This window comes from Octopus sinensis, unplaced genomic scaffold, assembly GCF_006345805.1.
Source record: "Octopus sinensis unplaced genomic scaffold, ASM634580v1 Contig10970, whole genome shotgun sequence".
NCBI classification, from domain to species: Eukaryota; Metazoa; Mollusca; class Cephalopoda; order Octopoda; family Octopodidae; genus Octopus; species Octopus sinensis.
Window position 1 is genome coordinate 33,376 of NW_021832232.1, and position 72,089 is coordinate 105,464.

At 35.5% G+C, this 72,089-nt stretch overlaps 3 protein-coding genes and 1 long non-coding RNA gene across 4 annotated transcripts; 3 read left to right on the plus strand and 1 right to left on the minus strand.

Moving 5' to 3' along the window:
* Window positions 1–2,309: 2,309 nt before the first annotated feature.
* LOC115228816 lies at window positions 2,310–2,843 on the plus strand. The gene is made up of 3 exons (XR_003883264.2): window positions 2,310–2,348; window positions 2,403–2,521; window positions 2,552–2,843. It is a non-coding gene; the product is annotated as an uncharacterized LOC115228816 (long non-coding RNA).
* Window positions 2,844–31,014: 28,171 nt separating this feature from the next.
* Window positions 31,015–41,365, minus strand: LOC118761252 (phosphoglucomutase-2-like). The gene is given in 6 exon segments (XM_036499018.1): window positions 31,015–31,387; window positions 31,422–31,748; window positions 32,537–32,731; window positions 32,733–32,822; window positions 32,867–32,997; window positions 41,134–41,365. Coding segments are annotated over 6 exon segments (1,086 nt in total). The 3' UTR covers window positions 31,015–31,276.
* A 907-nt stretch (window positions 41,366–42,272) lies between these two features.
* On the plus strand, window positions 42,273–42,695 carry LOC115228781 (inositol polyphosphate multikinase beta-like). The gene has a single exon (XM_029799270.1). It carries the CDS (start codon window positions 42,273–42,275, stop codon window positions 42,693–42,695), a length of 423 nt encoding a protein of 140 aa, XP_029655130.1.
* A 17,827-nt stretch (window positions 42,696–60,522) lies between these two features.
* LOC118761253 lies at window positions 60,523–63,921 on the plus strand. Its single transcript, XM_036499019.1, has 7 exons — window positions 60,523–60,588; window positions 61,509–61,883; window positions 62,181–62,314; window positions 62,534–62,636; window positions 63,011–63,209; window positions 63,256–63,404; window positions 63,613–63,921. Exons 1-7 carry the CDS (start codon window positions 60,523–60,525, stop codon window positions 63,919–63,921), a joined length of 1,335 nt encoding a protein of 444 aa, XP_036354912.1.
* The last annotated feature ends 8,168 nt before the right edge of the window (window positions 63,922–72,089 follow it).

Genomic DNA, 72,089 nt, shown 5'->3' on the forward strand with positions numbered 1-72,089 from the left:
TTATTAACTTCGTGGATTCAACAAAAATCTGAGCAAACATCTTTTTCGAGTCAAATTCATGTCCCGCATTCGGCTTATCTTCCGATCAATGGCCGTAATGGGCGGAATCTTGCATTTTTGTCGTCCAGAACAGGCTCGGAAATTCAACTGATAGAAAGGAGGAGACGTGATCCGCTTATTGTTGTTTTTCGAGGGAAATTTGAGTCAATTTTGAAAGCACAGATCCACATATGGTCCATTGTATTTGCACATGTCGACCTTAGTAAATAATGGTTCAATTTTACGGATTTCTTTTTTATTTTCTGATTTTTATTATGTCTTAGACAAGCTTTTTAACAAAGCGAGACCTAATTATTTTCAGGCGTTTATGCGATGGGGTACCGAGCTTAAAATTTAGTGTCAAAAACAATTGGAAAGCGAAGCATGTTTTGACGTGTTTGCCACTATCCTTACATGCATGTTGTTAGAGCAGTATATTCGGAAATCCATATTGGACATGAAAATCAATCCATCTGCAACTAACCATTACAATCAAATAACAATAAACACATCAAATAAAATTAATTAAATTTAAAAATATTTTTGGACCACCTAAAATTTTATGGGTACCACGTTAAGAAACACTGATCTAGATGACATTTCTAAACGTGCCAAGAAATTTAGTGAACCCTCGCAAATTGGCCATTTCTAGTACATGAAAATTTTATGACCAATTTGAAAAAAAATCAATACTTAAAAATAAAATTTAATCCACAATTCCTTTCTATTTGCCTGTTTTAGGTTAGATTAATTTAAAATCTTAAAACAATTTTGAATTGTTTCAGCAGATACGTCACCCCAACCCATATTAAAAACAAAATTGTTTTAATGTCAATTTTCTGTATGAAATGTATAAAATATTTTCAGCCTCGAGCAAATCGGTTAAGTATTGCAGCTTTTTTCTCATGAAATAAGTCTTGAATGATTTTATAATTCTAATAGATGTAATCCAGTATATTTTTTTAATCTTACTACAATATAAATTTTGAGAGATACAATGTGCATGAAAGTGTTTAATTAGTAATAAAATTTTCTTCTTTTCAATTTTGAGCTGGAGATCAAAATTAATAATCCAATCAATAAAAATAGATCCAGTCATCCATGCTTTCTGTGAGCTATAATATGAGATTAGATATCCATAATCAAAATTTCTAAAGAATCTAGGCATTTTTGGTTTTCCAATCATAACTGGATTAATTTGTGACTTCCGGTAATGTTTGAACAAGGCATACTTGACAACAAGAATTAATGTCAATTATTTTATCAGTTTGCATCTCTCCGTGTAATTTTAGCATTTTAAAATCATGTCACTTTTTGAATTTTGTCTGAAATCCGTTGGAATTTTTATTTTCTAGTTAAAAAATAAATTGGTGGATCAATTAATATCGATTAATCGAAGGGAATGCCAGAGGCCTGCCGGATCGCCAAACTGTTCCCCCGGATAACGGCGATCGAGAACCGTTGCAATAGCCAGTCCATCTCTCGAGGATCATGAGTACAAAAATAAATTAAAAAATTGTGGCCAATTTGAAAATTGGCCAATTTATTCAGAAAATTAATTTTTCTTAGTTAATTGTTTAAAAATTGGCCAATTTTTGAGGGTTCACCGTATTCTAAACATATATGTTGAAGATTTTTGATTGCCTCGACACAGTAAGGTAAAATGAAAACCAAAGAATTAACGAAATACCTAAGGATCTCTGATTACTTTATTTTCTACACAGTTCTGTGGAGAATGCCTGTCTGATGCTCAGATGTCACGTCTTCATGAAACCGTTTGGAGAAGAATGATCATTGCGAAACTTGTAAAATTAAAGATACAAAACTAACTTTGTCAAAATATTAGACGATATGAGTTTTGTGTCGGAGAATTTTAATAGATTTAGTCCAGCTGTTTTTGATGCAATGCTAACTTCAATCACAGTTTAAATTAATTACATCAATCAGAAAGTCTCCTTAAAAATATTATAAGTTCATTTGGTTTTTATTTTGCCTTAAACTCCAAAAGAATGCCCGTACATTTCATAGTTTAATTTCCATTTACCTAGAGATTCTGGTAACGAATTATATGATAAATAATTAATTCATACTATATTAATATTTGTGCTGGTTTAGAAATTTCAAGTCAAAAATTTATCGTCGTAAAGAGAATACCTGTTGAGGTCGAAATTAGGAAACCAAAAAGTCTTGAAATCTAATTTAATCCGAGGAATAAATTATTTTAATTTAGATGTAAAATATATATAGTTTCATTTATTGAATAAATATCATAAGTATGGTGCTATCGTTGTTGAGGAGGCATATTATCCGTAAGTATTAAATATACATAAATATATTCATAAACAATTAAACGATAATTTTAGAGAACTTTACTCGACTTGCATCAGCAAATGCCGCCGTAAAAACCGTGGATTATCGGAACTATCAAGTCAGTAACATAGATCAGGTTGCCGTCGTCAAAATGGACTGTGCGAATTCGCCCGTGAGGACATTTTATTGTTTAGCCACATAGGTAAATGTCCTCAACCAAGACTCCATCAAAGAACTCGTTAAAGTGCTAGAAGCATGTTTTATGGATAAAAATGTCTTTTCACTAGTTTTTATCTCCAACAAAGAGAACAACTTTATAGCGGGTGCTGATATTAAGTATAATATCTCTAAATCTATATTGTCTTTTGAAAAATGTCAAAACTCCGGAAGAAGGGACTGTCATGGCTAAATACCTCCAGTCCGTTTTCCAAGTCATGAGTGAAAGTCCTAAACCAATCGTTTCAGCAATCAACGGATCTTGTCTTGGAGGGGGTCTTGAGGTTATTTGATATGGAGTTATGTCATCAGTTTGTGCTGGCAACAGACTACCGAATTGCTGTTAAGTCTCCAAAAACTCTTTTGGGCTTCCCCGAAGTGATGCTGGGTATCATTCCTGCAGCTGGAGGATGCACTCGTTTACCAAGAAGAGTATATTTGATATATATTTGTAGATTTCTCTGATTGATTCAGTCGATTTGATTACAAGCGGACGGCGAGTGAGTTCTCTGACTGCCAAAAAGATGGGCCTTTTAGACGAACTTATCGACCCGCTTGGTAACTGGACTTGAATATTGTGAAAGGTCCCGGGGATAAGTCAGACTTTGAAAAAACCACAGACTACCTTCAAAATATTGCAGTTGATATTGCCCGGTAATTTTTCGACCATTTTGAATTTGATAGGTCTTTGGCCGACAGAGAACAGCGCGGGCTTTCGAAGGGAACTCTGAAGAAGGAAGGGTGGTTGGAAAGTGAGTTATTTGCTGTCATTTTTAGCCATTACAAAGTATTACATGCCGCCATATTTGAGAAATAAAGTCAACGATTATTTTTACGAGAAAATTGTCACCCCCAAAATAATGAAAGCGACGAGAGGCAAGTACCCTGCCCCACATCTTGCGATTGAGGTTTGTTAGGTTTTAATTAATTTAATCAGGCAATTCGACAAGCGACGGAGGTTGGATTTGAACAGGGACTTGAAACAGAGGCAAATGTTTATTATCTTTACTAATTCCAAGTCATTCGGGATTTTGTCGAATTCGAGAGAATCTCGTAGTTTGATGAATATTTTTGAAGGGAGGAATATTTGCAGAAAGAACCCGTATGATTTGCCTTCGACCTCTGTTGAGTAATTTTTACTTTTTAAAACAAGTCAAATTGGTGTTGTTGGAGCAGGATTAATGGGAGGCGGAATTGCCCACGTTTCAGTGGAAAATGGATTTATGTGTTCACTATTTGACCTTTCCCCTGCAACTATAATCGAAGCACAGAACAGAATCGAGAATGATCTCGCGAATAAACTATCAAAAAGAAGGATTTCCTTGTATTCGTTGGTTAGTTATGTTTTAGTGTTGATAAAGGTGTTATATTGGACAGAATACAGCCAGTGTCATCATTGAAAGCATTTAATAACTCTCAAATGGTGATTGAAGCCGTTGCGGAAGAATTAAATGTGAAACATGCAGTTATGAAGGAACTCGAATCGGTAAAAAATGTAATCTGTAGTGTAAGATTGTGGGAGATAAATGTATCCTCGCTACCAATACATCTGCACTTTCCATTGCAAAAATTGCACAAGTTTGTAAAAGACCAGAACGAGTGTTGGGAATGCATTATTTTTCTCCTGTCGATAAAATGGAATTGTTAGAAGTCGTTTATCATTCTGGGACGTCGAAGGAGGCTCTTTCAATAGCGTGTGATGTTGGACTAAGGCAGGGCAAGACACTGATTACTGTCAAGGATTCTCCTGGATTTTATACTACCAGGATAATAATTACAGCACTTTCTGAGTGTTTTGACCTTATTGGGGTTCATTATGTATATTTGAATTTTAGAGTGGAGTTGAGCCCGACCGAGTTAATAAAGTCACGTTGAAGGCGGGCTGGCCTCAGGGATTTGTGGCTCTGTCTGACCTAATTGGGTTAGATGTGGCATATCATGCTTATTCTACGGTGGCTACTGCCTTCCCTCATTTGGCTAGTAGAACGGCTGAGGAGTTGTTAAGTGGAATGGTTTCTAATGGATATCTGGGTCGATTTTGTTTGCTTTATACTTGTAGGAAAGAAGGCTGGAAAGGGGTTTTATACATATTCAAAGACGGGAAAGACTGATGCTATGAATTATTTTGCGGTTAAATCTGTTAAGAAGTACTGCGAAGGGAAACATTCCTCGTTTGTTTTATTGATGTTGTATTCTTGTAGTCTATCAGATGATGACATATCCCTCAGAATATTTCTAAGAATGATGAACGAGGCTCACCGATGTTATGAGGAGGGAATCATTACTTCGACTGTATTTTTAATTAGTGATAATTGTGTAGACTGAAGGAGATATTGGTGGAGTTTATGGAATTGGATTCCCTCCTTTTATGGGAGGTATTTGTGAAATTGAGTGGTTTTGTAGGTCCGTTTTCAGCGGTTAATTATCTTGGGAAGGATAATGTGAAGGCGTATATGGAGAGATTCGAGATGTCTTATGGTCCCTCGTTTTCTCCATGTAAAACATTTAAAGATGCCTATCAGTAGTCATTAACCATCATACTAACATTTAATGATACTCTATTTGGTACTTTAATCTATTCGTTATTGCCTTCTTTTTGTCGGAATTACTCATTTTTACTTTCTCCCATAAGATATTTTTGCGCGAATTGCTTATAGTCAGATACATTTGGAAGTTTCGAATAAAATTAGATGCAAAAATGTACTTGGTTTGTGATATGTTTTTTAGGGTATCGATTTGATTATTCTTTGTTTATATTCTTGTATGAAAGCTTGTTAGCATAAAATTTTTACAAGGTTGCGGGCTTTTTTAAACTTCCAAAACTCAGTGTAAAAAACGCCAGCTGGCTCAAACACTGGAGCGTATCTCCCAACTGGGCGCACATGTCGGGCTATTCCTTATAAAAAATTACCTATTCATCCCCCGCCTAACCTACTTATTCCGCTCGTCTCCATGCTTTCGGGAACCAGACCTCTTGTCCGACCTGGACTCCGTAATCTGGAAGTCAGTTGGGAAGCTTCTTAATGTTGACTTTGGCGGAGACCAACTTACCCGCGCAATGTTACCCCTCCGTTTCGGAGGCATCGGTATCCGCTCGTGCAAAGACATTTCTATCCCATGCTACCTATCTTCGCTCTCGGCATCAAGAAATTTTGTCAGTTCTGTTCTTTTTCGCTCCCCTGAACGTTTTGAACTGGCTGAATTTTCTTCTGCCCTCGCTGCCTGGACCGCCTCAGGTCTTGTCTTCCCTGTGGAGGATCACTTGCAGAGGAGTTGGGACTCCATCCGCTGCAAAGAGGTGGTAAAGTCCCTTAAAGGAAGCGCCGATCAAGTTAAACTCGCCTCGTTGAATGCAGCCTGTCACCCGCATTCTGGAGACTGGTTGAAAGCCATCCCTCTGTCCACCGCTGGCCTTCTCTTGGATGATGAATCGACTCGAATCGGGACCTGTCTTCGTCTGGGAATTCCCCTTTGCCACCCTCACCGGTGCAAGTGCGGCCACATGATTGACCCCGATGGTCTCCACCCCCTTTCGTGCCGCTTAAGCACCGGGCGTATCCCGAGACACGCTGGCCTGAACCATGTCGTTAAACAGGCCCTCAATGCCGCAGGCTTCCCTTCTGTTCTGGAGCATGCCGGCCTCGACCGTGGCGACGGCAAGCGTCCAGACGGAATGACGGTCTTTCCATTCTCGGAGGGGAAATGTCTCGTTTGGGACGTTACCTGCGCGGACACCTTTGCCCCCGGGACCGTTGCTCAGTCTGCGTCCTCCCCCGGCTTCGCTTCCCGTCGGGTTGAGGAGACGAAGCGGAAGAAATACGCCTCTCTCCCACCAAATTACCACTTTGTCCCGATTGCTGTGGAGACAAGTGGAGTGATAGGGACGGCCGGAGTGTCGCTTCTGACCGAAATTGGGAAGTGCATCCACAAGTGCACGAAGGACCACCGCCAAATCAGCTGGCTGTACCAGAGGATATCGATCGCAATCTTGCGAGGTAACTCGCTTGCAATCCGAGGTGCAGCCACTGCTGACACTTAATTAGCTATTTTGAAGAACTCTTTTTATTCAACTATTATTTTTTGAATAAAAATCTGTATTAGATTAATGAACAAATATTGAAGCAGATGTCGACAATATAATTCCCCAAACGTAAATCTAAATTGATATTTTATTGATGTACAAATTATATATTTGGGAAAATCTTTATGTTAGGAATACACTTCAAAAGCTTTTACACTCCTCTCGAGAAAGAGTTGGTTTTTAACGGATATCGATAGCGATATTTTGTGGAAATTGCCTGTCCATCCGCTGTGGGTCTAATCTAAATTAAACTTTTCTTTTTTTAATATCTCAACTTTATTATTACAAATTTAAAAGGACAACTTTTGTTTGTCTGTTAAAAATGCACAAATTTATAATATTTGATCGTTTGATTAAAATTAAAAGAAAATTATTTTTTTCCCAACAAAAGTGACTTCAAATTTTGAATTCTGTAAACGTTTATTATTTATTTAAAAATAATCGTGTAGCCTTCCACGTAGCTCGTGATCTTTTTCCTGCTCGAATTGCTTTAAAGTTGTACGAAACTCCATAAATCAAAACCGACCTTAAATCTTCTGGACTTCCATCAACGACTTTTCTGTCAATAAAGACATGCTCATGATCTCCCAGATCTATTATTCCCCAAAATTTTTCAATCCTGTAAATAGGCCCACATGATTGTATTTCTATATCTTCTTGATATTCGTCATATTCTGAATAACATTTAACCAAAATAGGCTGGTGATCTGGAACTATATTAACTAATTCGTCTTCCTCTGAAAAATCTGTAATAAATATTCGAGGATTATCAAATATCAGAATTTTAAGCATGTTTTTACTAATTGGAGTTTTTTCCTCATTATCGCAAAATTTTAAATATAATTCCCAAAGTTCTGAAAATCTTAATGGTGTATCCATAACATTTTTAAGCATCTGAATTATTTGATTATCGCTGAATTTAACATTTATCGGCTTGTCATTTTTATCTAAATTTTTTTTTTCAATTACCTGAAGAAGTTGAATCTTTAATTATTTTTGAATAATTAATTTTAAGTCGAATAAAGTTTCCATTTAAATCAAAGCCAAAATTACAATCTTAATAAAATGGCGAAGAGATTTGATAGAATTCACATATTTAAAGCATTCTGGAGAAAGCTAAGTTTAAATAGGTATTTTCCATATAAAACCTTGTTTTTCAATTCATGAAAAATAGAATCAATTGATACCCATGATGAATCAGATTGCCTTAGCTTCCAGTTAATAAAAATATAGATATCTAGTTGAATTTCATCAAAAAAGAATCCTTTTTGGTTGATTTGTTTATGAGTTGAAGGTAAAATATCATTTTCAGATTTTACAGAAATAATAGCTTTGTATTTAACATTGGAATTTCTGATTTCAAAAAGATCTGGATATTTTTTTACTACGTTTATTAAATCTTCTTCTGAATTTATTTTCTTAAAATTATTTCTTATTTTCTTTTTCAATATATCTACAAAGGTTAGAACACAAATGTAACTCAAAATATCTTTAAACGAGACTTGGTCTTTTGAGAATAGAATTTCCAATAAATTTATTACAAAAGAATATTCGTTGTCTAATTCATCGCCGAAACCACAATTCATTATCTAAATAATTTAAATGTTATATATTTTTAAAATCAGGACAAATGAAATATTATGTTTCTAAATAAGTTTAATATTAAAACATTGAAAAACAGCTGATACATTTATTAGCTGATTAATTTACCTGAAGCTATTCAACAAATTAAAGCTTTCAAATAATGTATTTTATTGGAAATACTTATAAATCAATTTGTCAATAGTTATATAGATTTTTACAAATTATTATTACTCTAACTTCCAGGTGTTTTAAATAATAATTGATTTAAAAATTCAGCTCCAAAAATTGTATTTTAAAAGAGTGTGGAGAATTGTAAGAACTTGAAAAATTTGTCAGATTTAATTATAGCTGATATTTTTTTTTGAATTTAAAAAAATCTAGAAAAATATTATATCGATCAAATTAGGCTATTAATTATGACTTATTTGTCATTGTAGCTTTCTCTAATGAACTTACAAACACGTATTTTTCTGTTTTCACAGAAAATTTACCGCATTAAGTACTTTAAAAGGGTTTAGCAACAGTTTTAGTGTCTCTGAATTTTATTATAGTTCTTTTATTCCTCGATTGAGCAGAGTACTATTCCCATGAGTTAATGTTATTTATATTCTTAGGAATTATGCTTGTTTTCTTAATTCTTATAGTCAAAAATCTTAGGAAGTCTGAAAAGTCCTTCTAAAGAGTATTTATTGAGATATCCTTAACTTTGGCATTATTTATCATATATGGCTCTTTCGTAATTCTGCATTTCTACATCTCGCTTTTTCTCCATTTGCAAGTTTCTGATTTGAATTTATTTTCATTTTTAAGAATATTCGGTTTTCTTTTTTATCATACACAAATAAATAGAATTTGTTATTTTCGACTATTTTATCCGTTTTAATAAAGTTATAAAATCTCATTTCAACTGCTTCCTTAATAATTACGTCTTTTAATCTTATTATTTTTTGCTTCTCGTGGTTTTTTTTGGTTTTAGAACGAAATTATCCTTATCTCCCATGTACATCTTTTTTATTTAGGCGCACGCTAGTGTACTGTTCTCTTATTTTTCACAAAATCTACATATAGCAAATTAACATAAGTTTTTCAAATTTTATCATCTTTTACGTAGGAGTAGGTCATGTAGAGATATAAGGTCCTTCGCCGATTTAAGGTCTTCGAGAGAGTTTCCTTGTTGGATTAAGATCTGAGAGTGATCATGTTTTGATCCAACTTATGAGAGGTTTTTGATCGCTAGATGAACCGTCCTAGGTATTTCTGGAGATTTTAGTCGACAAATTTTGAGTACACAAATTGAAACTTGATGGGAAGAAATCTTTTTACTGAAGTGTTGCATTACAACTCCGGCAAAAATTTAAATAGTCTGTCAAAGTAATTTCGAATGATCGTCATTTTAGAATCTATATAGATGACAACCAGAAAATTAGTACTAAATAGAATGACCCTAGCCAAACCTGTATCTCAGAATAGTGAATTTTATTGGCGAACAGAATCGCTGAATTAAAGAGAGATGTTCTGGATTCTTGCGTACCTACATTCTTCGACGTAGTTCTGGTTAAAGTGATAAATGCGGATTTTAAAAAAGGAAGGACCCCGGTAGGCGAAATGTCGTGTATTTCTAAATTATGTTCAATCCACTAGAAAGCATCTTTTCACCAATTACATATCGTCTTAATAATTTATCATACGGCAATTTCTACAAGCACAATCAATTTGAGTACCAGACTTATGATAAAATGAAAAAATAAAATAAATCAATTAAACGTTAAAATAACATAAAAAGATAATTATAGTTTTTCCAACATGAACAATTTTCAATTTATCTGTATAATGAAAATATTTAACCATAATTAAAAATTAATTTATAATCCTTCTTGTACACATATGCTTTCTACAAAATTAGTCTAAAAAGTATGAAAAATATTCTAAAAATACTTCTGCAATACATTCTTTTAAATCAAATATAAAATTTTTCAGATCTAAATTTGACCCTGTGCTTATTTGAAGAACCACCATGTTATCATACTCCCGAATTAGATTTGTCCTAAGTTTGTTTACTAGAAGTTTAATTAAAAAAATACTTTCTAGTGAGACAGCGACAACTTTTAATCCAAATAAATGAATGTGCTTTTTAGCTTTCATTGTTCTACCGCGGAGACCAGAACTAGAAATTTTAACAACCTATAATTTTTATAATAATAAAAACAAGTATTGTGTCGTTAAACAAAAATATTGATCTTTGTTTAGGAATCTTTTTAGTCATGTTTACGATAACTTCAAATTCACAATAACTCACAAATTTTCTGTGTGGAGCAACTAGGTTCTAGCAAGAAATTAAGTGTTTTTTACAGGAGTTATTTTAGCTAAAATTCCACAAATGTTATGACTGTTCTCTCTGTTGTCAATAAAAATTAGCGGAAATTTTATATGATTAATAGATTCAAATATTTCCTTGTTAAAAATATTAGGCTTCATATTAAAATTTGAATAAAAAAGATTTTTGACGTTTTTACCATGTTGGTAATTTGAATTTAACCAAATTATTGCTTTTACTATGTCTGAAATATTTTTTTGATAAAAATGAATAAATGATTCGTTTGCACGAATATAATAATCACAAAAAACCTAAAATAACATGACAAAATAAAACCGGAATGATTCGTTCGGCCAACTCGGAATCGTACCCCTTTAACTTTATTAATTATTTCTACTTTAATATTAATATATGTGAGTAGATTTTTCAATGCAGATTCGATTTTCAATCCTGATAATTCTAATTGTTTTATGAAACAGCTATAAACATGATTAAAAATATCGAAATAAAAACTTGAGAACTTCATTTGTTTGCATGTCTTTTTTTTCTGCGAAATATTCTGTTATTTTTGTTGAACACAATAAAGATGGTTTTATCAATAAAAATTCAGCAACTTTCATTGGATTGTTGTCAATTATTTTATGATTAATCAAATAATTTATTCCTTTATGTGGACATCTAAAAAATAATTCACTAATTACATTGCCTGTTAAATAAATTTGTTCCAATACGAGTATGCCATTTCTTAGTTTTTCCATACATGACATTATCATTAAACATTGATTTCTCATTAATCCTTTTTATATGCGGGTCCTCAGCAATAGTATATTGATCACTTCCAAACGCACTATCCTCTTCTGATGTTTCAATATTGACGTATTTGTTCTTTTCTGAACGATCATTGAGAATTTGTTTTAATTCGTTTCTCTCATAATTTATTAGATGTGCAAAATCGCTTAAATTATTTTTTAAATAGATGTACTTTGTTTGATAAGTTCTGGGGTTTAAATCGTCCATAAACTGTAACTTTTATCTTTTAGTTCCAAATTAAAATCTTGGTATTTAAAACCGACCGAAATTGCTAAAACTTTTTACGAATATGGCTCAATGCATTTAAATAATAGTTTCCTTCAAGACAATCGATTGGTAATTAAATTATTGTCGAGCAATTAATTGTTAGTAAGCTCAATTTAACCACATTCTACTTCATTGAAGGTACAAATAAAACCCGTTAAATGTCAAAACTGAAATTACTCTGATTTAGAACAAAGTATTGATAACTTTCGCTATTGAATAATATGTCTAATATAGACAGGGAATAATAAAGAATAATTAATTATTCGATTGTCAGACATATGATTGATAGATTTACAGTGATCTGAAGCTAATTTGGGAAAATGCTTATAATAAAAAATATTTATAAAATACACATATATTTGGTAACCATAACAAAAATAAAAACAAAATTTTATTATGGAAGCTAATTTCTTGATTATATATGTTTAAATGAATTGTTCTTAGTATAAAAGGCAAACAACAGACTATTGTGATGCTTTAATACCTATAATTTACTTAAAATTTATTATAACCACGCATAATAACAGGAAATGTATTTGTAATACTGATAAGGAAATTGTTATACCATGCTGCGAGTTGAAACAATTAAATGAAATAGTTCAAGACTCAGTTTCAATGTAGCTTTAAACTTAATAGTTTTTACTGATTTTAGGTACTTAATTACATAGATATAATTCAAGGATATAAGGATTTGAATATATTTAAGAAATTTGTGTGACTATAAGAATCTTTAATATCTTAATCAAGTGAATTTAACTAAATTGGGAAAATACTTTTCAAACGTGCAGAAAAAATTAAATAAAAAACACACAAGAGTGTAAAAAATAAAGCGTCTTGAAACGTTTAATGTTCAAAAACTCGTTTAACAAAACTTCATTAAACAAAATGTGAATAATGTGCGATAATCAGGGGTAATGTTCAGGCTATAGAATATTACATAATGAATTTTAAATTATGGAATAAATAACTAAATGCTCAAATTATCCAAAAAATTTGAGAAATTTATGAAACTAAAGCAAAATTTGTTTACATCATTAATCCGACTAAAATAAGAAAAAAATATACTCAAGAGACCAAAAATTAATTCTCGATTCAAATCACCAATCAATATTTAAACAATAGAAAGTGTCCATTTTGTCAATTCTTGATTTAATTAGTTTTTATTATTCATTTAGAATCAAAAAATGATTAATGTCTTATTATTTAAACCAAATAAAAAGATAAAACCAGACCACATATATTAAATGATGACACCTCAATTATAATGAATTAGTTTTTAATGTTATTTTGAAGAAATGTGTCAAGTTGGTAATTTTCTAGCGCTTCAAAAAAGTCATCATAATTCTAAGAGCGTTATGTTTTATGTGAACCCCAAGATATTGAGATTCTCTGAATATTTGAGGTGTCAAACTATCTTTGTGTTTTTTAAGGACAATCTTTCTAATCTGATCTTTTATTTCATTGTTAGATATGTCTGAGATATCGATCAAATTAAAAGGAATTTTTAGTGATTCACATATACTAATGACATGGCGCTGGTTAGATTTAACCTAGAGTTGATTATAAGAATTTTATACTTTTAAATTTGGCGATTGAGTTGAGATATAAATTCTCACAGTCATGAAGTTTTTTGTATCTATTCTGAGATTAAATGAAAATTAATTTAAATTATAAAAATAACAATCATATTTAGATAAATAATTAATTAATATATATTTTTTATTGTAAAATTCAGGACTGTCAACTACATCTTATTTACTGTCCCTGAAACAATTTATTACAAAAAAGTTGGAAAGGAAACCAAAACAAGAAAAAACGAGTGTATGCTCAATTGATATTCACAAGGCTTTTGACACGGTCTCCCGAAAAATTCTTACGCAAAAAATTTACTCGTTGAATATGGAACCAAATTTAAAACTATGGTTCGCCAATTTTCTGAATGGACTTTGGGGTAGAGTCTTCAATAGCAATCGAAGATCTGCATCGAGGCTACTACCGAATGGAGTGCCACAAGATTCCCCCATATCCCCCGTATTATTCAACCTAATGTTGAACGATATGCCTCTTCCTGAAAACAAGAATGACATTCTACTATCATATGCGGATGATATAATCGTTGCATCGAGGGATATATGTGTCAGCGAAGCTACAAGAAGATTACATAAAAATATAAATAACCTGTGTATATGGCTTAATGACAATCTGTTGAAAGCAAGCCCGGAAAAATCTGAGTTAACCTTTTTCACGACTAACAAAAGACTGGGGAATTTGTCGATAAATGTGACCATGGAAGGGAAATCAATTCCTCAAAATAAAACTCTAAAGATACTAGGGATCACCTTTGACACCTTTCTAACCTTTACTCCCCATACGGAAAACGTGTTGACGAAATGCAATAAAAAACTAAACTTTATAAGCATTTCTTAGAAACTTGGAAGATGCCAAAAGAACTTACGGATTAGAGTCTCTGTATACTCAATAAATTAAACAGACAATTGGTTACGGATATACAGTATGGGGAAGCAATCTAGCATATACAAATGTCAAAAAAATTGACAATATTCAAATGGAGATTGTAAACCTCCTAGCGAATGTCACGGGGAACAAAATTTAACCAAAGGGACTAGAAGAAATGTGAAAGAAAACGGTGGAAACCTCAGGAAAAAAGTCCATGTTCGGGATCCCCGATATCTTAGACAATGCGCTGTAGAACACATAAAAAAGACGCGAAGGTTTCTAAAAGAGGCTGGGATCACCTGAAATAGTTAATTATGGTTATGACGGTGTTTTTGGTCCTAATAAATAAATTAAATTATTTTGATTGCTGCTCATTTATAAAAATAAAATGAACTATTCAATTATTAAGTACTGAGCTTTTGGAGTGAACAAAGATCGCATACTCAGCAACCTCTAATGGTCGCTTACTGCGGCTACTTAGCCATTTCATGTCAATATGATGGAAATTGTAGTGAACTGTGGTGATTATCTTTACTTAACTTGTTTTAAATTTTCTAGGGATGTGACTCTCATTTCTATAAATATTGTTTCCATTTTTAAATCAAAAAATTGCCGGGTTTATTGTTTTTTACTTGAATTTTAATTTCCAAAGTTGTGTCTACTCTTATGTTCAGGATAACAATTTGCCACAATTTTGTAAATAAAAAACTTTCAAATGAATTGAAAATATGGAATTAGATCAAATATGTTTACTTTTCAAATTTTTTTTCCCTTATTTGGGATTCTACCTGTTCGGACACGTTCTCGCTGGGAAATCTCGCTCTGTCCGCCGCCAATCCTGGGCACGCTTCGAGGCAGGCCGAGGAGCGAAAGATTCTCAAGTACGGCCACCTCTCCAACTCGCTGTTCTTTACTCCAATTGCCGTGGAGTCCTCCGGGATCTTCGGCCCCAAGACACTCCGCTTCCTTCGCTCGCTCGGTCGACGGATTTCAAGGACTAGTCACGATCCAAGAGAGTTTTCTTGGCTCCTGGAACGTCTGTCGATTGCTGTGATCCGAGGGAACGGCTTTGCCATTCGCGAGGCTGGCCGGGTGTCTCGTGAGGCCTTTAATTAACTTAGCTATCTTTAATTTCTTTCTTGTTTAAAAAAAAAAACTTTTCAAATTATAAAACGTTACTTGAAAACTTTAATTGCCTAAAAAGATAAAATGACTGTAACAATATATATTAGAAAGTAAAACTAACGATCATACTAAATTCTTTAATAAACAAAAACTGAATATTGGATAAACATATTTCGATTAAAGGTTTAAAATACTTCTTTTGGAGTTAGCTTAAAATAAAAGAAATGAAAAAGAGCGGGGATTTTGACATTCTAAAGTGATAGCATAATAGAAAAATTACTTCACTTGCAATAAGTGGGTCACGTCCCTATTTGGAACTACTGGGCCAGAGACCTTATCCTCACTATTGTATAATTTGCCCAAAGGGCGATGGCTAAAAAACAAAGATTAAAAGAAAAATTGTTGAATAAGTTTTTTTCTCTGTAAATCTTGTTTACAGTGTGCTAGGTAATTGAGAGTTAAATGTAACTTTATAATTAGTAAATTGATTCATTAATCTAAAGTTTACTTCAATTCTAGAATAACATTTTATTGATATATTCTAGGAGTTAGAATCTGTCGTAGCACAGAGTTTCATGAAATTTTACTTGTTGCAAAAATTTTAACAAATAATAATTCTCTATAAATTATAAATTTTTTTCGAATCACGGAAAATATTTCGATGAAAAATTATCAGCTTAAATATTTAGTTGCTATGAGATAATGTTTAATTTAGATAACAGTATAAAAATTATCATTTTTCTAGTTTTTAACACAAATGACAACAAAAATGTAGCTTTCGGTTCTGGGCACAAAAGATTGATTTATCCATGCGATCCAGTCTACGACCGTCTGGGAAATTCAGTCAGGAGAGCTCACTTACCCCACATAGGTCCTGGAACCTACGATATTGATAAAGTATACAAATGTCAAAATTAAGACAATTAGGTAACTTCAATAAAATACAAGAGTGAGAATATGATTTTAAGTCGAAATGGATATTCTTTTGGCTGCAGAACATCAAAACGTTTTGAAGATAATGTGGTCAGTTTATAAAAACAAAATTGAAAGAATGAGGATTCGATTCATCCTGGACAATATCAAAATTCTCCCATTTCCAGCAAAGTCAAACCTGCCTATAAACCTTTTAATTCTGGTACTCAAGAGAGAAAAATTACTTCAAAGTTATTAATTAAAAACTATTAAAATCAAGAATCACTCAAGGGCCATCTCCTACATCCTACAATCTGGATACCAAACAAAATCGAAAAGTAATATGGCAACAAACATTTGGAAGCAAACCAAAAAATCTTCCATATGCAACAAAAATAAGTTCCATTCCGCCTCACACATTTATGGTTTATAGTTTATATGTTTATGTCTTCTAGCTGGATACAACCAAGCAGCATAAAAGATTCTTGAACAAACGAGCGTATTTACAACTTTATTGGTAGATTTCATCGAGTTAATACTAAAAATGAATAGTCTCTAATATAGCAAGTACTAATTTTACATTTTGACGTTCGTTATAAAAGATAGAGGGTCCAGTTTAACTTGTTGAATAATCATTTATTGTCACATTAGTGGTCATAACATTATTTTTTGTTAAAATTGACTTTAACCTAAAATCATAAAAAATTCAAAGAAGTAAATCAAAAATCAGGCTTCCGTGAACTTTTTAAAAGTTGAAAATATCATACTTATATGTGACTGAGCACACTAAACACAGTGATTAAATAAGCTTCACCAACTATTCGAATTCATGTCAACTAGTTTTATTGCAGACATTCAAATCGACTAAAAATTCAGGATTGCAAATTGTATCTGATGTCTCCAAAGTGACTATTTTTGAAAATGACTTCTGAACCCAAAAATGAGAAAAGCTTAATTTTTTAACTTCACTTATTCATTTTCTGGATCACGTGGACATTAATAAGAGTTCCAAAATGCGACAATTATTCCCAAATTTAAAATGATATTCACTTTTCCAAAAACGTTTAATTTCGATAAATTAAAATTATAACAAAAATGAATTTATTTTTAATAAATAATTAAACTATCGGTAATTAACATACACGCTGTTTTATAAGTCATGAATGAAACTTCTGGAGCTAATTGGTTTAATGAATTATCCGACATGTGGTTTGGCCAATGCTTTAGTTTCCAATATGAATCGAAACTTCACGAGGAACAAACCGAATATCAAAAACTTGAAATATACAAGAGGTAAATACTTCCGGTTGATTTTATCACTAGTTTAACCTACGGAAATGTTATGGTTCTTGATGGAATAATCCAGTTAACGGAACATGACGAATTTGCTTACCACGAAATGATTTCTTTTCTACCATTATGTGCCCATCCTTCTCCCCGAAAAGTAATATTTTATATATTTAAAAGGTACTTGTAATCGGCGGTGGAGATGGAGGAACTGTCAGAGAGGTTGCCAAGTTCCCTGGAATAGAAAAGATAACTATGTGTGAAATTGACAGAGTTTAAAAAAATATTAATTTCAGGCAGTGGTCAGTGCTTCTCGTAAATACTTCCCGGAGCTTTCTAAAGCACTTTCTGACAGTCGATTAGAAATCTTATATCAAGACGGAATTGAATTCGTTCGAAATCTGCCTGAGAATTCATATGATGTAATAATTACTGATTCAAGCGACCCGATTGGGCCTGCAACAGAATTGTTTCGTCGACCTTATTTTGAAAGTTTGTTAAATGCTTTAACGTCTGATGGAATCATATGTAGCCAAGGTATTTTTTTGTTTCTAGAACGATAGGAGGTTTAGTGTGGTCGAATATGGACATAGAAGTATATCCGATTCAATCATTCCTTGCAGAATTATTCCATAGCTGCAAATATGCTATTATTTCTGTTCCATCCTATCCTTATGGTCAAATTGGTTTTCATATCGCTACAAAGAGTTCGGTTAAGTTGCTTTTATTTTTTATTTTTAGGTCGTCTGTTTAGATAAGCCGTTATTCAAAGATTATCGATTGTTGAATACAAAATATTATAATTCTCAAGTTCACACTGCTGCTTTCATTCTACCGGAGTTTGCTAGCAGTGTTAATTCAAAATGATTTGTTTTTTTATCTTTACCTTCGTTTTGTCATACTAGATTTTGATTTTAACTTCTTGTGCATTTCAGATATCTAAGATTTTTTGTTCAAAATCAAAATTTGTGTTTATATAAATTGACAAATAAATTAAATTTTCCACTTTAAAGTCTTAAAAGATTAATATTGTCAATATGTCGCGAACGCTAAGAGTGATTTATCAATGTAATCATCGTCAAAAGTATAAATAATCTATTACATCAAAGTTAACTAAGGTCAATTATTGATATTTGAACCTGCTGATGTCGGCCTCCGCTCCTGGATCTATTGTCACAACCGCGGAATGCAAAAAGATGCGGAAGTACTCCTCACTTACGGAGAAGTTCCAATTCCTTCCATTCGCGGTTGAGACTTCCGGTTCCTTGGGCAGTAAGGCAATCAGCTTCGTTCAGGAGATCGGATCCCGCATGTCTGCCATCACAGGCGACGCCCGCGAATCGAGATGGTTTTTCGAGCGGATATCCCTTGCGATAGTACGCTCTAATTCTTTCTCGATCGCGTCGGCTTCCCGCACTTGAAGCTTTTAATTAATTAACTTGTAGTTATTGGTTGGTTTTCAAAAAAAAGAAAAAAAAAAAAAAAAAAAAAAAATTATTGATAATTAAGAAATGATAATTAACCATTAAAAGTCGTCTTGAATGAATTTTCTTAATAGACCCAGCACTATCTTTGATTAAATTGTTAAACAGTTTCTTGACAATAGTTACTGGATCCCCATACGGATGTTCAAATTTTTTTAATCAAAGAGAAGGATTCGTCCCATATTCTTTTTGTATACGAACATTTAAGTAATTAAAAATAGAATACAATATTTCCAACATCTAACTCAATTTTAATCGATGGACTCCCATCATCCTAATAAATTACAAAACAAAGCTTGCATTTAACCTTTTCCCATTAATTGGATGTTCAGAATTGAATTAATTTCGGCAACTTGACTCAGTTAGTCGATAAAATTATCATAATCGTGAATTATATTGGACATAGGTCTCGACGTCTTTTTATGTTTTGCTCTATTTTCAACTATAAAGCAACGGCAACACAGTTTAACAACCTAAAAATTACTCAAGTCATTTTCTATAAGAAAATTATCACAGGCTGGTTGATTGAAGTTCAAATAGATTGTATTGTGATCAATTTTAGATTTGAAGATAATTTATTCTTTTCTGACTTTTATTCTATTGACTTACAGTACTTTCTGATGTTTATACTGCAGGAAAGTGTCAAATTTAGGCATCATGACATCCCAGAAACATATTCTCGCCATCAGGGACAACTCTGTATATGCGAGGAATAATGAGTGTCTAACTACCGACGCTCTATTTCAAAAAAAATTAAAAAATTTGTGTTGAAGAGACTTGTTTGAATAAGTTGATACTTTGTGTAATATTTTAGTCTTGACATTACCAGTAATATGGCTGTCTACCAAATCAGATCTATCATATTTAAACTCTTTAATGTTAAAAGCGATTTCACTATGTGTCCATTGAAAAAAACAGGAAGCCTGTTGACCATCTACTTACGCAGTGTTGTAGGATGCTGAGCAGCGATTTTCTCCGAAGTGGTAAAGTGTATTCATTTCATTTTTATTGAATGTATGATATCAAAAGAAGCAGGAAATCGGAAGGACATTTTATTGTGTCAATAATGTCGACCCAAAATGTCAAAATCAGTGCTGACATGTCAATTATGATTGAAACGAGAGTCCAATTCAATAAACTCGACATTTTTGTTTACGACAAAACAAAAAATTAATTTAATCGAAGTGGGCATTATCTCATGAGACCACTTAAAGCAAGTTGAAGTGGAGAAATTTCACAAATACAATCTGCTTGCAAACAAACTGTCGGTTCTTTATAAACCAAAAATAAAGATTATCCCGGTAGTCGTAACATGAGATGGAGTTGTCTTAAAGTTCTTTAAAAGTCATATCGATAAGTTATCCGTTGAAGACAGAACAAAGACATACATACAGTCGGTTGTGCTAAAGTAGATGGTGGAAAGTATGATCATTGAATATAGACATGGAATGAAGGTGTCAACTTGTGGAGCTGGCATACAGAGAAGATACTCAGTTAGACAAAAACTTTGACAGAAAAATAGAAAAAGAATGAAAGTTTGTATCAAACTCTTCTTCCAAGCAAAGAAAGGAGATCACTGAAAATCTGAACTATTAATTATTATTATTTAACCCCGGGAACACAGGAAAGAGGAATGGTAATCGTCTAATTAAGTGATCCCGGTGTCAGTGCGTCTCCTGTTATCTCTTCTTTGTCTCGAGTTCTTAATCCATGTCCAAAAGGGGGATGGTTTTTTTTCAAATTTCCTAGCACACTTCTCATAGGCAAGATACTCCTCTTCAAGGGGACCTCCTTTAGATCTTGCCATCGTTAAGAAGATGTGCTGTCTTTCTGTAAGGTGGTCCATTATTTTTTTGGCCCATAGTTTTCTTTAGCTTGTTTCTTTTAATTATAAGGGCCCTCGTTTCGATGTCGAATTTATCTAAAGACTTGAATCTCCCCACAGGAATAAACTTCTTTCGGGCTTGCAAAATCTTTTCATTAATATATTGCACAGCCGCATCTATCGAGGAAAAGTTCTCTACCTGGAAAGATATTAACGAGTCTTCAATAAAATACGTATACCCAATTGAACTTTTCTCTCTTTTGTTGTCAACATGTTTTATTTTGTTTCTTAAAAAATATAGATGTTTTTTATTAGCGTAATTGCTTTTTAAAAAAAATTTCAAATGCATGTGTGAAAAAGCCCGGATGAACGATTCCAAGCAGACCTTATAGACATTAAAAAATTTAACGATTCAAATGATAGGTACAAATGGATATTTACAGTCATTGATGTTTACAGTAAGTATGCCATCTGTAAAGAAGTTAAAAATAAATCTGCAATAGGTATATTTAAATTTGATATTGGAATTTAGATATTTGTGAAGCATTTGAAGAAATTTGTTTTGAAATCGGCTTTTGTGAGATTCTACAAACAGATAATGGAAGGGAGTTTAAGAATAATTATCTAGATTCTTTCTGCCTTAAAAACAAAATTAAACATATTTATGGAAGACTAAATCATCCTCAATCACATGTAATGATACAATATTTATCTGTTTCAGGGTATCGTGGAAAGGTTTAATCAAACTTTGACACGAAATCTTTCAAAGCTGATGAGTGAAGAATCAACTAAAAATTGGATCCAATTTTTATATGACACAACTATTCATTCTTCTATAAACGAAACATCATTTAAAAAACTATACATTTTATTTTAATATATCGAACTTCGAAAAAACCTGTAATTAAAAAATTAATGATAAGGGAATCCACATATTGCATAATGAATATCGCAAAAGGGGTCGATAAAAATTTTAATTTGGTGCATGACAACGTCTGAAAATTTTTTGGTTAATTTCGAAATCAAAGTAAAATTTAAAATGGACAATTTTTATTCAATTTAAACAAAATTATTTATTTAATATCATTTTTGAATATATCGTTTTTCGGACAATGTGTGACAATTACGAATTCAGGAAAATTCGAGAACGTGATCCACAAAAAAGCTATCCATTAACTATTTTATATTGTGGAGGTAGACTTAATAAATATTTTATTTTCATAGAATGTGGATTACCACCGGAAGTAATTTAGTTGCTTTTAAATAGTAGTATTGCGAATATGGCAAAACATTTGATAAGTGCACCCTCTGGTTTGAAAAATACTCAAAAGAAATTTCACAAATCGAAGAAAAGCCCGAAAACCTCACACCAAAAAAAGTTGAAGAAACAGACGTCTCCAATCTTCCCCAAATAACCATTTCTGTTTCTCCAAAAGGACAAGGTTTCATTACCGCAATTCGTGGACTGAGAGAATATGGTTAATATTAAATTATCTAAAAAAGATATTGATCTTCGGGCGGCTAAAAAATATTTGTCCAATAAATTATCTTCTGCTGCTACTTTTACTGGATTAGATTTGATACTTCAGGGGGACTTGGCTGAGAAAGCAAAAGAAACAATCGCTGCTAAATGGACTCGGGTTTAATTGATATTTTTACAATTTAAGATTCATATCGATAAAATCTTGATCGTCTAGTTTCAAAATTATTTGTTGAATAATTTGTTTGTAATTTTTATCAATTTTTTGAACGTAAAAACCATTTAATTAGACATGGACATTATTATATGTTCAAATAATAGAAATTTATAAGAATTGCTAGAAATTGTATATTTTGCAATTGTTTCAGGTAAAAATTATTATCTTAATCGAATATTATCATTTTTAGAGCTTTCTAGAGATGCCAGAATGGTTAATCCATCTGCAATTTAGACCGAGTAGACGGGTGTTGTATTTTCATACAATAAATAATTCAAATTCTTGCTAACAAGTTATATTTAGGTATTTTTCCACTTATACTTATTTAAACTCTAAAGTGTATTAAATATCAATATTATTTCGATGGCTATTCAGAATATTCCCATTTACGATGGTTTTTATACAAATGTGTGAATGATAAAATTTCCCAATATTCTGATTTAGTCTCAGTTTAGTACTAAAAGACACTGTCAGGGTGTAAATGAGGTACCTTTGAGATAGAAATTAATTTTATCAATTTTTCAGGGTCACAACTAATTATTAAAATTGGATTTTTTTAACGTTTCTTTAAATTAAAAAGAACGTCTTTCTAAATTAAACAAAGCATATGTAGGTTTAAAAATAATTCAAACATATCCGAAGATAAAACTAATTTTCTAAAATTAAAAACCAGACTACAATTATTAAACAAAAGCCCATTAAAAATACCAATTTATATCAAAACTTTATCAAAAAATTATTATTACTGGAAAGATAAAATTAATTCAATACCTTCATTAGTGGGTGTATTTTAAGACTCATCTAAAAATAAATTATTAAATAACCCACCCAAATCATGTACAACGCAGTCCTGGGAAGAATCATCATCATTTAAAAACCTAATATACTATAATTAAAAGTATTTCAAAAAACTACACCTTCATCTTTAATCGACGAAATTCCTCCATATTTGAGAGTTTTGAAGACAAAGTGGGATCCTTACACGCAGGATCCTCACTGTGGTCGGCATCACCACTACAAGCACAACTATCTATATATTTAATAGTGTTGTCGATTCGTCTTTTTTGCAGTCCTTTAAATACTTTTAAAAATACGTGATCGACCAAAACGTCCAGTTCAGATTCACTTTAACATTGCAAATGAAAACTAACATTATTGGAATATTACATGCTGCGTGTGCATTTTTAACCACATCTCTAATTTCTTCGTACCTCACATTGTAAAATGACTTTTTCGTGAGACGTTCATTTATACAGGCCTCAATTTTTTGCTCGATAAATTTGGGAACAGGCAGGTCTTCGTTACTAGTCGATCCCCCATTTAACGAAAATAATTCACGACGTCGCTTAATTGGTTCCCGCTTCAATTTGTGCTCAAGTAGGTAGATTTGGTTAACTTTTTCAAGATAGCGAGGCCCTTGGATCCACAATGATTTGGAATCATTGAGATCGTCCATGGAAAACTCAGTTTCATCAATAGTTTGAATTTTATCGAGACATTTCTGAGTAACTTAGCACAACTAAATACTTCCATTGTATTTTCGAGACATTCAAAATATCTTTCTTTAGATAAATCTGATAATTTATCGAATAATTCAAATTCTGAAGCTAAAAGTGAAATTATACGTTTATTTTGATCATCAGGATTTTTAGGTTTGTGATTTTCTATTTTATTTGGTTTTTGAACAGTAGAATTTGAAGATGTAGAATTTTGGATATTTTCTGAAATGTCGTCATCGGAAATGATTATAATTTCGGGAGTTGAATTTCCAATTTTCAAATTATTATCAGTTTTATCAACTTTAGGTACAATGGGATCTATTCAAGAATAAATATTGTCATTTATGAAAAAACCTTTTGTTAATTTAAGTTTAGAAATGACCCTTTTACTGATAGATGAGTCAAACAGATCAATTAATCTTTTCTGCCCTGCTATTTGATCTAACATTAGAATCAAAATTACAGACCACAAAGCGACATTAACAAATTATGAGTAGTTTATTATTATTTTAAATAAATTTTTTAAAAAATATTTAAATACCACAAACGTATACAAAGTTATAAAAGAACTCAATCAAGTCCATCTGGATCCGGAAACGTACATCTACGTATACAAAACGTGTGTGCAGCCAGTCCTCACATATGGCTACGAGGGCTGGTACGGTACGGAGGAGAGTGACTACCTGATCGAACAGTTGGAAAAGACAAGACGTTTCGCTATGAAATTGGCTTACGGAGTACACTTGACGGAAGGTTAAAAGACTCACATGAATCCTCTGTGTCCACAATCCGGATGGTCTTGGAGAATTGTTGTCAACTATGACTACAATTGGGGATACGCATGGAAAGAGACACTTCGGTGCCTTGTTTTTATCTCCCCGCCGATGATTTCTTCTTTGTTTTTCTTTTTCTTTTCGCTCAATAAACACTATTCTATTCTATTCTCAATCAAGAATGTCTCAAACAAGTCCAGGAATATCCATAATTACATACCTTCATTGCGTCCTGTAGAAATAAACGTAAGAGAGGATAATAATGTTCCTGTCATCTTTAAATCATCAGCCAATTCTTTTTGAGTAATTCTTAATTTTGCACCGACTATTCTTTTCATTAATGAGCAGGAACGTTGAGTTATTCCGATCTTGGTTGATTAATGACAGTTCGTTTTGTTTCCATCGGGTAATAATATTCCAGACAGTACTTTTTGGTAATATCAGCAAATTAGAAATCTCTTCATAACTTGTCCCTCTTTGGTAGGTCATTACAACTCATTGTTTAAGATCCAAAGAATGCTCTTGTCGACATGATAATTTTAATAATGAGTGAAAAATAAATTGTATTTATAAGAATCATAATCTATTAATCAATTTTATTAAAATTACGGCTAATCAATTATTTAAAGAAAAAAGAAGCTACCAATAGATAGTCATTCATATCTTATTGCAGAAAAAATCCACATTTCTTTGATAGTCCCATTATTTTTTCCACATAAAATTTGGCATTTTTCAATTAAAGTGAGTTTCAATGATATTTATTTTGAATTCATGGTAATCATTATAAAACACGTCAAATTAAAAATGACTCATCATTCCATGACTTATCTGCCCCACTGTATATATACACAGAGTCTATCAGATAGATTGGCTCTAAAAATCATCGATGAATATTCTCAAAAATTCATCACTACATATCCTCCCTTTCGCAGACGTTTTGTTCAAACTTTATTTAATTTTGATGTGACCCCCACTTTTGTAAACTTTATCTCACCAGAACTCAAAACTGTCAAAAATATAGCTTGTTTAAACATTAAGTCCGACGACAATTCCCTTGTCAAAGTCAATGTCTTTTTCTTCAATATCAGTCCTTAAATCTTTATGAGCGCCCATTAATAGTTACTTGTTTCCTTAAAATACGTCTAACATGTTAAAAAATATTAACAAACTAGTAATGTTTTTACCAAAAAATTCTACGATACTCAAATAGGTAACATTCAAAAAGTATTTCTTGAATAATTGTATTTTCATAAATTCAAAAAACTCAATATATTTGAAGTATGCTTGAATATGTCGAATAAATAAATCAAGTTGATACAAAGTTCTAAAACAAATTTAAATCACATCGACTAGTCAATATGTCACGGTCCACGAGTGTGCCTATGCGTAGGTGTGCCTCCATCGCAATTTTTCCTTTTTTTTTGTAAATCGGTGCATCTATTATCGATTAGTCCTAAATCATTATTTATTTAGTTTTTGTTACTTATGGAAATATTCCAATGTCGGTGATTACAGCAACAATAAAATACTGAAAGTATCACAATTTAAATATTTATATATTTCCTGATTTTATAAAATATGTTTTTAATAACTAATATATATAAAAAAATTGAGTAAAAAATTTTTTAATTAAAAAAATTTATAAGGATGGATTGACCCTAACTCTAACCCTAGGATGCATTAACTCTAAACCTAATCATTTAAAATTACAAAAGAATGTTTTATAATAATTTTAATTGTGAAAAATGTTTTTTTACCAAAATCCCCTCATCATTCTCAACTTCATAGTTGTCGCCATTCTGTTTTACAACTTTTGTCGCATGATAAAATTGCAACTTTATCCCAAAAGCTAACCTAACTTCAACCTTATCCCTAACCCTAACCACAACCTTATCCCAACCTAACCACAACCCTAACCCTAACCCTAACCTTATCCCTATCCCTAACCACAACCTTATCCCTATCCCTAACCTTATCCCTACCCCAACCTTATCACTAACCCTAACCTTTTCCCTATCCCTAACCTTATCCCTAACCCTAACAAAAAAAATCATTATTTTTGAAAGCCGACGATAGCGGACTCTTTCGATCGATCTATGTCTTCCGTGAATTCTCCGAATCGTTGATAATTTTTGATTAAATCAGTTTTCAGCATTCCAGAGGGTAACCTTCATGCCCACACAAAAATAGTAATTAATAGTATTTTATACTTTTTACAAATAAATATCTAATAATAAAAATAATAAAAATTAGTTTTAAAATTGCATTCTATGTGTTTTATGCAAAAGACTCTAGATTGGAAAAAAATAGTTGATAATTTGGAAAAAAATTTAAAATCGGTTTAGCAAATAAAAAAACCCACCAAGTAAATTTTTATGAAAAAAAATTGCGATGGAGGCACACCTACGGCATAGGCACACCACTGGACGTGACACAATATGTGCTATCAACAATAAATTGTGTTAGTAATTATAAGTAATAAAAATAATCATGACAGATTGACGAATGCGCGAAACACACAGCAGTCATCATTCTTGGCTTCTAATAACAATTGCGACTCTGCAGAAACAATAAAAACGGAGCCCTTGGAGATTTTCATTATTTCCGACAAATTGGAAATCTCGCCAGACCCCGACAAAACCAGACAGATCGAAATAGACGACAAAGCAGTTATATTTTTACTACCACCTTTAAATATCTAAAGAATATTAAAAAATGAGACCATAATCCTCTCGAGTGCAAACTCTCGCGATGGTGGGGTATAAATTCCATCAAATGGAATAATCATTTGTTTCTGGAAGTCAAAAGAAGAGTATTCCACAAGACGACAAAGATTGTCGACATCACAAATTTTAGAAGTTAGTCCTGCTCGAATGACCATGTCTGAATGAGCCATACACTCAATACAGTCTAAACTGAGTTCATGAATAAAAAGACCTCCAAATAAATAAGCATGAGCAAGTCCAGCATCAAGGAAAATACAATCGTTTGGTTCCATTTTTACGATATTCATAATAAACACAGCAAAACATCCCACATCGCCATCAAAGTGCAATGTCAACCACTGAAACCAATCAAATGCGTCCCAAATGGCTAAAAACAATAAACTATAATACACATGTCCTTGTCTGATAAATTCCTTTTAATCCGACACAAAATAGAATTTTGTGCAAATTTGACAACCTCGAGAGAATTTTTAGTTCTGTCCATGAGATTGGAAAAACAGCATCTCCACGTTTCTATCGAAGGATTGGAAACGAAATTATTTGAATTATCCTCTCCTATTAGATTAGTCAATTCAGGAAGTTCTAAATTCGTCAAAGACTAATAAATGAACCTGACAAGTTATCGACAATTTCCATGTAAGGACGGAATCCACAAAGAGCAAAAAAGCGGGAAACAGCAACACACATTTCGGGTTTATGATTGGCCTCTGGATATAACTTGGGGTCTTTTTGGTGGAGTTCTAATGCCTGAGACTAGAATATAAGTGTATAAAAACCCACTTTGTTGGGGTGGATTTGAATAGAGAGTGGTTTCAAGACTGAGAGCACTTTGAATAAAAACGGAAGTCGATTTCCGAACATTTGAACTGACCGAGAGCCCAAATAACCGGAATTATGAAACAAAAAATTATCAAGTTTTTCTCCATTTTCTTTGATGAGAGAACATCCATTTGGATGAGATCCCATCCAAAACTTGTATAAATTAAATATTCATTCACTTCAGCATAAGGGACTCCGTTATCAATAGAAACGTGGTTCCCGGCTTCTGCAAGTTTGGAGACTAAACTATCAGGAGCTTTCTGTCCCCAGTCATAATTTTTTGCTGAACATTTTAAGAATTTTACTGTTTAATAAATTGAAATTTTACTCACTACTCGGATGAAGATCCATTTCACTGATTTATTTTTACATTTAAAATAAATCATATATTTAATATAATCAAAATTAAATATTTACTATAAAATAACAAGGGATTAATCTTATTTATTTCGTTTTCCAAAAGGACATTTCAGTAATTTACACAAAATGAGCCAAAAGTAATTTACACAGAAGGAGCTAGAAGTAATTTATTTTGATAGTTTTTTTCCATATATTGGTATTTGATTTCCGTTAACGGAATAGTTGAAAAAGTTTGTCACTGCATCAATTCCGATTGGACCAAGGTGCTTTAGCAAGGTTGTTGGAATCAAGTCTGGTCCACAGGATATATAGGTAATCACCGTTGCAACTTCAGCAGGGGATATATAGGTAGGTGTGCTTAATTTCTTTGGTTTATTGTTTACATGAGTTTATCTTTAGATGATTCTTGTGGCTGATTCCGACGTAGAATTTCATGAGTTTACTCAATTCAGGTTGACTTTTCTGTTCTGAGTCTGTGTAATGGTTGGCAGGTCTGAACTTTTTGAGAGCATTCCACATGCGTTTGGCAGATTTTTCTTTTCCAAGTGTTTTGATTTTCCCATCTTCTTCTTTGGGATGCTTTAAGTTTCTTAGCGATGGTATCGTTGAGGTTCTTTATTTCTTTTCATCCGCCGGGAATAGAAACTAGATTCTTTTTAAGAAAGTTCCTTTTTCTGATAAGAATTTTTGTCTCCTGGTCCAGATTTTTGTCGAAGTGATAGTAAATGCATTTTAGAGTAAATAGTTTTCTACCCAACAAGATCAGTTCATTTAGGCACTTGACAGCTCCGTCGATTGATTTGAACAGTTTAGTATCAAAGTTTTGCAGCATTGCGTTGAAGTTAGCATATCCCTCCCAGTTTGCGCTCTTGTAGTTGAAAAAGGACATAGTTTTGTTCATATGGGGAAAGACCTTCTTAATCCTGATGATGATTGGATTGTGATCTGAATTAAGATCGTAGTCTACTTACCATGAAATGGCTGTGGATAAGTTAGTTGAAGATAGTGTAATGTCGGGAGATGTTAAGCGTTCGGTATCCTTATAAGGTGTCCTAGTGTGGGTCTTGGCAGAGACATGACAGAGAGTTGTTACAATAGAGACCATCCTCTTAAGTCTGCCCGTTGGGATTTAAACCAAGTCGGGTGCTTTGCGTTCAAGGGCTAGTCAAAATGCGAGTAAGTGGTTTTTTTTTTTTTTTTTTATATGTAATTAACAAATAGTTATTAACTAACTAAAATCCCGCATCGTAAATGGAAACACGTTTCCCGTACTATGGCCAAGGAAATCCTTTCGAAAAGCCACTTGACTCGCGTGGGTCTCCCCGTTTATGGGAGATCATGCGCCAAGCTTTTTTAGAAAGGAAAGACTTGCGCCGATGACCGGAAGTCTCGACGGCGATGGAGTGAACAGATACCGTTCAGAGAGCCCTTGTACTTTCCAATCTTCATCTTCTCGTTTTGCGAGAGACTGAGCCAGGCTCGACAGCTGAAGAAGGAAGGTTAGCTCCGAAAGTGTCTGAACACGTCGCATCCCATAACAGAGACTGCCGAATCAACGGGAAAGTCGATAGCCGTCGGTCTTTTCCGTCTCCCCTCGCAACCCGACGGTTAGGATTGATGGGAGTAAGTGGTCTATATCACGCATATCATAATTCGCAAAGTGTAGGATTGTTTTTCCACTAATTTTGAATATTTTAAATATTTCAACATTTAAATATTAAAATAACCAAGTCAATCGTGAGTGTTGTGGTGGTATGGTGGATAGTCCAATTTATTTGACCAAAGAGCAGACCGAGGCACTCCTAAGAAACATCGAGGAGGTTCGATTCTTACTCAAATGATACAAGGAAATACAAATCATAACCAACAGCATCGAATCTCTCAGAATGGCCGAGGAGGGATTTCTCGACTCCAACGAATGGCTGAACGATTTTTCTTCCATGAATAAGGGGAAGGACATGATCGTCCCCCTAACCAACTGCGTTAGAACAATCCCCCATACTATTCCAGTTGTTCACCCGAGGGACATTAGAAGATACCTCTCACGTCCTTATTGATATCGGAACAGGCTATTTTGTAGAAATGGTTGAGTGTGTGGCCTCAATATTAGACTATTTCCAAGGCACAGGAACACTTTGTTCGCAAGATTAAATATATCCAGGATAAGACCACTCATCTTCGATCTGCCCTATCAGAAAAATTTAATTTGAGGTCTTCCATAATGCAGTCTCTTTCTGCCTCTCGCTCCTAAAAACTATTCTAACTCCTAATGTTTCTTATTTCATAATTTGCTGTTAAACTGAGTAAACCCACCTTTTTTCAGCACTGGATTGCCATCGAAATGTGTACTGGTCAGACATATTATCTCAAATAATGTAATGGACTAGAATAAATAAACAACAAATCCAAAATCAGAACAGTACTATGAACGTTCGATCAATCCGTGTCGGGAAGGGTCAATAAATTGGGCAATAAACACGTCTACAAACTTATCGAGGAGTCTACGGAAATTGGCCTCTTCACTCTCACTTGCATTTCTAAAATCGTCAGAGGGGACTACTTTTGTGAAGGTGGGCCAATAATCTCAATATAAAACTTGATTTTAGGCTCCGTCCCACTCGCTCGAAGAGTGGCAGTCAGCGAGTGGTCGAAATAGAATGTTATCATTTGCGATGAACTTTTGGGAATACGCTATGATGGTGCACTACAATTTACAGCTTTACGGTCGGGATATGAATTGTCGAACCCAGTGGTGAGGTCACGCACATTCTTGACTTGGAATTCACCACAAAAAGTGGGGTACTACCAAAATAGTAATAAATGGTCGTACTGTGGCAGGCCCATCATAATTGCGGAGACGGTCAAATACTCGGAGGGTAGTTTGAGGGGAGGGGGACACAAAGTAGGAATTGCGGGTGAGGTGTCTCCCATATTTCCTGTAGAGACGTTCGAGGAGAGTACTCAGGAATGGATTCTTCTGGTGAGCTGTGAGGTATCCGGTCAATTGGGCGATGAGGACTGCTGCACTGATTCCGTCCTTATCCGGAATGTAGGGGTTGCACATATATCCAATGGCTTCCTCATAAGCAAACAGAACTGAGTTGTTTTGTCTGTTCAGTTCATTGCAGGTGTTGCCTATCCATTTGAAACCCGTCAATGTCTCCTGAGCATTCCTAACATCCCCCTACTTGGAAAATGAAGCCTTCAGCCTCGGCCATCGTCCTTATAAATTTAGAACTCACTGCAGAGGTCACCATGCACGTCTTCTGGACTTTGGAATAACAGGAAGGAATACTGTCGCAGTACGTCAACTTTTTCCGACAAAACAGCAAAAACCATGCCAAAATACACCCAGTTTCGTTGCCCGTGAAAATCTTCCAGTTGCCACTAGAATACTCCTGTGGTACATTACTCGGCCTGTCTCTCAGCCACGGCCAAACGGTCGGCGTCGGGGTCATTGGCCAACACAATCCTGGCCCCAATCCTCTCGGCCAACTTCATTGAAAGTTCCTACGGATTTTCAAACAGAATGGACCAAGCATGACTCCTCCTCGGGATTGGGGCATTTGACTGTGCCAAAGTCAGGGTCGACATCGCACTGAGTAGGGCATCACCTCGTACCTGTTCTTCGACGTAGCGAAGAGTGGAAGGAATGCCGATCAAATCGAAGGCGGCTCGGATGTAGGGAGTGCCCACCCCATGCATTGCGCTGTACACTATTGGGGGGACGGACAGCCACGTATTTCTGCATATTTGTCAATTTAACTTGTAAAAATTAAGTTTGTTCAATTCGTTGAGATATCCACTCAATGCTGTACTGAGGACTGAATTGTCGTCATTTATGGAAGAGGTGTCCCACGCTGATTCGGACGGCACAGGATTTGCGGAGATCTCCTTCAAAACTTGGTCCTCGACTTCATCTGGGGCCTACCCGTGACCAGACTTGTCTACCTGTGCCCCGTATTCCCAATATAACTTGAAGCCGTTGTCTTGTTTGGGGTTGTGTGAGGCAGTGATCATCACACCACAACAACATTTCAAGTGCCGTACCCCGAAAGCCACGAGAGGAGTGGGGACACACTCACTGTACAGGAAAACAGTCACATTTGCATTTCGTAAGACATTGACCACCAGGTGAGCATATCTACTCAGTCCGGCAATGTCGGGACCTTCTACTGTTGTGTCGACCGTCAAACCCGACCACCACCTTTCTTCGCTCTTCTTCCTTGAAGGTCGACTTGAGTATGTTTGATAGGGCCTTGCGTGTATAGTCAAGTCAACCTGAGCAATTTGGATGATAGTGAGCTCATTGAGATACCCAAACCCGCACTGCATTCTTCCTCTGATTCCTTTATGGTGAGGCAGTGCACACAACCAGCTGTTCCGAATGAGAGACTCGAAAGCATCCGATCCTTCAATATTTCGAAATGACCATTCAACAGGAGGTCCTTTACTTGAGCAGATGATTCTTCGTTCTAACTGTATCTCCCTTATACTAACCCTGTCCCACGATAACCATTTGCTAATCGCCTCGTCGAGGGATACGTCACCAGTTGATTCGTATGTACAGTCCTACTCGTCACTTTCTTTGTAATCACCTCAGTTTGGGCAGAACATATAAACTCGGAACACCCGATTTTACCCATTACCCTACTTGGTTAACTATTTGAATAAACTATTAAGTTAATCTAATAATAATGTAATCAATTTACACTTTTCATCACAAAATAAGTTGACAGTCCCCGTGTCCTTTACGCAACTGGCTGTTGAGAGTGCACGGCTTCAACTCTGTTTAAAGAGGACAGATTACACTTAGTGCCTTGCCACAACAAAGCAGAAAGCTATAAGACCACAGTTCAATCCAGGCTGATCTATTATTATTCGTCAAGTTCACGAAACGTCAAGTTTTTATCGTCGCTGCAACCCGGATGATTTACTTGGTTTGACATCTCCACGCTCTTTTTGAGATTGCGATTTGCAAAGGTCGCTTAGTTTGTCAGCATTTTGATTGTATGAACAGAGTTGTGTGGTTTTGCATGGAAAGCAATTAGGAAATACGACTTCATTATTTCGTTTGTAAGAGCGGCAGGGTCCATTCTCAAAATATGCTCAAGTCAAGCTTCCAAGCATTCAGAGTTTATGAAACATCTTTCAGCAACAACCTGGCAAAGTTTCCAATTTTTTTATTTACTGGGGGCCAGCTCAGAGAATGCCTCCATAAAGTCTATGCACTCGAATTGACATTTATATAATATATTTGACTGTAAATCCTCACTGTCTCTTCTTTGGTTGTTTTCACTTCGTTCATGCCGTCATGTCTGAGGTGCAGAAGAAAAGTGCACCGCCACTTGGATTGCAAAACAGGGAGCTAAACGAAAACCGTCGAGAAACCTTTATGGGTTTACAGTAACGGAGGAAAAGACGAGACGATGTGCCATCAAATTGGCAAATGAATTTCAGCTGGACCAACCCATCCCTCAAGAGATGGAAGACCCGACGGAAACGGTTGGAAGTGTTCTTGAGAGAGCCTTTTCCTCTCGAATCTCTAATTAAAAATAAAAAAAGAGAGAAACAACGGAGAAGAGGCATACGTTGTCTTATTAACTTTCTCTCTCTTTTTTCGGCTTTTCCGTTTTAATAAAAAATTCATTCATGTCTGAGGTGCTTAAACGTCATATTGAGAAGGAGGTCAAGTCCAAATACGAACTCTGCAAGTGCAGTTCCATTATAATTTATTCTTCCTCCACTGTGGGTGCAGATCAGGATTTAGGTGGTGCATTCCAATTTGATTGAACAAGTGATTCTTGTCACTGTTAATCGTATTGGGATATGGAATTCCTGGCCATAGCTATTTGCACTCTGGCTCCATTAGGATAATTTATCAACTTTCATTTTTTACTTTTATTCCTTGAAGGCAGGGTATAGATATGCATTGCGACTCAGATCCTCCGTCAACATGTTCTTTGCACTGGGGTGTCCTTGCTAGACAAATACTGTCTGAGATGATACGTTTCCTACTCATGAAAACCGAAATAAAAGTTTGGACTGGCCAGTAAATTCGAAACACATATTAGTACCCAACAAGGCGACTCCTTATTAATAATACAATTTGTTCTTTGCCTGGAAGCTGCCCTCTTAGACATAGGAGAGAAAATTGGACCGAGTTTGATCACAGAACTGATCTACACAGATGGCGTAAATTTTTTTGGGAAGGTATCAAAGAGATCAAGAAAGTGATCACTCAATCATGCCCCTGAAATATTTGGGAAATGATTTCTGAAAGTGGAGAAACAAAATACACAGACTGTAAATAAATAAGTAATTTGATAAATAAGTAATAGAGAAAAACGAAGAAATGCGTATCATTACTTGTCCAGCAAGAAAAATGCTGTTGATGCTTGCATTAAAGTCAAAATGGTCAAGATACTTCATAATAATAAAAATCGATCCTTCAACAACTTGATTCCGGGCCTTTATTTTGTACATACACTTTTCGAAGAAATTTCCTTGTAAAAAACACCGGTTTCATCAGCATTATAGACGTTATCCAATCCATAATGTTGAATTTTTAAACTGATTATTAGGGCAACCGCAAATATGACCTAAAAAATTTCAAATATGACCGATAAAATAGACTTATATGACCTTAAACGAAAAAAATATATGCCTTAATATGACCTAATAAATTTGTATTTTATGTACTAATATAAAGTTTTAATAAGGCTTATATTTAGAACTAGCTCAGCAGTTCGCTTCGCTCACTGCGAGCTAGCTCCTGCGGAGGGCCCTGCTCGCTACGCTCGCAGTTTCCTTAAATAACTATAAATTTATGTGATATATAAATGCGACCTGCTTTGATATAACCTTATTCTAAGGCCTGTGGATAAACGATGTTTGCAGTCCGTCATCCTTGGCAAATATAAATAAATTTTCTTCTTCCTACCCTTGAGCACCCCACATACAGCTGGCCATGTGAAAAAGCACTCGTTCTCTAAAAATAAGCCTACTACCTTTAAAGACTGTCCTGGGCCTTGTTTATTGTCATAGCAAAACTTATCTTCAGCGGAAATTGTAGTCTCTTAAATCTATCGCAGGCCCTTTCATGGTCCATTAACGTCGACCGATTTATATATTCTTTCTCTGCCAGGGATTTTCATTAATAAATCTAAATTATATTAAAGTACCTCATCATAAGTGGAGCTAATATAGCTCGTTCACGCAGCCAGTAGAAATTCACGTAGTGTTCAGATAGTTCGGAATAGACGGCATTCATAATTCTTTTGCTGTTTCTACGAAAATACATAATTCTTCCGGTAGCCTAATTTTCTGGTCGTGCATTTCTGAAGTGATTGCCCCATTTCCAATATCTAGAAGGATTTGTGGGAATATGCTATTAACGCCTTGTAAATGTGCATGTACATTTACACCTAAGCTTACCTTTTTCACGTGTGTCCACAAATATGATGTAATCCATCTAATATGTCACTATAACATGATTTTATCAATGCAAGGTTTCTTTCCAAATTAATTGAATCTAAAGCAGTTTTTACTTTATCTAAGATTTTCCCTTTTTGTTAAATTCAGGACCAGAAACCTTTTTTGTTAAACCAATTTAAAACAAAAATAATTTGGAATTGCAATCAATTTCGATTGACGCAAGTCGTGTGTTTTACTTTTTTTTATGCATTTCCGTCTGTCTGTGTTGTTCCACGTTAAAACTTTTTGAAAAGTTTACCGGAACACAACAGAACTTGCAATTAAGTCCCATTAGTACTTCTCGTAAATTCGTGCGGATATTTATTTAATATTTTAGAGAGTTTGAATTCATTAGATTTTTTTGATTTAGGCATCTATTAAATACCTTTTTTATATAAAAACCTTTATCTCACTCAACAAAAAACCGATTATATCTCACATTATAAAAAATAATTCAAATATTATTATTCAAAATTTATATTAAAAAAAATAAATATTAATCTAATTCATAAAATATACAAAAATTTGAATATGACTTTATTTTTATAATATGACTTTATTATTGAATATGACTTATATGACCTATTAATAAGTGTTTTTAAATAGTTAAAAAATATAATTAAAATATTTAATTAATATAAACAAACACAAAATGACCTTATTTTGTGATAAGCATTATATGACTTTTGGTTGCCCTACTGATTATGTCGTTGAAATCAGTAATGGATTTTTAATTATGATTAATTGGTCCCATATCGCCGTGATTTTTTCTTTTGGGTCTTGAACTTTTCTAGCCATCCATGGCTTGATTTTAATGCTTCATTATTTTCTCCAAATTTAAGAGCCTTTGAAATGATTATTGAATCAGATAAAATTTATTCCTTTGACTCCATTAGGTTAATCCACGCTACCAGTTTCACATCAATTTCATTAAACTTGAGTTTAGAAATTCTTGTAGCGTTGAGTGTTTTTATATTAGTCCTGTTTAATAAATCGGATTTTTACTTAAGATCGTTTATCGCTCTTGGAGAAATCAGTCTGAAAAAAATTCTTAAAATTTGTGGAGTAGACATTAATGGGTTTTCAGAAATATAACAAAGAATAGAAATTTCTGGGTGGATAGAATGTCTAGTACAACGACGCATCTTAAGTATAAATTTTTTTCAAATTAATGACGAGAAAATTCGAGAAACAGGCGGATTCAAGAATCTTCCATAGGAAATTCAAAATGTTTGACTAAAACAGCGGTTCTTAACCTTTTTGAAATTTTTGATAAATTGTACCCCTTGGGGTTAAAAATGGATCCCGCGTACCCCCTATCGATTTTTAAATTTTTTACATATCTTTTTTGAGATAAATGATTTAATTATAAATTATTTTCTAACTAAACAAACTCAATAAAATATTTTATGCCGAAAAAGTGTAAAGATTTAATTCAATTGCTTTTCTGCAAAAAGTTTTCGAATATTCGAATCCATGTTTCTAAGAGCGATTCGCATATCATCTCCAACTTTTAATCGATTACGAGATTTATTTTTAATAAATGATAAACAAGACATCGCAGTTTCGCATAACTATGTTGTTGGATAAGGAATTAAATATTGCATACTAGCCATAGTCAATAACGAATACTTTGGAATCATTTTAATCCAAAATTCCATAAGTGTGCAAGAATTGAAACATCTGAATAATGACAAAAATTGTAAAAGTAACCCTTGCAGCCGCAGAGCTTCTTAAATCGATAAATTCTTTTAGAAAAGGAAGTACCTGAGCCTCATCAATCTTACACAAAAATGGTTCTAAAATCCAATCGGGAACAATCTGATCGCTATTAAAATATTTTCCGAATTTAATTTGCAGATTTTTTATTGCCCAGAATTGTTTTAAGATATTAATTTATAATTTTTTAACGAACAAAAGTCGATATAATACGAATCCCATATTTTTTGTCGAGCACAGTACATGTGCAATTGACTTGTTTTTATACAACTCGTGCGGTATGAACAATAAATGCACCGAAAACTTGAACGAATTAGAAAGGCGTTAACTGTAAATATGCTATCCAAAGGTGATCAGAACGAATAATGCAAATGTGAAGCAACTTCGAGCTTGGCAATTATTGTATAAATTGTATTAACTAAATGACTGAAAGAATATACTTTTTGTAACTGAGCCAAAAGCTAAATATATATATTTATCGGCCACTCAGTTCTTGTGGTGCTGTATAGATATGGGCAAAACTTCCCGAAGGAACCCTGGGAACGAAATGCTTTCCACGGGTCTGCCCTCCTCCAGACTCCATCCAAACTCATCTGGTACCCTTAAACATAATCGTGAGTCAAACCCCGCGTGAAGACTGCCCCTGCAGTATCAATCAGGGACATGAATCGGAGTTATCAACTATTTCTAAGTAAAACAGCCAGTAATTATGCACACAAATTACATTTTATTAGACGCCGTTGCCATTTACGAATTTCTGCGAATCCGTCACTCTTCCAGGGCACTCCCCTTCTTATAATCCCCACAGCCCATCTTCCTGACTAGAAATCTGTCATATTTCCGCACAAAGTGGGGCACTTCGAGGAAGGGGAGACCCTTCAGTGTCGATTCCCTCCTCAAAAGCACGGTTAAAAAAACAATCAAAATCAGTCTAAAAATCGACCTGTGCAGTGTTACCCTCCCGAACTGTCAGTCCCTTCCTCTCATTCGCAGTTTCGACGGGGACTGTCATCTTCTCAGTGACAGTGGTGGGGGGACAAGTCTCGGACTATTCTGTATTCCTGTCTAGTCAATGGCAGGTATTGCTCAAATGTGAGACAATTGTCCAAAAGAAGGTCAAAGTTAAGCTGTGGAGGGGGAAAGTAGAGAACCCGTTGGAGACAGGGGTGAGTATATCATTCGACTGTGATGTGGCCCGTCTCAAACCGTCGAGTATTCTGTTTCAGCTTATTACTGGTTTGTCATTTGGATGACGAATTATAGACGTGGATATGTATTACTGCATTCTCCCCTTTTATAACAATTCATTCATCAACCAGTTCTCTTCCGGGGAATACCAGGCTAGACTGATTAGTGTGAACGACTCTGTTTGGCTGGATTGTCTATTTTTAGAATTCTTTGCACTCCTCTCCACTTATTGCCTTCTCTGTTGACAAATGGACTGACAACCCTCCTGCGAACTGTGATCTGAAAAGTGTTGTTTGTGCGAATTGATTCAGGGGGATTATCCGCTCGGTCAATCACCAGTCGGAATGTGGTGTTCGAGTTTGTATTCAAAGACAAACATCGACAGCGATTTTGTTCGAGGTCTGACTGGGTCTGTCCATTCTGCCACGTCAATTGTCGGAGTCTGAATTGTCTGATGACTCATCTACGCCACTCACACGCCCGTCTCACCTTCAATTCAGTGGTTGTCATATTTGTCCAATTTGTCAAGGGGGGTGTGAACACAATCATCCAAATTGGACTCGACGACTTGTTCGACGGCTCCTACGAAGGGAACTCATTTCGACTGCATTTCAGTCAACTCGAAGGGACCTTTCCCACCAAGCCACTCTACCGAGTGCCCATGATGATGATGTTGGTCGTCAATAAGTAGATTTGTGTGCTTATTTTTGGGTCGAGGTGGCGGAAGCCTCTTCTATGGGAAGCTCAGACCCCCCAGTTTGTGTTGTCCTGAATATTCCAGTGCGGTGTATCACCCAATGACTAATCAGCCACTCACTATCAGACAGGCCGGTCAGGATAACTCGTGGTTTACTTGGGTCGATTTGATGATGAAAAATGTATTTCACTTTTCACTATTTTAGTTGATGGACGACTTTTGCGATGTCAACGAGGGGGAGAAGGAGATCATGAAACTGTGGAACTCGTTTCTGTCCTCCAACACAGTGTTGTTGATTCTACTCGTAATCCGCCTAGTTGTCTGGGGGACTGTCATGTGGTTCCCGCCTGTCTTGAGTTTGTGGAGCAAAATAAAAAGGTGTTGGTGGACAACATGCTATGTCACAACTTTCTACTTCATTTAGTAAATTTGCACCACTTTGGAATTATCGAAACGTGTGATATTATGCATATATGGCACTCGCTTGTATTATATATTACTTCCACATAATCTACGTTCAAAATATTTCTATTGAGTTCTCTTTTTACTCCCTTTGGGGTGTCTAATCAGTAAAATTTGATGATTAAGTGTGGCGTTTTTTATGTCCTTTCTTTTTAAAAATCAAATAATCTTTTTGTGGATGCAGAACGAGCTTAATTAAAGTGTCAAATTTAGCATTTCAAGTTCAACCTTCCACTAAACTCCCAAAAGTCACAAAACTTTGAGAAATATTAAGGGTCTTGATATTACATAGTGAAGGGATCTAGCTCCTGAAACATTTCAAAGTGGGCTTATTTATACCGTTTACGTGCAATTATTTTCACAACGTTTTTTTCTTGCTGTCTTTATTGTTATCGTATATGTCCAAATATTTATTTTAGTTTGTCGAGATATCCGATACACTGCTAATTCCAATATTATTCTTCCGGTTTGTACAGTACGAAAAGAGCTGTTGGGACCCGACATGACGCCCGGTGTTCAAAGTATGGAGGATCTGGAATAAAGAGGTTAAATTTATATTGAAAAAGACTGCAAAAAATGTGACCGGGGAAAACAGCCGGTATAGGGAGAGATCCGGTATATACAAGTTGCACTGTACTAAATCATTAGGACCCGATTACACTCTTTTTCTACAAAAAGTTAAGAGATAAAAAACAATTTCGGCTTCGTAAGTAACAAAGGGACTACAAAGGCCTTCCTTTTGTTATATTAACGTGAGAAATTTGTTATGGACCTGATCTGTACAGAGATCGGACCGGTCAACTGGATATTGAAAACTTTGACCAATTTTTTAATATTTCGTTTTCTCTCGTTTTTCAGGATTCATCAGCTGATTGAATGATGTCCGCGGACAAATTGGCAGCAGTTCAAGGAACTGAACACCTAAATCAGTGAAAGTACGGTAATAATGCTGCCAGTTGTTATTTTTGGGCACACATTCGCGAGATTAAGAGACTATGAAGGATACTGATGAGAGGATATCCTTCATCTTTTTTAAGAACATGGATTTTTGGGGGTTTTAGAGCTTCGTTCACTATGTGAGTGTTGATGGACACGCGTCTTCTTGTAGGCGATTGGCTTAAACATTCCAAACTATTTTTAGATTTAAAGCGCACTAAGTTACAAAAACGTGCATTTTTAATTTTCTCACAAGAGCAAATCACGACGGGCTGTCTGTCCCAATCATGAGAGGTCTCCATATCACATGATCAAAAATTTCGAAAAAGCGACTACAATTCTTGGCTGTTTCAGAGACAGGTCCGGGACCATCAATAAATGGGTATCGCTCGTTTTTAATCCAATGATTATGAATATTGATTGTCTAAAGTTTAGACTCTAAACAATCACTTTAATTGGGTAAATGAATTTAATTATCTAGTGGTTAAATTTGTGTAATAGATTCTGATAATCTCTATTCAGTTGACAGACCAACAATTTTGTTTTTATCAGTTTATAAAACGTGGAAAAATCGGAAAATTTATAATTATTCCTTTCATATATTAGAACTATTCGAAACAAAAACAGAGACCACTACAATTAATTTACATATAATCGCTTTTTGAGTAATAAAACAAATCAAGGCTTCTTTAAAAATAGTTTTTAGAGATCAGAAACATAGAAGAATGTGGAAACATGTCTGAATCGAATTGATACGTTCTTAATGTTCAAATTAGCAGTTTTCTTTTGTGAAAAACCGATTTGTAAAAGAGGAATTCAATCTATTTGGCCACATAATTACAAATTAATAGGTAAAATCAACTAATTAAGTATTCGCAAAGGAATTGTATCTGAGAAAAATGAACGTTTTTTTGGAATTACAATGGAAATTTCAAAAATTTCATACTTTTCTGAACAATCATGGAGGCTTGTATTGTCAGAGATTTATATTAGACAAAATTTATTAGGCATTAATTGATTTGAATAATAATTTGTATTAATAATTCATTTATCGACGTGAATTATTTTATTTTCTCATAAAACAGATAAGAATGCGTGACTATCGATAGTCAAAATGAATAACGAGGCTGATGTATGTGTCCTAGTTTATTTTATAGAACAAGTTTATAATTTCAGAGACGTCATTATTCAATCACCAAGTAGCCGGGCATGACACGGAAATTGGTAGTTCTAACAATTAGTTCAGAATTTCTTGCATATCAAAAAGATAAACTTCTTAAAAAACTGAAAACCGACCGTCGTGGGTTAGTGGAATCAGAATACTACAAAACTGTTTCAAATCCCTCTACAGACGTGGACAGAATGCTTTGTAGATTTTCCCCCATTTACTACAAAACTTTGTTTGATTCTGATTCAAATAATTGTTATTTTTGTAAATCACTCGTAGACTATTTGTGTCTCGAGAACATTTCGGCGACATTTCAGAATCCAACATTGATTGATATCAAAATCGGGCCGGTCACGTGGGAGCCCGGCTGTGTAGATCAATATAAAATGAATAAATTCCCAGCATCAGCACAAGTTAAATTCAGAATTTGTGGAATGAAAGTTGTATTCTTTACTCCAGTTTGAAAGATCTGTATTGGACCTGGAGAATACGAGTTATACGACAAGAAATTCGGTCTCGGCTTAACGTCGGAAACAACATTGAACGGTAAGTGGTGCCTCGAATGTTTGTAGCTTTGAATATCTTTTTTAAGAATGGAAGGCAGTTTTTAAAGCCTGTTATTCGAAAACTAACCAAGATTGAAAATTTGTTTAAATGGCAAACAAAATGGAAAATTATTTCGAGTTCTATATTGATTATATATGAAAATTGGTGGAATGAAACGTTTAAAATAAATGAAGAAGAGAATTGTAGAGTAAAAATGATAGATTTTGCCCATGCCCTGCCCTCTGATGCTGTGGATAACAATTACCTCGAAGGTCTCCAATCCCTCATTAACTATTTAAATAAACTCTAAAACATATTGCTTAATACCCTTCTTTCGTTTTGAAAGTATTTTACTGTGTTTTCTATAGAGTACTTAAACCCTACTTTGATTATGGAAGAGTACATAAGCCCTACTTTGATTTTTGTGCTCGAAATTGATTAGAAATCAATTTATCCCTATTTTTTAAATGTTATCCATAACTAAACTATAGGCATATATCCCAACAGTTAAGTTACCATTTAGCTGTGTAGGCCGATTTTAATATCAGTAAAATATTTTTAAGTATTTATAATGTCTAACTTGGTATTTTTGACGTACATGAATAATGAACAAAAACCTAATTAATGAGCAAAACGAAACATATTTCCGAGAAAATGACATTTATTTAAGACCAAGAAAATTCCTGAGGTCAAATTTAGAGCAGTCTGAGTGGGAAATGAAAGGACTGATTAAACAATCCTGAGTACTCTCTTCGATTTTGTCGTCAAATTCGATATCAGGAAATGGTTCATTCCGCCATTTAAGGTCAACAGAAAATTTCATTAAATATCTCTTATCCAGTTCTGTGTCCATATCAAATTATTGCCACTAAAAAAATTAAGTCACATCTAACCACAAACTATGTATTAAGTTTATCTAATTAATTATGTATCTTTGGTCAAATAAATATAAAAATAATTTAAAAATAATACTATTATCAGAGTAGCGTGAATAAAACGTCTAATGTAGTCAAACCCTGAAAACAAACCTGTACTTGTATCATCAACTAGTTTAATTTTTGTTTAATTTTAAATTAGTTAATTGTAATATTTCTAATTAATATTTTTTTACTATTTAAATTAGCGGCATAATAAATAGTCTTTCATATGGTTTAATTTCGTGAGCCACATTTTCTAGGACATTCGAAACTATTTTTCAAAGAGCAAAGACACAAATTCCTCAGTATTCATTTATAACCATTCTTTTAGAAACATGAAATAAAAAAAGCTCAAGTAAAATCTGAATCTCCACATTCAATTGGTCTCCTATTTTATCTAACAATCAGCAATTCAAAAACCTAGAAAACGTCCTTCGAACAGAATTTTAAGCAGTGACGACTCAGAACATTCCAGAACGATTCCTAATATTATAGATAGCCCAATCCAGAACAAAGTTACAAGAAAACGCACAAAAAAACCCACCGAACTCAAAAAATCGGAAGAACCTCCCCAATCGACAAACATAGACACAAAAACTGCACAACCTGTTTCAAAACGGCAAAATTTCCGAATGCTGATGGAACGTGAGCCGCCTACCCAACTGGGGTCAAAAGTGCTTCCTGAGGTGTTAAATTGGTGGTGAGTGAGCAGGCGGCAGAGAATTGTCTGGAGGGACTGACCTTCGTCCTGAGTGGAGTGTTCGAGTCCTTCACAAGGGAAGACATGGAGATGAGCATTCGGCGATATGGGGGACGAATCACTGCCGCAGTCAGTCGAAAGACTGATTATTTACTCCACGGACGGGACTGTGGGCAGTCTAAGCTGACCAAAGTGTCCATCGTGTTCCAATTTCCAGGCTAAAGAGTGTGGAACGACAAAAATAGAGGAGGACGAGTACATTGCCATTCTCAAATCCAAACCTTCCAATAAAAAAGTGTGTTATTGAGGGGAGTGTGTAGACTGTTGAGGAAACGAGGCCTTTGAGGGAACAGGCACTTGTCCGACGTGATTCGACTGTTTGTCACGACTTGTTGGTCGACAAATACCGTCCTCGCACATTGAGGGATATTATTGGTCAGCAGGGGGCCAATTCTGCTGCCAATAAACTTCATCGATGGCTTACCAACTGGAGAAATAGTTTAGAAGGGACTGCGGGGGTCGAAGGGGGTAATTTCCGGGCTGCACTTCTGTCTGGTCCTCCAGGCGTGGGGAAGACAACGACCGCCCAGGTGGTCTGCAAGGTGATGATGTGGCCATATTGTTAGGAGGCAGGGATGAGTTACATTGAAATGAATGCCTCCGATTGTCGGTCTAAAAAAAGGGTTGAAGGCCTTTTGAGGGTGTTTCTGAGCTCGCAATCACTCGCGGACTCGTTTTCTGGGACGGCAGTTGATAAATGTCTGATTATGGACGAGGTGGATGGAATGGCTGGAAATGAGGACCGAGGAGGCATATCGGTGTGGTGTGGTTACTAACTTGTAGGAACTCATTGCTTGTATTAAAACAACGTCTAATCCCATAATATGTATTTGTAATAACCGGTCTGACCAGAAAATGCGATCATTGCGTAATCACTGCTTTGATTTGATTTTCCCACATCCCCGAGTGGAGCAAATTAAGGTTGTTTTCATCCCCATTTGGATTAGGCTGGAGTGAGCAGAATATTGACCAACGAGGGAATTCGAGTGCCATCGCTGGACCCCCTCATCGAGTCATCCAATCGAGATATCCGCCAAGTAATGCTCACATTTGAGTAGATTATCAACACTATTTCTCTCTGGAGTTGTCAAAGTGGGATGACGTGGGATCAACTGCTCGCAAAATCGAAGGCGGGTGGCAAGGATATTAAGATTGTTGTCATTTTCTAATATTTTGAGGAAGTTTTTGAAGCTTGCAGACGCGCTTTTTCTCAGAATTTTATTATGGGCAAGTCAATGAACGACCGACTTGCAAACTTTTTTGTGGACTACTCCCTCATGCCCCTCTTCATGTTCGAGAATTATGTTGGTTTGACAGTCCAAAAGGGGTCGCATTGTAATTTATTTTCAGTGACAATCTCAGTCGGTTTGCGGAGGCGGCTGATGCCTTTTGTGTGGCGGATACATTGGATGCACAGATCAGAGGTCCCAACCCTTCCTGGGAGTTGCTCCCTCACATGGCACTCTTCCTGTGTATTTATCTCAGGGTTTTTGGTCGACGGTGGTGCCTCCGTTGGAAGTGAGAGGTTCGTTGAGCAGTCGTCTCGACTTTCCGAGTTGGTTCGGTAGATATTCGACGAGGAATAAAAACCGTCGTTTATTGGAGGAATTGTATGCCCATTCCAAAACAAGGTTGTGACCTGAATATAGTCAGGGTTCTAAACGAGTCCGTGGATGTCATGTTGATGTATCGGCTGACTTGCCTGAAGAGCATCATTGCCTGCAAACTGAGCAACAATTCCAAAAACGAGGGGATTAGGAAAGTGGGGGACCTCCTCAACTACTACTACCTTCAGAAAGAGGACATGGAAACTATATTTGCGTTGTGTGATTTTGGCAAGTCCAGTCTGAGCAATATTCCGTCGAATGTGCTTTTGTTTTTAATACGGCAAGGTCAAATCTGCCTTGACTCGGCTGAGGAAGAAGGATAACGTGCGGATGCCATACTCTCTGGTGAGTTCACTCCGTGCAAAGAGACGAAAGCGTGTTGTGGGGAGTGATGATGAGTTGGAGGTATCTTCTGAAAGTAGTTTTGATGTCGTCCCGCTCATTAAGACCAAGGCACTCAATATTCATTATGCTTAGGCTAAAAACAAACGGGTAAAAAAGTGACATTGCTTTTTAGTGAATTCTTTGTTTTGTTGTTTCTTAAATAAGAAAAGATTTATTAAAAGATGAGGGACAAAAACATTTCTGTGCATTGTTTTATAAATCAAATAGGTTTGAACTATTTTAGGTGTAGATTAAGGATAGAAGGGATTTTTGGAAGCCTTAATTTAAAAATATTAATTGTTAGATCGATAAATTTTTATGTAAATAAAACTTCTCAGCGTCAATTTTTAGTCTTAATTATCTTGAATAAAAGTAACAAAAAAAGAAAATTATCTTAAATTGAAATCGCTGACCTTTTAAGGTCAAGAAATTCAATTGAAAATTTTTAATGTTTACTTACAGAATGTCAATTTTTAGTCTTAATTATCTTAAAAAAGTAACAAAAAGAAAAGAAAGAAAATTATCTCAAATTGAAATCACTGACCTTTTAAGGTCAAAAAATTTGAGTTGAAAATTTTGAATGTGAAAAATACATTCTGGAAATAAACGTTTTAAAAAATATTTGAACTACATTTCAGTTTAATCATTTTCGAATCCGACCTATTAGAAATTCAGCCGGAATAAATTCCAATACTAAAAAATTTTATTTTTACAATTGTTAAACGTAAGACAGAAATTGATTCAAATTTCTAAATCTGAATAAATGCGATCGTGGCCCAGGACTTTGTTCGTGGTGAAATAAGAATATCAAATGAATAATAGTTTCTTTTAGATATGGAATATTAGTTAGAGTTAAATCAAAAAATTGACAATATTTGAAAATTTTAGTGATTAAAGCACATTTTCCCGATTTTCAATGGAATTGATCGTTTTGAAATAATTTTAAAAAAGAATTCAAAAGCCACAAAATTGATTAATCAAAACTATTATTTTAAAGTTCTACATTAATTTGTGAGAATAGCTCGTCCTCATCCTGGTAATTGACCGGTCTGTCACAGGACTAATATATTCAAAATTCAGTTTAACAAACCTTTGGAATTTTTAAAAAAGAATTTCTCGTAAATTCTTCGGCTTCTTCTAGTGAATCCGAAATTAATATATTTGAAAAAACAGTCCCAGATTGAACCAGAAAATAACAAAAATTCAAAAAACCTGCCAAATTTCAACAGCTACCGTTCCCAGCGAATAATTAAAAGAATTTGGTACTTGAATAAAATACGGATTTCTAATGATTGGAGGCTTCCATTTTCCTTGATAATTAACGTTTTTGATCTCACTGGGCCTATAAGCCCCCTACTAGTTTTAAAGCGAGTCTGAACACGATAATTCGGGTTGACTACGACTTGTGGTTGCCACTTCCCAAAAAACTCTTCGTCCCAATCTTCGGGTTTGACCGCATTTGGGTCAATAATAAATTTTTCTTTAACCCAGTCACGCGGCTCGAAATCTTCAGGATCGGGAATGTTTTCCCTGTCGTCCCAACTTTCAGGTTTAATGACCTCGCTGTCCTGGAAGTATTAAATTAGGAATAACTGGAATCATTCGAGGCTCTTTGAGGTCCATATCTGACAACAAGTCTCCACTTTTCACAGTTTTATCATCAACCCGAACATCATAACTTTGGTTTCTGAAGATTATTAGAGTGAATAAATGAGTATCCTGTCCAAGATCGTCCACCTAGACCATCAAACTACAGGATGTGCCATATATGGGACTTTGTCCTTCAGTTTGTATAGTCTGTTGTTGTACTCCACCATAACTTTAATCTCTGCATCCGTGCCACACACGTCGGGGCCTAAATTGTCTACTTTATGAGTTTTTTGCCGAATATGATCGTAGATTGTATTTGGTCGTCCATCATTTCTGGGTTCTCCAATCTCGGCATGAGTTTTAGATATGATCCAGCACATCCAAGACGAGTTGTCGCTCTTGTGGTGTACTGGAATATCAGGTCTTTTCCCCTGTGTTAAATTCTCGAGCAAAGTTGGCAGAAACAGAATAAAATTTGTTGTCTTCCGAAGTGACCATTCCATTATTTTCATAATTGCACGTTTTATTGCCTGGGAAATAGACCATCTGTCCGTAGTTGGCTCTCATTTTGGACTGTGTCCAATTTCTGAGTGGGAAGTCTACAATATTATTCTTTGATCGAACATTGGTCATCAAATCTCTCTGCAAAGTAGATTTTTGGAGAAATCAAATTTGCAAATAAAAATGCATATAAAACCATTGTCTTAAATAATAGTTTTAATTTTTATAACCGAATTGGGTCGCCAGGAAATAAAAAATTTATAATTAATAAAAAAATTTAATCAAAAAATTTTTTAATGAATAAAATAGCAAAAATCGAGCTCCAACGTGGGTAGAAATACATCACGGAGACGTCTCGTCGTCACTGCTGGCGAGTCCCATTTGAATGACGTCATCGTCTTTTATTCCAAAAAAGAGATTCTGGTGAATACAAAACTAGCACCATTTCGATGTGTTCGTCCTCGGAATTGTCGACCTCGAGAGATACATTCGTCGAATTCTCCAGTTCCTTGTTGGCTTCGATTAGTTTCGGTAAAAAGTTTTTGATTTTTTTGAGCACTGTGATAATAATATAATAATATGCCTTCTGATTCCCCGACTTTATGACCTTTATTCAGGAGGGAGTGAACTAAAATGACTATTGTTTGAAACCTCGCTTATATGCCTGCAATTTTTCAGTGTTTTTAGGAGTCTTTCCCACCATAAAATTAAGTCCACAAGAAAATTGCGACACAAAAAATATATTTTTAATTATTATTCACAATACGTTTTAATAAACAATTTATATAAAAAAAACTATTTTAATGATTCTACTAAACTAATTAATTAATGAGTTACCCATAGTCCATTCGTTACCGTGCAGATTCAATCCCATTTAATTATAAAAGTGTTTTTAAGTGCTTTTGATTATATTATTTTTTACATAATTCAAACTTTAATTGTTAATAAATAAATTTATTTAATTTAAACTGGTCTTGTTGGTTTGTAATGATTTACAACCAAATGACTTTCAAAGGTACTAGTTGTGGACATTTTCAGACGGGGATACAACCGTGATCGCGAATGGTGGCTACAACGACTCAATAAGCGAGTACATATCCATTCGTGATATGACCTTCATCGGCAGTGGTAAATTCGGTCGTGTTTTCCGTGCCAAAATAAACACCTGTGACACCACCGTGGCCATAAAACGAGTAGTTCAACGCCACGTCCATAAAGTACCATTTCCCTTCATTTCCAGAACCCCGAACTACGAATAATGCGGCAGCTTCAGCACGTGAATATAGTCACCTTGTTGTATTACTTTTATTTGGTGGATTCGGACTTTGAGGTAGTCCCCTGCCTTATTCCAGTCCAATGACTTGATCCTCCACTTGGTCCTCGAATACCTCCCTCAGACAGTAGCCAATGTAATCCATTTCTACAGTCAGGAAGGCATAGAAATGCCCCAAATATTCATTAAAGTACTCTTTCACCCATATTCTGCAGTTGTATGTATATCAGTTGTTGTTGGCGTTGAGTTATGTCCATTCCTTGGGGATTGTCCACAGGGATATCAAGCCAAAGAACTTGTTGGTCAATCATGAGACAGGAGTACTCAAATTGTGCGACTTTGGCAAGTTGTCGATTAGTTGAGAGTTGTAGTTCCAAAAAACTGGTAGAAGAAGGGTTGAATGTGTCCTACGTGTGTTCGAGGTTTTATCGGGCACCCGAATTGGTGTTGGGGGCCAAGAAGTACGGGCACAGTATTGATATGTGGTCGGCGGGGTGTGTCATTGGGGAGTTCTATGCGGGCACTCCCATCTTCCGAGGAAAGAACTTTATGGACCAGTTTATTCAGATTGTGAGAGTTATGGGGAGTCCTACCAAAGAGGAGTTGGATGCTATGAATGATCAGGCTGTTCTTAGGGAATTTCCCCGGGTGGACAAAGTACTGTGGGAGGATGTACTTTGGTGGATTTATTCTTAGTATTTGACTGATCTACCACCCTTGGGTGTACATCTGATGGATCGGATTATGAATTATACTCCCAAATTGCGCATCTCTGCTCGCGATGCCTGTTTTCATGACTTCTTTGCTGAGCTTTTTCAACCTGGAACAACTCTCCCGAGTGGCGACAGTCTCCCTACCTTGCTTCGTCCTACATAATTATTTATATCTGGTTTTGTATTTGCTATTAGGCTTTGTTAAACTACTCATTAGTTATGATAGGGCAGTCCATTTCCTGCGAATGTAAACAGCACTAAACGTTCATCAAAAAGTCAAATGTTCGACTATTATAGCGCCCTCAAGCAAGATTAGTGTTTTGGATCGGTTTCAAATGGCATCGGAAAATAAGAGATTGCTTAATATTTGACTCGATTTAATTTAAGTTTTACTCCAGATCTCCTCCCCGTTGATAAACTTGACAATTTTCTTATTTGTGGAGATTTGAACGCAAAGCACCCGCAGTTGCTTAAGTTACAAACATCTGACGCGAGAACTTAATAATTCTCAACAATCCGTCTTTTAACACAAGAACTCCACAGAACAGAAAGGACAAACTTACTCCGCCCGATACGACCCTTTGCTTTGCTAATCTGATGTTACCTACTAAATAGAACGTAATCTACGACTTGCGGAGCGACCATAACCCGATAGTCATACGATTCCAAGTCAAATCCCCTTTTAGAAAAACAGTCCCCATTTTGAAATACGACTACAACCATGCCTGGGTTAACTTTACATTGATAAAGTACTGACGACTTTTGATTACGACTGAATTGACAATGATGTTAAACACTTCAACCAAATAATCCTGATTGGTCGGAAGCTATTCGTAAAAATGAGGAAAATCTTGTCAAACACTGTATGAAAATTCCTTTCTCGGATCCTACCGCTAATCAAAGAACGAAATTCGTTAAAAGGCCAAAAGCATCTCACAAGAGACAACCGGGATCGCATAAGAAAACTAAATAAAATCAGCATACAGACGTCATACAGACCAATCTCCAATCCCAGTGACATGCGTACTAAAACAGACATGACCGACCAATCCCAACGTCATACAGACCAATCTCCATCCTCTGGATGTTGTCTAAAGCTCAAGAAAAACTGGTACTCAACCGAGTCAAACCTTTCCTCACTGACCTGAATTTCCAACATGGATTCGAAAGTGTGAAATCGACGGCCTCACATCTTACCGCGGTCACTAACTTTATCTCGAAAGGATTAACGACCAAACACTGCAGCTTAAAGACGGTCATGTGTTCGGTAGACATGCACGAGGCTTTCGACTCCATGTCTAGGAAAATACTCCTCCATCCTAAAAAAGTGGATAGCTAACTTTCTCACTGGAGAAAAGGAAGAATCTATACGAAAAGTTAAAAATCAAGCTCGAAGTATTCAAAGTTGTGTATTGTTCTATCATATGCGGATGATATTGTGGTTGCCTCTCAGAGGTCACAATATCAGCGGAAAAGCTGCAAAACTACCTCTGCGGTCTTGAAGGGTGGTTGCTAATAAACCGACTGTCAACAAATCCAAAAAAGTCGATTACTACCCTCCTTACTTCAGCAAACAGACTCGGGAAAGCGGAAATAAATATGTGTTTAAACGATGTGGAAATACCATTCCAAAAATCACAAAACATTTTGGGGATGGCATACGACGCCTACATCTCTTTCTCGCAGCAAGTGAATGATGTAAAATGTACGAAGAAACTCAACATACTTAGAGTTTTCCTTCGAAAATGCAGACAGTGGCCAAGTCTCGCCACTCGCCAAACCGTCTATAAACAGTACATGGAACGCTGCGCAGCGTAGGGAAATACGATCAGCTACACCAACCGGGAGAAAAGTTCAAAAATTCAATCAAGAATCTGCAAAACTCTAGAAGAACCAAACGAAAAACTAAATGTTGCCACATTTGAGATCTTGCGAAAAAACAGGGGACGACATTCGCAACGACTCACTCCCAGCGTCCATACATGAAATATGGGGAACAAGGGAAGAACTTCAGGGAAAATGAGGACACTCCTCAGAGAAACCGGGATCACCTAATTAGTTATTTTTGGGTTTTAGACGGTGGTCTCGGTTGAATAATAATACTGGCCAACCCTTAGAAAATAACGGACGTTTAGGCCATATTTTTTTTGTACGATTCAGTTTAGTGTTTATTGTTGATTTATAATTCGGATAGAAAGAATAGCCGACTTAGGTGTGCGGTTGATTACCCTCATTAAATGATAATTAAAAGCTGTTGGGATAGAAATCCAAATATATATTGAAAAGTTCAGTTCTTTATATTTCCCAAATATAAGACCAACACTCATGTTTTGAAACAATTTTTTATTTTTTAAAATCAATAGAAAACTTGTGTTTATGAAAATTAGGAATCACCAAGGACTTGAGACTGTTTGCGTGGAGTTTTCCGTAGTGTCCCAACTCTTTCTTGACAATATAAATATTGGTCAGGGTTCGTCGTGAGCATTTATGGATGTTCATTTGTCCTTTAAATATCACACTTGAATGCTAAGAAAGCATATATATTCACCTGTTTAATCAGCCAACTAATTCATGGTCTTTAATTTTATGGTTATAAAATCGTCTTTGGGAGTGTTAAGCAATACATTTTTTGTAAATATTAAGTAAAATGTACTATTCCCAAAAATGTAGGTTAACAAGACTGAAAAGATTTGGACGGAGTCGCATTAAAAAGGTGATATGGACCATTTTTATGCGTATTTGTAATAGGCACAATGAGACAAGTCTTATTTATGCAGTTAATTAGTTTATTATCACAAAAAATAACAGATGCACTTATCAACAATTGACAATTAAATAAGCATATTATATCGATTCTCAAAAAAACAAATATCCCACACGGAATTTTTGTCGAAACTATGGCCGTTCTGGAAGATATTTTAAAAGGCGTGCGGATCACCGATAAAAAAAACCTCCTCATCCTTGGCTCCCCAATTGGTCGCGAGGCTTTGTCTCAAACTCTTATTGACAAGGCAGCTGTTCTGTCATGCATTATTCAAAGACTCTCTCTCATCGACGCTCATGTCGGGTTCTTTCTTCTCCGTAATTACTTTTCAACTCCGAAGCTCCTATATACATTAAGAAGCTCTCCGTGTTTTCACGAACAAAATCTCCTTTCCGTTGTTGAAAATATTCTGAAGTCCGGAGCAGAGTCGCTATGCAACGTACGTTTCGACCCTCTGGGTTGGATTCAATCCACCCTGCCTGTAAGCCGCGGTGGGATTGGACTCCGTTCTCCCGTGTCTATCGCTCTTCCTGCTTTCCTTTCGTCAACGGCATCATCCCGTGTCCTCACTGACATTGTTCTCAGAAACCTACCCGAACGAAAAATGTCAGTTGATCACGTGGCCGCTTTGGACCTGTGGGATTCATTGTACAACAAAAGACCCAGTGACCCGTGTATCCAAGCTCAATGGGATGCCATTTCTTGTGAAGCTCTTGACGTACATCTACGCAAAAATTTCGATCAGCACAGACTTGCATGTCTCCGCGCAGGCTGCTGCACAGGGAGTGGGGCCTGGCTGGATGCTCTCCCTGTCCCTTCCACCGGTAACTTACTAGACAAAGATTGCCTACGAATTGGTTTATCATTGCGTCTTGGATTGGAAATCTGCGAAATACACAAATGTCGTTGTGGTGCTGTCATTGATCGTTTTGGTCTACATCCCCTTTCCTGTCGTCGCAGTGCAGGGCGCGCACCACGCCATGCAGCACTTAACGACGTTATTCAGAGGGGCTCACGGCCGCTGGGATTCCATCAATCCTCGAACCTGTCGGGCTTGCGAGGGGAGACGGAAAAAGACCGACGGCCTATCGACTTTCCCGTTTGAGTTCGGCAAGTCTCTGTTATGGGATGCGACGTGTTCAGACACTTTCTCGGAGCTCAACCTTCCTTCTTCAGCTGTCGAGCCTGGCTCAGTCTCTCGCAAAACGAGAAGATGAAGATTGGAAAGTACAAGGAGCTCTCTGAACGGTATCTGTTCACTCCCATCGCCGTCGAGACTTCCGGCGTCATCGGCGAAAAGTCTCTTTCCTTTCTAAAAAGCTTGGCCGCATGATCTCCCATAAACGGGGAGACCCACGCGAGTCCAAGTGGCTTTTCGAAAGGATTTCCTTGGCCATAGTACGTGGAAACTGTGTTTCCATTTACGAGGCCGGAAATTTAGTTAGTTAATAACTATTTGTTAATTACATTTAACTTTTTGACCAAAAAAAAAAAAAAAAACAAATCATTTCTAATTAGAAATCAAGTGGGCATTTCAAAAACAAACGACCGGAATAAGACGAGTTGGCTCTTTCAGCGAATCTCGATCGCCGTGTTCTTCGGAAACTTCCATTCAATAAGCAATACGTCCTTGAGCCGACCCTCAGGCTCTCGACTATTCTTTGAGTTACTTTTTCTTTTATCCAACCTAAAAAATATGTATTTTAGTATATAAAAAAGTGGGCATTTTGGAAAATATGTTGCAAGACCTATAATGTTGATTGAAAGTATATTTCAACCATTACTGATTTATTATACCATTTCACGATCGATTTACGACGATAACACATTTTGCTTGTCTAATCATCCAAGCTTGAGTTTCGTGCTAGGAGGTTCGTGGTGAAAGTCAATAGTTCTAATCTTGTTTTATGTAAAATAGTAAATTCTTTTCTCAAAGTACAGAATTATTCAAAACCGATATCGTCAAGCATTGATTATTGATTATTTTGTCTTTTGTCTTAAATAGCATAGCTCCGATATATTGTTATAATTGCAATTTGGAGTTTTCTTATTTTTTATTTATTATTTGTTTATTGCTTAAAATGATTAAATATAAACATTCTCTATAATGATCACATTTTCACATAATTTGCCATATCCTAATAAATTCCCGTCCAGTACTGTAATGCATTCAATAAAGCTATATTTATTATTGATTTATAATAATATCGACTTTTAAGTGACCGAAGCTGCACCAGATAGAAGGAAAGGAGGTTTTTTAAGACTTTCAAAAATCCTATAGTATCGGCTGAACCATACGATCCATCGATTGAAGATGCTGACAATGATGAACCACTGGTTGAAATCCACTTTTCAGTCCTCTAGCGATACTATCAAAAAACCAACGACCAAAAAAAACGACTCACAGAAAATGTTAGAAATATTCTCATATTTCGGAACCTGAGCGAGGTTTTTGAAAAATTAATTTCTAGGCCGACTTGAACGCTACCCTCGACGCAATGTTTGAGAAAAAAGTGATTTCTTTATGGAGTATACTTGCAGGTTAGCAAAGGGGAGATCATCGTCAAAGAGAACGACGACCAAGACTATTTTTATGTAATAGAAGAGTAATTCAATATTCAACAAATTCAGTGGAGTTTTCGACGTTTTTAAAACCATGTCCAACGGCTCGCAGTCCAAAGTGCTGACATACAACAACAGTGGTTTCTTCGGGGAGTTGGCTTTGATGTACAACCAGCCGAGGGCAGCCACCGTTAAAGCAGTCAATAATGGAATTCTGTGGTGCATGGTATTTTGTTTAACAGTCTAATTGACAAGGACAGGAAAACCTTCAAAAAAATTATAGTTCGGGGAGCATTCAACAAGCGGAAGGTCTATGAGAATCTCGTCAATAAAGTCAAGATTCTCTCCGCCTTGCCTGTTTTTTGTGATCTGTATATTGTAGGAGTATGACACCATCAAGATAACCGACGCTCTTGTCACCTACCAATTTGAAAAAGGCCATCAAATAATCAAACAAGTTTTACTTTTTATGCATTCCAGGGGGACGAAGCAAATGGAATTTATTTCATCGAGTCGGGCGATGTTGTCTGCAAAGCGTCTGTTCCTGGAAATATGAATGAAGAGAAGGTCGTGAATCGCCTCACCCAGGGCGACTACTTTGGAGGTATTCCAGACCCCTCTCTCAAACATTTTGGATAATAATTCTTAGAACTGGCAATTCTATTCAACAAACCACGGGTTGTGTCAGTATACGCAGAGACTCCCGTTGTTTGTGCATGTACGCTTGTTTGTGTTCAAATGTAGTCTTGGATGTGGAGGCCTTTGAGCGCTTAATTGGGCCTTATTCTTCTTTTTTAGCTGACAAATTTGATGAGTATCATGCTCAGCTGAAGGAAATTGTTGGAATGGATTTTGACTTTTCCGACCTTCGCTCTTAATATTTAATGGCCTAACTTAATTAATACTCTTACAAATACTTGTTTACATTTCTCCGGTCACTCTATTTCCAGACTCTGACTCCACACTTTAACACAACCCTGCCTGAACTGTTTACGTGAATCATTCTTTACCTCTGGGAATACAATTTCGATCTTGCTCAACAAGTGTAGGGATTGTTAGATGGGGTCCCGACTATATTCCAATAAGTTCCTCTGGGCAAAAAGGAGGCTTGCGAAGACTTCTAAAGAGTGTTATTGAGAGGTAGAGACTACTCATCAACGACTTTAAGGACGAAAATCAACCACTCTCTCCCCAGCAATACCCCCGAACAAAGGCATTCTCGAGGAAAACTAATCAGTGACAATCAATAAAGCCCCGTTCGGATGCTGCAAGGCTTGAAAGCAACAATCTTTAACCAATGTATAAAAATACAAATTCAATTTTGATTTGGTCAATCATGACTTTTTTGAGGGAATTTTTGAAAACCCTGACCTATCTTACGGGATCGTCTGGAGAGTGCATTTCTTGCCACGAGTGCTTTTGATTAATCGTTTAAAGGGGATATTGAATATAAATCATCCAAACTATAAATGATGGCTCCCTATGGCTCTTTTATGTACACAACAAAACATTATGTTCTAAAAATAGTTCTGAGGATAAGGTAATTCGACTGGAAATAGAAATTACTTAGGACGACATTATGAACTATAAATTTTTCATTCCCCAACAATACAGCTGACAAAGAAATGTGAAATTAATAAATCTTTAAAATCCAGAAAAAAATTGGCAAAAATTCTTTCAAAATCTTTTCCCCCCTAAAATGATGAGGTTTCCAAAAATCTTCCACCCAAAAAACTAACATATCAAGAATATCCTCAATAATGAAGTCCTTAAAACCTTCCCGCCAAAAAATTAAAAAAATATTTTCTTGATTTGACACGTTTATATTTGGAATGAGTGAGTTTGGTTTTAAAATCCTGCATTTTAAAATCCTGCATTTGCTAACTCATTTATAAAAGGAAGTTAATTTATTAGGCCGGTCTCGAAATGGCGGGCCATTCGTGCCTCCTCGAACCGGTCGGACTCGATCGGGGAGATGGCAAAAGGCCTGACGGGATGACAATATTCCCGTACTCGTCGGGGAAGGCCCTTGTATGGGATGTCACCGTTGTGGATACCTTTTCGAAATCGAGGATCCATTCTTCTGCGGCAAACCCTTGTTCGGCTGCAAACCACGCCGAAAAGATAAAAATACATAAATATTCTTCGCTCGCGGACCGCTACCGCGTTACGGCAATCGCTCTGGAGACCGCTGGAGTTGCAGGAAAGGAGACTGACTCGTTCCTCAAAGAGGTCGGGCAGTCCATCGGGAGAAGGCTCAAGGACTCGAGAGAGAGCCTCTGGTTCCGCCAGCGCATCGGCCTGGCCATTGTTCGGGGCAACGCACACTGCGTCCTCGCCGCTGGAACTTAACTATTTTCGGTCTTAATAAATTAACTTCCTATTTATAAAAGTATGATTTGTTGCCATTTGTAATAAAAAAATTTTCAGTAAGTTTTCAATTTAAACAAGTTATTTAAGACCTAAGCTCACAGGCACCAAAGAGCCCAAATTTCAGATATATCTTATACTCGATGTAAAATGTTGTAATCAACAGAATCGATGGATTTGGGAAATATTTTATTTCCTCATTTATATAACAAGGACATGGGTAGAATAAACAGCACATCCAAATGAGTCGTGCCACATGAACTGTCGCTTCACAATTTATTTATTTATTTATTTACCCCCGGCCCCTTCAATTGAAGGAAGCCGGTGGCTAACAAGAACGTTAGGGCCAATGTCGGACGCTCCCAAAGATCCCCGATCGTGATCCGGTGTTCCGAGGAAGTAGAAGGCGGGCCTGGACAGGAGAAAAGGTCGTTGAGGGAATAGGAAGGGGTTATTTCACCAAGACCGATTTTTATGCGATAATCGTGTAGGCCAGTATGGTGGCCACAGCGGAGACGAGCCAAGTTCACTCGGGCTTCTCTTGAGAGGGAGGATTCGATCTTATTAATTGGCGGCGGAAGGCGTCCCAGAAGCTTGTTTATTCCAAGACATCTGATTGCCCTCGTAGCCACCAGGTCGTGAATCCCCTTCTGGTTAATGTCCGGAGGGGATCGTATAAGCTTGCGGACTTTGTCCGCGAGGGTCGGAACTATTCTCCTGTTGTTAGTGGAGTGCCAGAGGAAGTAGCCAGGGTGATTTAGGGTTCGGCATTTGTCAAGAAATTGCAGCCCGAGCATTTCAAAATGGTCACTGATTGGAAGGATTTTCGATTCCCATGTAGGTGGTCGGTAGGTGTCGTTTTTAGACAGCCGGTAATAATTCGTAATGCTGAGTTTTGAGTTCTCTGAAGTTTTTCAAGGTTTGTATTAGATAAGCAGGAACCCCAAGCAGGGATGGCGTAGTTCATAGTTGTTCTAATAAACTGCTTGTATACAGTTGTTAGACTTTCCTTATCCTGCCCAAATGAAGTCCCCGCAATAGCTCGGAGCACATTGAGTTTTTCTGGGATTTCCACAGATATATGAAACATGTTTCGAGAAGGACAAACAGCAATCAAATATCAGACCCAAGATTTTGGGGGATTTTTCAACTGGGAGTGGAGTGTTGTCTAGGAATAGTTTAGGCTCTAAGTTGAACTGACGGCGGTCAGTTGTGAATAGCGTAACAGATGATTTGGAAGGAGAAGGTTGAAGAAGATTGCATTTCAGCCAGGACGAAAGAGTGTTCATGTGTTCCTGCAGAAATCCAGAAGCGTGATTATGTTTTGGTGGCGGGAGGCAAAAATTAAGTCATCAGCGTAGGAGAGAAGTAGAGTATTATTGTTCGTCGGGATATTTGACAGATGTAAGTTAAATAAGGCAGGTGAAAGGACCGAGCCTTGGGGAACTCCGTTAGGCAAGACACCACCCACCTGTCGCTTCACAATTTTCAGTTTGATTGTTTCAAGTTGAGTTATAAGTAGACCACAACTATTAAAATTATTACAAATTATTTATTAATATGTTGATTGTTGTCGTGTGGTGTCTACTCAACCCAACCAAACAAAAACTTCAAAATGTGTACTGTGGAGAGGATAACTGCTACGAAGGTACTCCCACATGTTGATTTGGCAGTCCTGGGAGTGCCACAGAACTGTTCGAGAGTACCACTAACTGTGATTCCCAGAGTGAAATCAGACGAGCATATCGACGACAGGCTGCTGCATGGCATCCCGACAGTAACCCCAACTCCTCCTCCGACCGCTTCAGACTGATAACAGCCGCCTACGAGGTAGAAGGCGAGGAGATCACAATAGGTACTCCGACACGAGGACTCACGGAAGGACTACGACTACATGCTGTCCCACCCAAGTACACCACCCTCCCTACTCAGGCGAGAAATATCGAAATTATTTTAATTACTATCGGCGGAGGACGTCACCGAAAGTGGATATTCGTGTGGTCGTGGTCAGTCTGGTGGTGGTGACCTCCCTCATCCAGGTGACTGTTCCCCTCATCTTTAGTACTACTCACTACAACTCAATCGGAGAACTGCTCTTGCCACTGCTCTGGCCAATCCTGTCTTCCGAGCTCACGTGATGGTTGGAGAGGACACCACCCACCTGTTGAAGTATGATTGGTGGAGTATTTCTGTTCTTTGGGCAGTCCGTGGGATAGTTTGTTCATTTGGAGGATATTCTGTTTTCCATTTGTCCTCCTCAGGTACTGTCTTTCCACACTCCGCTGGATATTGTGTGGGCGGACTATGGGGAGAGAGGACAAGTTGTATTTGATTCGCAAGAATTTTGGATGTGATGAGACCTTCTGGGCGGTAACAGGCTTTTTTATATTCCAGATTATTCCTGATCAACTTAAAAACGAGTTTCTGGCTCAGGAAATGTGGATTCCACAGAATTTTAATGTTTACTTTTTTTAGTAGTCGTAGAAGTGGCTTCAAGGTCGATCCAAAGGAAGGAAAAAGTCCAAATCAAAAAAACGTTATAATTAGTCAAATATTTTCTTTATTATTTAATTTTATACTCCTGAATACTTGTTGACTATTCCAATTTTCCTTAATGATTATCCCACAATATCAACAAGTCATTTCCAACTACATTTGGTCTTCTTTCTATCAGTTAGTTTGCCAGCTCAATGTACTCAAAGATTGCAAAGCTATAATATTTATAATCTGTGTCGGGATAGTGTTGTTCCGTAGCTCTGCTTCGTTGATACTAGTTTTCATACAAATTTACTCGATAAGTTATTTTCTGCTAAATAAATTTATTATTTTTTTCGCAAATTATTGACCAGTTTCTTAGAATCTCGTTGTTTTTAGGAATAAATCAAGATATTAGAAAATTTTATTATTTTTTAACTATTACTGCCTAAAGTAAAAACATAATGATTTGGGACTAATCAATAATAGATGTAACTAAGGGCGAAACAAGATCTACGAAATAGGCACATTCTTAATTTGTGATTTTTACTGAATAAATTAAAATTTGTTAAAAAATTTGCCTTTGGGGTATGTCTCGTAAATTCCCGATTATTTAATTAAAAAAATAGTTACGGCTAACAACACTAGAATATGAAGGTAACTAAAATTATTAAAATATTAATTATTTCATGTTTATTTTAAATCAAGCTCAATCAATTTGTTGCTTAGAAGTCAATTTAAACAAACTTCAAATGAATTTATTTGTGAGTTTTGATTCGTTTTATAAAATAAACTCTTATGCTTTAAATTTGCAGGAATTAAAAAATCTTGAAGGACAGCTTTGTTATTTTCAAGATCAAAAAAGAATAATTGGTAAATTTTATTTGTTTAAAGTTAAAGATTTTGTTATCGTATATAAAAATAGCGACAAAGAACATACAACTACTCGAGAGTTTTTTCTGAAAGAATTACAGCTAATGGGACTCGAAATAGAATCGGTCATAAATTGCAAATATTTTAAGGAAAATTCTACATTCGAAAGGACATTTGTAAAAATATTTACACCATTTGAAATAATGTGCAAATACGCAGAACTAATGAAATTTCCAATATCAGTCGAGGTTTGGCATTGCAATTTCATGTTCCAGTCGCGGACGAGTTACCAAGGAAAAACTTTAATCAAAAGGTTTGTAAGTCAAAAGAATTTTAAAACGCGGTCGAAAACAATCAGTGTCCCCTTTATAAATCGTTATCGAGACAAGTGCGTGTCTGATTGACCGTCTAGATACATTGGTATTAACAATCAAGATACATTTTTCTCTCTTAAGCAGAGGCAGAGAATAACTTGGGAAATCATATCTGAGTGCAGATGCGACGTGAGTGACCCCTCGACTGTTGGGATCAACCATTTGATCAAGATGAACGTGTTTGAAGCTGCTTATCCTCTTCATGATGTGATCAAACTATTTTTTGCATCACCAGAATAGAGATCGGATTCTGCTTTTTCTGTCAAAGGAATCTTGCGCAAATCATGGGCGTCATTCAGCAAAATTTATTCTAAGCAGCCCCTCAAATATATTCGGCACTATTTCGGGGAAAATGTAGCTATGTATTTTTCGTGGCTAGGTACAAACTGATTGTCGTTTTTCAGGGTTTTACACGTCATTTTTGGCTACGGGGGCATTGATAGGAGTCATAGTCATCATATACGGCGCCGTCACGTCGAGTGACTTTATTCCCCTGTATTTATTTGGAAAAGACACACGACTAGAAATGACATTTGCTACGGAAATTACACTATTTGCTCAATTTGTGACACATGTTCAAATTGGAATTTAAGCGACTATTGCACTGAAAATAAAATTGGATATTTGTTTGACAACGACGGGACAATTTTGTATTCTGTGTTTATCACAATTTCGGGTAATTTGTTGCATTTTTATGTAATTTAGCAATAATTTTTTTAGAACTTTGGAAAAGACAGAGTAGACTAAATGCTCATCTTTGGGAATGTGACATTGTCGACACAGAAAATGTATTTTTATCAATAAATTTTTAGAAGAAAATCCGGCCTCAATATGCGGCTAAATCCAAATCGAAGAAAACAAATCCCGTGACTGGCCAATTAGAGCCATTCATCAAAGCATCAAAAATTATAAGAAAAAAAATTATTTCTTGGTCATTTCTCTTATTCATGGTTAATACGCGAATCAATATTGCTTGTAAATAAATCAATGCCCTTGCCATAGGGAAAAATGCCTATAACATTTCCACGTAAATTATCACTTAACATAATTGATTAAATATGTTGATTTAGGTTGTTAATGTCTTGATCTCTGGGATTTCTGTGATTGTGTATCGCTCTACGATTTCCGCCGTAATTGCAAAAAACAACAGTAACGTCCACAAGTGGTCGCGACTGATTGCTTCCTTAACAGGAGCGACGATAAGTTTTATAATCATAAAATTGTTGAGTCTTGTTTACATGATACTTGCAAAGAAACTGACTCAATGGGGTTTGATAATTAAAATGAATATTTATAGAAATGCACAAGACTCAAGAAAATTTTGAAAACAATTATGCAGTAAAAGGATTCATATTTCAATTTGTCAATTTTTGTTCTCCTTTAATCTACATTGCATTCTTCAAGGGAAGGTTTACTGGATACCCAGGACACTACAACAAAATTTTTGGGACTAGATTGGAACAAGTAAATCGATTTATAACCAAATAATTAACCAGTGCAGTGAAAACGGCTGCATGTACGATTTAGGTATCCAACTCGGAATCATTCTTATTGGTACACACGTTGTCAATAATATTTGCGAAGTTCTAATTCCGTGAGAATTTAAACTATAAAAATATTAGATTTATTAAAAAACGGATTAAAACAAACCGAAAGTTGACTCCTGTTTCAGAAATCTGGGAAAAAAATTATTTTCTTGCCGAATATCCCGGACTGTTTGACGAATATTTGGAAATGGGTGAAAATCACTTTTAATTCGCTAGTTTTGCAATTTGGATTAGTTACAATGTTCGCAATGGCATTACCGATTCTGCCTCTTTTTTCTCTGATCAACAACATGCTCGAAATCAGAATTGACGCTTTCAAATTTATGAATTTCTACAGACGACCAATTGCAGAAAGACGCAAAAATATTGGAATTTGGAACGAAATTCTGAACATTTTAGTCAGGATGAGCGTCCTAGTTAACGTAGTAGTCTGATTGATAACATTGTAGGCACTACTAATTGCATTCACATCCACTTTTTTAGAAAGAGTGCTTTATAGATATGAGTATAATCCCCAGTTGCAAGGATATGTGAATATGAGCTTGGCCACTCACGTCGATTCAAATGGTCAAATCTGCAGGTTTTACAAACCTACTCTTCATTTTGAAGATATCATGGATTAAGAGATCAAAATGGAATTCATACAACTTATTATTGGAAATTGGTAACGATTCGACTGATTTTTATAATTGTTTTCGAAGTTGAATTCATTTTCGTATTATTTATAGAAAACAATATTTTCAATCCAAAAAGTGATTGATGTATTAGTCCCCGACATCCCCAAACATATCTTGATTGAGAAAAAAAGAAAGAAATATTTAGCCCAAACATGTTATAACCAAATTTGGTTGGAGTAAGTTCTTGCTTTAGTTTATATTTAATAGAATTGGGGACGACATCAAAAAACGTGGAAATCAGAATAATAAATAAAAGTATACTAACATAGATAACAACCAAATAATATTTATTTATCAATTTTAACTATTTTTGACTATGAAATTTCATTAATAACACATGAAAATCAATTACGTGTGCCTAAAATCATATTTTGTTTGCAAAAAGTTTTTGGACTGATTTAACATTTATTAACAAAAATTTATGAATAAACACAGCAATCAAAAATAAAACCGGCAGAAAATGTTACCATATTTAAAAATGCATTATTCTCTACAAACATACTCCAAAATATCTCCCAGGCGATCAGAACAGACATTTTCGGATATCATCTCAGCAGCGACTATCTTAAGATTGTATCCCATTCTTGTCCTGCACACATAGTACATGTAATCTTGACACAAATAATGAAAAAGTTGGAAATTCCACAAAACCGACGACCGAAGAATAACCAGTTCTCGAACCACCAAAGCCCTATAAATCAGACCATCAAAACTTACAAAAACAAAGACCAACATGAAATCAAAGTTCGATAACTATTTTCATCAGGAAACCGAACGAAAATATCAATGACGTCCAAAACCCATTTTTGCCATTCAGTCAAATTCATAAAAAGTTTAACTCCCGCGAAAAAATGATCTTGAATTGAGACAAGAACCTCTTCCTCGCACCTTAACGACCATTTCATTTGAGTCTATGAATCAACAGAAAAATAGACTCGAATATGATCAAAATCTATCGCAGCAATCTCTTTAATCATAATTTCGTTTTCTCCACCACAGTCGCCTATTTTTTGTACGTTTTTTGACAGAATTTTCAAGGATAGTCGTACTTTATAAAAATTCACAAAGGAGGACGCAACACTGCACTATTTTGTAAACGGCACACCCGATACTACTTTAATGGTCATAAGGAGAGGACTGGAGAGACACATCAACACGGACTTTGTTTGTTCCTTGACTTGTTGAGAAAAAGTGTGGTACCCATCAAACAATCCTTAAATATTATCTATCAATTACCGGATGCAAGGTCGTCGGGGATGAACGAATCGAGCAAATGTTGGAAGAACAGACAATCAGTCTGGAATATAAATGAAAGAATAAATTTTCTTTTAATCAGGGAATTCAAATCAGTTTTTTGCAGTCTGTGCATTAAAAACAAATAAAAACTTTGCCTCTCCCAGCGAGAATTCCCCATTCCAAAAAAGCCTCCAAACTTCAAAAACAGCAGGAAACTGACGGTTGATAAAATGTTCATAACTTTTCTATAACACATCAAACCAAAAAACAACAGCCAAGTGATTTTTGTATAAGGATACAAAGACAAACGCATCCTCCGAGCAAAAAGGTGGCACAGTGAAGGGAATATTTGGAAATCGAGCCAAATGTGAACACGGAGAATTTAAAGACGCCTCTTTTAACTTCACAGACTCGTTTTCCCGAATATCCAATCCCATAGAAGAGACCTTTTGTCGAATTCCGTAGTAGTGGTATTTGGAATTACCTCTGAAAACTAAAAAATCAAGGCCAACCGAGTCCCCAGTCTCCTTGTCGAAATTGGAGAAAAAGTGTTTCTTACGAGTTTCCCAAAAGATGCTTGGTTCATTGCGGTTTCTCCCCGCATGTTGCAGTAATTCATATACATAATATAAATAGTGCTCCGAGCAATGGAAGCCCCCTCGGAATATTCAAACTTTTCGGTGAGCCATTTAGACTAGAAATTGTAAAATCCATAATAACCGTTTCTTTGAAATTGGGATTGATTTCTTGGGAGTTGTCGGACTGTTTTGGAGTGTTGTTGACAGGGAAGTCTGGAATGAATACATTCTTAAGAAAATAAAATTAAAATCGTACGGGAGCGGAGAATATATATTTAATGTCCGTTGGTTGGTGTTGTGGTTCGTATTCTGGAAAATTATTTCTAAATGTCTATGAGAGTTATAAATACGTCCAGTCATTAATTTCTGTGGGATTATAATTTTGAGTAATTTGTGAGGGAATGCAGTAAGGCTCATATCGAGAACGAGAAGGCGGCTCGTGATTTAGAGAATTAGTTTACCCTGTATTTATGATTATATGGCTGATTAGTCATTTTTAATCTAAAAATATTGCTTTATTTGTTCTTAGGTTACCAAGGTTACACAGATAAAGTATTTGAATTACAAAAATTATATTTTCATATATACTAAATATTGAATAAATAATTTAATAATTATTACGATTATTGCAATATCTGTCCTAACCGGTATCCCGTGAGGGTGGAGCCCTCAGATCTCAACAGAAAGATGACAGGAGGCCGACAGCGTCTGGCCTTCCCGTACAAGTAAAGCGATCGTCTGAAAAATCCTCTGACACTTTTGCGTCAACATGCCTTCTCGCGTTCGCGATCGAGACAACGGCGACGAAAGCTGAGATTCGCAAAACCAATAAATACGGATCTCTTTCGGACAGATTCATTTTCGAACCAGCGTCACTTGCCGAGAGAGGCCGTCGCCTCGGATAAATTAGAAAAGACCACACAAGCACAATTGGCTCTTTGAGTCTGTCTCAATAGCAGTTCTTAGGGGGAATAGTTTCTCAATTCTCTCTGCGGGTAGTATTTGATTTCCTTTTGTTTCGTATTAAAAATTTTTTTATTACACAAAATCTGTCCTAATATACATCAAATAATCTACTTACAAGTATTGAAGATATTTCAACTCTGATATATTCCTCGCAATGTTTATATCGACAAATTACAATGAAAGATCCAATTAAATCGAATTGGAAACAGAATCCAAAATAAAATTGAGTCTTTGACTGAAATGGATATATTAATCTACTATCAAAGACGAATAAAAGAAGAAAGTCATTGACATAAATTTAACTCAGTCAATTTATTTAGAGCAATCAATAAACATCCTCTATCACTGTGCAATTACTATATTGGCCTCATTGACTTGGAACCTCCTCTTTGCTTCCGATCCGCCTCCTTCTGCCAGACTTATAGGCCAGGATACAGCGTCCGTATTCTCGACAGGTTCCTCTGATGTCTCGTGGTGGCTGCTTTCTCCACTTAGTCGTTCATTGATTGGATGATTCACCGCCGTAGCTAAGAGTTTATATTCCGGACAATGCTCTCCGGGGTTTTTTTGATCACGATTGTCTGAACATAAGCACGAGTTGAATCATGGACTTGTATTGGATACTATTCCATCCCATGTGAGAACCAGTGGTACGACGTTTACATTTGCATTGTGGATTGACTTCAATCGTATTTATGTAATTGCCAAAAAAATCATATTTATGTAATTTCTCGACATAAGTTGCAGTCCTGAACCACACACAGCATTCCCTCTGACCTTGGAGAGTTATTCCCATGAGATAACCACCAGGACGATTCCTTCAGATCCATGTCTAAATCATCATAGCAATTAAACAAAATCGAGTGAAGTGGCTTTTTTCGTATCTGTTCAATTAAGTGCTTTCCTTGCAAATCCTTCAGTTTGAGGCTTTCCGGAGTTGCAAATTGGTCTTTTCTGCATAGGAATTCCTTGATAGTGGCCATGAGTGTTTTCTTTGATCTGACGGCCTTCAGGATTCCTTCTCTTCTCAAACAATTTTTTGTTTATACATTTTGTTACAAGTTTATATAAATTTGCCATGCAAGTAATTGGTTTCAGGTCCTTAGGTGAGTCAAAAATTTCTTTTTTGATATAAGATAAATAATTCTGGTATAAAACCACTCATCAGGTGTGTATTTTCTAAAAATCACCAGTTGTGTCCTCGACACCAGTGACCCGAATATCTAATAAAATCGAATCCCACACGGACTCTTGTTTTACCCAAATACTCTCCCAGAATGAAAGACACTGACTCTGGTCAAACATAAACTCCGTATTCTTCTTTTTCTCAGGCAAGTTTCTGTAGAACTGCCTTCTGTTAAGCTCAAAACACATATTGTCCCTCCGGAATTTTTTCCTTGTTTCATGGGTTGCCAGTTTTTTCCGGGTGACATCATGGATGCAGGTGACAATTCTAAATAAGTCTCCTTTTATGGCCTTCCTGTATCCATATTAGCTCAAAATGTCTCTCAATTCATTGCTGAATGATTTACTCGTTTTGTTATTGTTAGTTACTTCCTAAGTTTGTCAAGCTTCGCGTTCATAATTCTGATCCACTCACTTCTTTGACTGATGCGGTGGGTTTTTGGCCAGGATGTCAGCAATGTCATTAAGATTAGCCGGTTGATTTGCTTTCATAAATTCTCCAATCGAAGCATTTATGCCAGTCAAAATTTCTTTATCAAGAAGCTGATAGGGAACTTTCCTGGTCGGCGTCCGTAAATCGCGTGGAATTAATTTTACTTGTTCGATTTGAAATTAAACTCAATTAAGCAATTTCCTGAAAGAGAAATTTCCGTTTTAGAAGACATATTTTTCTGGGTTTCCCCAGATAGATATGAGTCCTCCTTCATACTACTCCTCACAAGTGACTTCACATTCAATATTGATTTAGTGGTCTGAAACTTTTCATTGAACGCCCTTGTTATATGAAGCCATCCACCGCGAGGAATTCTTCCAAATCTTTGTCTGGCGGAGTGAACCACTTCTGTGGCCCACTTTGTCGGCTGCAAAGTGAGCAGGCCTTCGGGGCCTACTAAAAGAATTAAAATATATCCAATCTGATAATATAAAAAATAAATTTTAAAATACTATTGCTAAGAAACGGAATCAATCGAGGTAAATAAAACAGAATGAACGACAAAATTCAGCAAAAATATGTCAGCAAAGTTGGATCAGAAATAACCACCATTGAAAGCTTAGACATATCACCTTTTTTGCAGGTTTATTTATTAAAATAGTTCGAGATATTAAATTTACATTGCAACAAGATAGCCAGAATTAGTGGTTTAGACAAAACCCAGTTCTTACAAAGTCTGGATTTGTCTGGCAACCAAATTACAAAAATAACAGGCCTTAATTGTCTCAACAATCTCCGGAATCTGAACTTGGCTTGTAATCTCATTACTTGTATCGAGAACCTCAGCAATCAACGGTAACAATGCTATTGATTTTGACAGGCTTTTAACTAATTTAAATCTTTCTTACAATGACATTCATTTGGTGGATGGGTTGTCGGTTTTTTCAAACAAAAACTACTCACTTCAATGTCTCCTTCTCCACGGAAACCAGATTTCGGGAATTGAACGATTCAAATCGACAGTCGAGGGTTGTCGGACACTCAAGACTTTGACTCTTTCTTATGACGGTGTCTCCAACCCAATTTGTCTTGAAAAGGGTAAGGATTAGATTTTGACTAATTTAAGGATATCGTGACAAAATCGTGGGAATGTCTCAAATAGACAACATTGATGGACATTCGAGAACCGGGAAAAATCAAATTGAGATTCACAACGACTATATTAATGCCATATTTTCTTCGGATGAAACAACTGTATTTTATGGCCAAAATCTTTTAGATTGACGGCACATTATCAGCAATAACACAGGATTCGGACATTTCATTATCAGAATACTCAAAACATTCCCACAAAGAGCCTTCCAGGGATCGGCAAGCCCAGATCATTAAATGCTATGACAAATCTTGTGAAGTTGACATTTTACCTAAAGATTGCTCGACTAAAAGTGAAACTGATAATAAAAATGAACAAAAAATTGAAAATGAAAACGAAATCATTGACAGTAAATCTGACGAAAAAAATAGAAACATGATTCTTAGTTGCTATAATGTTGACCTATGGGTGACCTTTGTTTTTAGGCACTGACAAACGATTTGGAAAGGGAGCGAGAACGTCGAATTGGAGCCGAGAAATTAAATTCAAAGCTTACACACGCCATGAATTTACTTAATGAAAAAAGTAAGATTTTTAATTTTATTTAAGTTACAAAAACAACAAAACAACTCTTAAAATATAGTTCTACTAATTCCGAGTTAAAAAAATATTTGGAGGAACAAGTCAAAAAATACAATGAACTTGATGAAAAATATATTGCAGAAAAGGTTTTTAGAATTTTTTATTAATTGCCAACAAGGAAGCAGTAAAACAAAAATCACTAAAAATAGAGGAATTGTTGAGTAGTCTATCAGAGTATAAAGAAGCCACAACCACTTTGGAACAATCACTAATTACCAGAGACGCACAAATCGCAAGAGACAGTGCAACCCGAGTACCAAAATAAATTAAACATTTTTAGATGAAAGTCGAAAATGAAAAAACAATCGAGGTGAAAGCAAGTCGACGAGAAGTTGATTTATTGACGTGTAATAACGAAAAACTTAAAAAACAAATAACAACTTTGCAACAAGTCATTGCAAACAGAGAACAAGAATTTCAGTCAAATTTTGTAATTTTTAATTTTTATAGAAAACAAAAGGAAGGATTGTATTCTATAGACAGCAAGGACTTTGAAAAAATTTTACAAGATAAAATTTGTTCTACAAAATCCTTTTACTCGCAAAAAATGGCCGAAAAAGACCAAAAGTAAAAAATAAAAAACATTTTTTTAGAATCAAAGAACTTGAAATGTCAATTCAAAAACAGAAGGAAGAGTATATTCTCAATATCGAAGAAGAAAACCAAAAGCAGTACGAAGTAATAATTAATTATATATTCTTTTAGCTTCAAAATGCATTCAAGACTAAATGTCTTCAAAATGCAGACATGGAAAGGGCAATGGAAAATTACAAAACTAGAGAAAGCCAATCTGTTTCGCTTATAGCAGAACTTTCCAACGTTCGATTAAATTAACTTGACTTTTCAGGTGGTCAGGGAACAACAAAAGCGACATCTCGATTCGACAAATCAAACACACCGCACAAATGAAGATCTTAAAGTTTTTTGAAAATATTTAATGATATTGAAGAAAACCAGCAAAGACTTTGAAGATCTTTTGCATAAACATAAAATTCTAGTCAGTCAAAATGAGGAAACCAAAAAAGTGTTTTGTTATTTAACAATTCTGAAGAGCAAAATTGTATTGGAGAGAAAACTAAAAGGATTGGAGGCAGTTATCGAAGGCTTAAGGGCCGAAAGGGCACTGTGGAGCAAGGAATTGGTAAACCAAGGTTTTGTCTTAAAAGTTTAACTTTTATAGGAGCAATGCTTTCAGCGAATCGAGGTCGAATCGAAATTAAAGTAGAAAATCTTGAGAAAGAACTAAAAAACAGAAAAATGCAAGAAGAGGTAAAATTCTGTACACATTTTAAAATAGAAATTAAATGATACAATTAAAATTAAAACAAAAATGTTGGATGATCAGACTGAAATTATCCGAAAACTCAAAGATGGTTTGGCTGAAAGAGATACAGAAATTAAAAAACTGACAAATCAAGTTGTTTCAACAAGCCAGGATTCAGAAATTTTTTTAAATGAGTTGGAGAAATTAAAAGTTATTCACACATAAATTAATTTTGAGGCCGAATTTGAAAAAGTCAGCGAAAGAAAAGATGCTCTTAAAATGGAAAATCAAGATTTAAACGAGGAATTGGCCGATTTTACCGAAGCATACAAGTTTTTGCCAGAAAAATAAAAATAGTGAAATCAATGAAAAGTGGGAGAAGCGAATAGAGCAAATTAAGGAATTAGAAACTAATCTCGAGGAAGGACGCCAAGTGTGGAATGAGAAAGAAAAAAAAATAAAAAACGAACGAGACAGAGCAGTAGCAGCGGCAGAGTATTCTTCAATCAAACAAACAACAAAATAGAT

Excerpts from the sequence above, each read along its gene's own strand:
- LOC115228781 (XM_029799270.1), top strand. The coding sequence starts at position 42,273 with ATGACACGGAAATTGGTAGTTCTAACAATTAGTTCAGAATTTCTTGCA.
- LOC118761253 (XM_036499019.1), top strand. The coding sequence starts at position 60,523 with ATGGGGAGAGAGGACAAGTTGTATTTGATTCGCAAGAATTTTGGATGT. Across the intron at positions 60,589-61,508 it reads GTGATGAGACCTTCTGGGCG|GAATTAAAAAATCTTGAAGG; the intron begins GTAACAGGCTTT and ends TTAAATTTGCAG. Across the intron at positions 63,405-63,612 it reads TTGGGACTAGATTGGAACAA|AAATCTGGGAAAAAAATTAT; the intron begins GTAAATCGATTT and ends CTCCTGTTTCAG.